Here is a 60,948-nt window from a genome sequence, read left to right on the forward strand (position 1 = left end):
ATTTACACACAATGTTCTGTTTACATTACATCTTACACAGGTTAGGAATCTGCTGAAGCTTTTAAAATAGTACCATAAAAGAACAAATGCAAGAGATTAAATTTTTAAAAAGTATTGACAAAGAACTGATAGCTCTGTCAGAGATGCACACATACGGCAGTACTAAGACAAGATGATACAAGTAATAGTGGAACTAGTATGATGTTACTGAATTCCTAGACCTTTTTAATTTATAACATGACAAGAATCAGTGAACATCAAATCCTGCAGCCCTTACCCAAGCAAACACCCAGTGAAATCAATGGGCATACCTAAGTAAGGTCTGCAGGATCAAAGGGGCCATAGAGCGAGCTGGATCTGTCCTATAATATTTTAAGAGACTGCTTGTTCAGTGCAAGAATAACATCCCTCATCATTTCTGAAAAGGACATTAAATTCTAAACTCCACAGATTGCTAATTAAATTTTATAGTGATTTTTGGAAGTCCCTGGGATTTTGCCTCAGTGAGGAATATATGGCCCATATTGAGATTTATTACAGAGGAACTGTTTTCATTTTAACAGCTCTACTCTTTTATCCATTCAGTTTTCAGCCCACCTGAAATTAATTCTATTAGGGCTATCCATCTAAAAAAGGCTTCACTGCATTTTTGTAAGTTTCCTTTGCCATACAGAATTTTGCAGTCAGAAATAGATTCTTGACAGGGAACTGTTTTAATCACATTTAGAAAGAGGGAGGAAAAAATCACTGGAGGAAAAATGGCTCAACTTTAGCTGTGTTTTGCATCAAAGCAGCATTTATTCTGACCTCACAGCAAACAACAGAAGTGCTATTCCAGGGGTAGGCAAACTATGTAACGAGTGCCGAAGGCAGCACGCAAGCTGATTTTCAGTGGCACTCACACTGCCCAGCTCCTGGCCACTGGTTTGGGAGGCTCTTCATTTTAATTTAATTTTAAATGAAGCCTCTTAAACGTTTTTAAAACCTTATTTACTTTACCTACAACAATAGTTTAGTTCTATATTATAGACATAGAGAGAGAGACTTTCTAAAAATGTTAAAATGTATGACTGGCACGCGAAACCTTAAATGAGAGTGAATAAATGAAGACTCGGCACAGCACTGCTGAAAGAATAGCACAGGGGTCAACAACCTATCAGCCTGTTGAAATGATATGCACAACCTAATGAACTGCTTGTATATTAAAGGCATAATTTCTAAGAAATGTGACCATTGTTCAGTTATCTGTTCCTCAAACACCTACTGGACACACAACTGATTCAGTTTCATTGTTTATTAGTTTTTTTAAATCACCTGCCACTCTGCACGTTGACAGCAGATTAATTCCAAACCAAAATGTTTGTGTTTTAAAATTCTGTTTATAGTAGTTAACAAATGGGAGTATCAGCCATTCAGACATGGTTGGTGCGTGGTCTTTATATCCTTATTTTATGGACAATTTATTAAATTATCTTGCGTATACTACATTTCACCAAAAAATTATCCATTTGTCCATTGCCAGAATGACCCATCGTGCTGGATAATGTAATAAGATTAATGCATGTAAAAAAGGATAAAACAGACTCCCAAAACTCTCCCCATAGATCTCTATATGGAAAGGATTCTTTCGATAAAGAAGGGGGAGCTTAGCTACCTCTGGAGACTGTATTTCTACATTTATCCCTCTCCCTTTTTGAACACATGGACATCTATGCAGATTCTGTGGTCCGCTGGATACAGGCAGTGGAGAGTGGGTGGGCAAGGGGAACAGGAGGGGTGGGTTGGCTCCGGGGATGTACCCGGTCTCTCTCCCCTCTGGGAGAATCTCTGAAGATGATAATGCAGTATCTGACCGTATTATTTCTACAGAACTTGGGGTTTCTGGGTCAACAAGCAGCAGCTCCAGACAATCCCTGTAGCAAGCCTGCAATCAGAGCTAGCACTGGTATGTCTCCTGGAGTTGGGAATCACACCAACAGCCTGATGTGCAGACATGCCCAGAGTCATGGAGATCCAGATCTGGCACATTATGCACGTCATTATACGCATGTGGTATGAAACTGTTGGGGGTTGGCTATTAAATAGATATTTTAAAATAATACAACCATGAAACTGGGAACCAGGAATTCTGAGTGAGATCCTCACCTCCAATCCAGCAACTTTATGGTGGGCAGAAGGGCCAGAGTGGTGTAAAGGGACTCTAAAATCCCCAGTTCTGGCTAAAGAAGTATTTCCCCAACCCAGCCACTCACACAGACAGCTACCTTCCAAGGATCCCCTCACAAGTCTTGGTGTAGGGGGCCTACTGGGTGTGAAGTTGGGAGCCAGAGGAATGTGCTAGGGGGCTGGATATGTTGCAGAGATTCTAGGTAACCCAAAGGCCCATACATGAGGCAAGCGAGACTGTTGTGACTTAGGCCCCAGGAATGTCTAAATTATGCTGGGGATCTCTCCAGCCCCTGGAGCAGCTCAGTATTCAAAAGGCATTAAGGTGCCTGAAGCCACCTTAGTTTCTCCCCTTCAGCTGTAGTTCTGTGCTGCTCCTGTTAGAGGGATAGCAGAGAATCTCTCCTTCTGAGTTCATTTTCCAGCTGTACCACTGTGTGACCTTGGTCAAATCACTTAGGCTAGGTCTACTAGAAACTTCAAAGCTCTCCCAGCGCTCCTGGTAATCCACTTCCATGAGCCTGTCCACACTAACACTTTCAGTTGCTCCAACTTGCTATGCTTAGGGCGGGTGATTTTTCTATAAAATGCAAGGGTAGACACTACCTATGCCGATGGGAAGGATTCTCCTGTTGGTGTAGGTAATCCACCCCCACTCCCTCCAGAGGCAGTGGCTTGACCAACAAAAGAATTCTTCCATTAACCTAGTGCTGTATACACTGGGAGATAGATGAGCTTAACTATGCCATTCAGAGGTGCAGACTTTTCACAACCCTGAGTGACATAATTAAGCTGACTTAATTTTCTAGCGTAGACCAGGCCTTAACCATTCTCCCATTGTTCCCCCATCTGTAAAATGGGGGTAATAGTTATCTAGACCACAGAAGAGCAGGGAGATTTAATTAATTTGCATCTTTAAAGTACTTTGAGATTTTTGGATGAAGAATGCTACAGAAAGAGCAAAGCAGTACTATTAATATGTAATCATAGTGGGAGATTAGAATTTTTTATCTTTATATGGGAAATATTGATCACAAAAGTAGGGCTATTCCCTAGATCTTTTAAAAAAGTCTCCCTACGTTTTTAATTTTCAGCAGAAATAGGCAGAGGAGACCTCAGTTTAATGTCTCATCTAAACAATCGTTTATGTATCAAAATAAAGTTCCAGTCACAAGATTTTTTAAGATATTGTTACTAATATAATGCTCTAGATGACCAAAGTGCTGAACAAATATTACTTGGTTAATCATGAGATACTAAAATGAATGCCACGTAACAAGTATGGCATGATTGTTGCAATCGCATGAATCAAATGCCGAGTTTAGGCAAGAAAATTCAAGTATCTTTTAAACAAATTCATTTTCCCCTTGGGAATTTTTCATACAATTTTGAGAAGTCTTTAAACGTGCACTGGTTGCTACATCAAGAAGAAAATTGAATGCAACCTTATCTTATTTTCAAATTTCACATATCTAAAATGTTTCTTTCAGTTACACCATTTTAAAAATACTCATATTCAGTACAGTTAGCAAGAAACTCAGAAGGCAGAAATATAAAACTATTTAGAAGCACCAATGTTCAATAGAAAAAAATACCTATTTTTTAAAATACTTTGAAAAAAAATTAGCATTTATCTTCAAAGCATTTTATAATCATCACAGTACCACATGCAGGAGTAGGCAAATATTATCCAAATTGTACACAAACTATGAGACATGCAAATAATATTTTGGTGTGTTGAAAGGGCTACAGAATCTGCAGTCATAGGCTTATATTACTAATAAATCCTAATACCACTGACCAAAAATGAAAACGCGATAGATGATGAAATCACTTTGATGTACTCCAGTTTCTGATCATATGTCGTGGTCACTGTTTGTCATCTAAATAATCCTATTGATAGTTAAAAGGTAGGTTTGCAGCTTGATCCTGCAATTAGCTGAGCAGACTCAACACTCTCTGTAAGGTGTTAAGACTGCAGTACCTGGGATCAATGAAATAAGTGGGCCCAGAGCACTCATTAGTAGTCCTTAGAAAGCTGATAGGTCAGTTACCAACTCTCCTTGCTTCCAGATGTTTCTCCAGATGTCCAGGATCCTAATTATAAAGAAGCTGGAAAAAAGCAGAGTGTGATTAACTATTTTTCAACAGACAACAGACCGACAGCCTGAAAGATGCTAAAATACATACTCCCCTAGTATTACTTTTCCATGTCAGCAATTGTTGCGGTTACCACAGGGACGTGTAATGTGATCATGAAAAGGAGGGGAGGAAGCCCACAAAACGCGTATTAAGAAGTGGCCCACACTATGGAAATGTTTTGAGAACCCCTGTATTACAACCAATGGAGTTTGGATTTATGGAAAGTTGTTAGTAGTGCTTTAGGGACAGATCGTGCCTGGCCCTAATGCAGGTAGATAGGTGATTAAGAACCCCACTTACTAGGGGACCTCCCCATTTCTTCACTTGAGCATGCAGGTGGGGGAGAAGAGACTGCACATTCAGTATTACTTCTGCCACCAGAGTGAAAGTATGCTACAGCCAGGAAGAAAATCTATAGCCACTTTCTCTCCACCAGGAGCCCGGGGGAAACAGGGGCGGCACTGTGACTCTGAGTTACAGTTCCTCCCTGGGACAGTGCAGCCAGCTATGTCATATTTAGGACACCAAGCAAAGGTTCAGTGTATAGCATGGCTGAAATTCCTCTCACGGAAACAGCAGAAGATTATTACCTAATTTTCTTACCTAGTCTATATGTCATGGCTATTGACTGCTCCTCTGAAAGGGCATATTTAATACATGTCATCTTTCTGGGAAGTAACAGACAAGATTCTCTATATTACACTACCAGTCTTTTAAATTAGAATGCCTAAGAATTTTATGAAAGGCAAAACGATGTAGGTCTCAAACTAAAGTCTTCTATTAATATGCAAGCCACTCGCAAGGTCAAGCAAGTGAATGGGACACATAAAGAGGGAGTGATGTGAAGGAGAGTTACTGGTTAAAGAGATTTCTCAAGCTGAAACTGTACCCTTTTCTTTATTATAATAATTGGGTTAGAGAGAATGAAAATATTTTGAAAAGTAAATTACCAAAACCACATCTAAATGTTGTATTTTGAAAGGGGCATTGTCAGCTTCATGTATAGTGAATTTACAAAATTAAGCTAAAAGTTGTATTAGTGCAATATATTTTGTGGGTTTAGTTACACTTTCTTAATTTATAAAAGATTTCTCCATTGTTGCTGTGCAAAAGACACAGGCAAACAATAGAAGAAGCGAAGGAAACAGTGAAAATGCCTATATGAAGTGCTAATAATTGCACAGTGTAAACAAACTGATTTCTCTATTTTTCTTAATCTCTCATCTAATAACAGTATACATTGTAGTAATAGTAGTAAAATGTTTTATTCAGAAATTAGTGTTCTTTCATTTGACAGTGTCCCTTTTATTTTTTTATTTTGTTTTGCACATTTGACTAATGCTTACAGAGCTGAGGGTCTCAAATGAAAGTACTACGCTCTTGAAAGGTCAGACTTTACTTTTAAAATAAGCGTCTGAACACTTTACAATTTTAAACCTGAACTCCAAAAAGATCAGACTATGATTAAAATGCCAGCTGAAAATAAATCATAATGGCTCCACATTTATAGTTACCAGAAAACAAAAAGAAACATCATTTGAATTAAAAAATAATTTCTTAGGTAGACAGTTGAAAAAATATATATATGTGCTTGCCATTGCTCTTACAAAACTACTGGAAAGGAACAGAGATGTAGATACGTATTCCACAAGCCTATCCCAAGACACAAGCTAGTGAAAACTAGCATATTGCATGCTAGTCATTACATATGACAGGGGACAATATACATACATGCATTTTTTTGTTTCTCTCTGTCCCCCAAATGCCAACTGCTGTTACTATATCATCTAATTTATAATTCCAATTAAAATAAAATGTACATTTATATAACACTGCCATCCCAAAGTGCTTTACAAACCAGGGTTACGGACCACTTCTCCCAAATGTGGAATATACAGCACCTATTGAACAGAGCATAGCAACACCACACTACAGTCTAGGAAATGAAGAATATTGGATCCAATTGAAATTGAGGGAACAAGAAGGCGTGTGTACCTAAGTTAGCATTAGCCAACATTTTTCAGAAACCTTAATTCTTTCAAAAACAGCCTCCATACCAATTTCCTCCCCCTTAAACTTCTCCACTATTGCAATTTCAGTGGCGATGGTAACACCTACTTGTCTAAACATGCAGTTATTCCCGATGAGCTCCAACTATGGACACCCTTATTCCAGTGTCCACACCTGGGGCTGGAGCTCATGAGGAATAACTCCTGTGTAGACAAGTCCTAACATTAATAGAGAGGGACCGCTGGTGTTTCAAACACGCTCTTTTACAACCCAGAGGAAGCAGAGTAAGATCTTGATAATTAGTGACGGCCAAGAACTTAGCTATGGCTAGGTTGACCAGACAGCAAATGTGAAAAATTGGGACGGGGGTGGTGGGGTAATAGGAGCCTATATAAAAAAAGGCCCAAAAATCAGAACTGTCCCTATAAAATTGGAACATCTGGTCACCCTATGGCTAGCTGCTACCATCCTTGCTATGCCAGAGCAGCACCAGTGGGAAATATTAGGAAAATAATCATAATGTAGCCAGACCCAGTGGATCGTTACCAATCCCAAGCAACCGAAGCTGTGTGCACAATATTTGTAACCAAGTGCAAATCGATCTGAAACACATGATGACCAACCCAACCGCCCACCACCACCTTGTGGGGGCAAACTTTTGTTCCAAACGTGTGAGGTTTCTGGAACAAACACAAGGGAAGGATTCAGAGGAAAGATGCCTTGTACTTCAACAGATGGGAAAACTGGCCTCGCTGTCGCCAATGCAAAACAGAAAAGGGCTCTGGATTATTTCCCTCTTCAACGCCAAGGCAGCGGGGTATTTTTGCTGACTCGGGGGGAAAAGCGTCACTAAGCCTGCAGCACCCAGACTTTCCTCGGAGGGCCCCCAGGCCGCAGTACCGGCCGGCTCAGCCCTGCTTGGAACGAACTACAGGACAGGACACTCCAGAGACACGGACCCCTCCAAGCAGCCAGCACAGGGCGACCCTTCCTCTTCGCCCCGCTCGCTGCCAACAGAACCTTCCCTGGGCAAAGTCCCCTGACTTGCGGCGTTAGCGCACTACGAGCTCCCACCCCTCCGCCCCTTTCTCCGGGGCTTCCCTGGCTATTATTGGGTGCGTCGCTGCCGCCCGCAGAAATCTAGGCGTGTCGGGCCCTGGGGGCGGTCGGAGCGGTGCGAAGCGCTTTGTCTGGCTCCTCATCCCCCTCCCCGCGCAGTAGAGCTGCAGCAGCAGGTGGGGAGGATGGAGGGAGCTGCTGGATCCCGCCCGCCTTCCTCTCCCGGCTGAATGGCTGCGGTGTGTCCCCGGCAGGTTTACCTGAGCCACGTTTTCCCTTGTGCGCTGCAACAGCTGCACCAGATTGCTGTGCCCGGCGGCGCCTGCAGCAGCCTCTCGCGCCCTCCCGCCGCTGCACATGACAGGCACCCACCAAGTGCGGAGCGGAGCAGGGCAAGGAGGAACCCAGCTGACCCGCTGCAGAGCCCTCGGCCCGGGAGAGGTGGAGCAGGAAGAAGGGGAGCAGCGCCTGTTTCCTCCTGCCGCAGCTGCAGAGCGGGCTAAGCTACGCTCGTGTTACTTTCCCTTCCACCACTGGACTCTTGCAGGAGCCGAGGAGATGCAGCGGCTACTGCAGGTAAGGGCAGGGCGCAGAGCCTGTAACCCCCCAGGGACCGGGACCGGTGCCCCCCCAAAGCTTCCAACCCTCAGCGCTCCCCACCCCCAGTGCAGCCGCTCGGGAGCCCCGCGAAGGGCGCAGACAAGTCTGCAGCTGGATGGCACATCCGTGGTCTCAGAAGTGTGGATTGTGCCGAGGGTTCGAGCCTCTCCTTGGGTCCGGGCGATCCTGCTTCTGCTGACGCGGGCAGGAGTTTCGCTCTCGAGTGGAATCAGTTCGTGGCCCAAAACAACCCGCCTCAGTTTACCCAGTTGTCTGGCCTCGGGTTAAGGAGATCGGCGTAGTGCGCGCGAGTAGGAGTTGGCTGTGCAGTTGTCCTCTCTCGTGGTTAGTTTCCCATCGATGTGGGGGGAGGACCCTGGTGTGCGTGTGTGTTGTTTTGTGTCACTAAATACAAAAAAGGAAGACGGCTATTTGTTTGCTAGCTTATTTTTATTCCCAAAGGGATAGTCTCTGTTCTGTCCCCGGTTTGGATTTCATGAATAGCTTTAGTGAGATAAAGGCAGGAAATCTAATCTCGCAGGAGGGATAAAAAGCAATACCGATTTACTAGGTGAAACAGGGCTTTTGGCTATTGGTGTATCAGGAGCGCATTCACGGAATTGCATGCAACCTATAACTCCTTAAAGCTGGTACTCTTCTATGGTCATTACATTACTTTCACCATAAGTGCCCGGTGTCTACAAGAGCATGATAACTGCACCAGCTGGTGCTGCTTGTGTGCTTCGGGTGTTCCCCACAAACTCTCTTCTATGGTTTGTAACTTTCAGAAATTAAAAAAAAAAAAAACTTTCTAGACAGATGTGATACAAGTTCTCAGAGAAGGAACTTTTTGTTTAAAGTAAACTTAGATTAAATTCATTAAGCTAGGGGCCTTTAAAATGTTGTATCATCAAAAGTTTAGATGCGTTCTCTGCAATTGGTAATTCCAAATCAGTTTTGGATTCAAGGAACTCAGCTTTGCACACTGCTCTTTGTTGTTCAAAGGAGCTCAGGTTATACTCTGAGCTATCACCTCTCCTCATCAATGTAAAATCTTAGGAGTCTATGTATGAGGCCCTCTACAAAGCCCTTGATTATGTGTCAGTAGCCCATGAATACAGGTAGGGAAGGACTGGGATATTATGACACAGAGTAAATTTAATTTTTAGTGCTTTCTTAAAGAATTGTTATGCCAAGATTTAGTGCAGATACCTGGAAACACCTGGGGCAGTTTGTGAATGGAAGACTGGTAATGATTCCTCTGAAGGGGCACTGCATTTCAAAGGCAAACCAATTTATTTTTTAGAAAACTGGGACATTAAATTAGCATAACTACTCATTGAAGATTGGGCTTATTCTTGAGTAAGAATTTTAGATGCTGAAAGGGGCTTATTTTTTAAGCCTCCTGGCTCTTGTGAATTTAAATCAGACCCTTATTGCTATTTTAATATCTATATGTTTAATCCTTATTTAATTGGATTGCAAGTGACAGGGCAAATTGCTGCTTTTTCTGAAGTTCTCTGAGCCATGTTTGTGCGCAGTTCTGCTCCCACTGAAGTCAGTGAGAGAACAGTTAAACTTTAAGGGGCGCAAATTCAAGTGCTGAATGTTCCTGTGTACCTTTTTGAATAGAAATGTACTAGTTCCAAAAAAAAATTTCAAATTGTAGCTTCAAGTGTCAAACTGTTTAACTTAAGTTAAAAGTTAAGGCTTTTTAAAAAACATACTTTATAAAATTGAATTAAACACCTACTTGAAGTAAACTGATTAGTTGCTATGAGCCTTAACTTCTCTACTCTGAAGAAGTTAAAGATGGGGGGGGCTTTGTGAGCTCTCGCTGGCACAATCAAATCATAAATTGTATTTTAATTTAATAAGTGAAGTTATGCCTCTGGGTAGCTGATTTATCAAATTATGCAAAAAGTGTTTAATTTTTAATAAGGGTAATATTCTAAACTTAAAGTATCTGAAACATGCACTGGCTTTAATCATCCTTAATGTTTAATTTATTTTGATCCAATAAAAAAGAACATTAACACACTCAGCTTGATCCTGCAGTTTCTCTTTAATTGTAAAAGGATCTGCATGTGATTAAGTATTTGCATTAGCAGGTTTACACAGATGTTTACCAATTAGCTATATAGCATTTTATATTAAACATTTCAGAGAAATAACTAGCTCGAGTTATGAACCTGGTTCTGTAAACTCTTGCTACTGAACATAATACTCATTTACTGCCATGAGGCATTCAGCTGACTTCAGTGCGATCCTCACATTCAATTGTATAGCTCATGTTTATAACCAGTCTCAGAAGCATTTCTGAGATGTGCTTAAAAAGCACAAATCTAAAACTTGTTAATGTTCCAAAGGTCTTGGGCTTCACTGCAATACATTTTCTAATTTAGGAATAAATTTTTCAAAAGTGTGTATTTTCAAATTAAATTATTCCTTTGTACAAACACATCTGAGTTTGAGATGCTAGCTTCAGAATACTGATTGTTCACTATATCTTCCATCAGACTATTTCTAATTCACACTAAAAATGCTGGAGACTAGGTGTCTGCAGTCGATCATATTATGAGGTCTTCAGTTTACATTAGAGGACTGTCAGGCTGTTTGGTACCAAACTAACTTGACCTACTTTCTCTCTGGCCGCATGCGTTTGCTAATATGCAATGGTGGTGTAGCCCTCAATATCGGAGTCTGCCCCACAGCATGTACTAAATGAGGAAAAGGCCTACCTCTTCAATAATTTGACACTGAACCGTAGAAATGTAGGACTGGCAGAGCCCTTAATAGGGCATCTAGTCCAATCCCCTACACTGAGGCAGGACTAAGCATTAGGCCTAGACTAATTCTTGTTGTAATTAATATTGATCACATGAATAACATGGACACTCAATTTTGAGTAAGAAGTTTGAATTTTCTTCAGTGAGGACTTTAAAAATTGGAGTCACAAATGTTAAACTATACTAATTTAAAATCTATTAAACAGAATTATGCTCTGCAGTTGTTCCCAGGCAATTGAACAGAATTTGGCAACTGTATAGTTGGTTGATCCATTAGATCCTGGGTTACTGTTTTAGGAACAACACTATCTTGGCTGCCTAGAACATAGCGTAATACTCTCTAAGAATTCACAAAACTTTATGGCATCTATTCAGTATGCACATAACTCATGATTAAAGGGTAGTACATTGAAAGATTAGACTTAATAGAGTTGAGACCCTTATGCACAGTAACTATTTTTAACTGAGAAATTACATGCAGTTTGCTTATCTATTCTCAGCACTCTGCAATTTTGATACAGAAGATGCTGGTTTGAGAACAGATTGAGAATCTCTCTCTGGTGGTGTGAATTGTGGTAAAACATTGACTGGTAGGGACAATGAAAGAGCCGTCCCACTCTTGCATTAAACCCAGCAGTACCATCACTGTTTAGTTTTCAACCCTAGTCACTCCCTTCTTTGAAAGCCTCTCTGATTTCTAACAGTCAGAATCAGTGTTCTCAACCTTTTCAGACTACTGTACCCCTTTCAGGAGTACAATCGGTCTTGCATACACCCATGTTTCACCCACTTAAACTATTTGCTTTTTTGTATTTGTCTGATTTTGTAAATATCACAGCACACAGTGAAAAATTTACTTATTTTACCATGCAATTATAAAATAAATTGGAATATTGTACTTGTATTTCAGTGTATAGTATACAGAACAGTATAAACAAGTCATTATCTGAATGAAATTTTAGTTTTTACTGACTTTGCTAGTACTTTTTATCTAGCCTATTGTAAAACTAGGCAAATACCTAGATGAGTTGATGTACCCTTGGTTGAGAACCACTGGCCGAAAATAATTCAAAGAAGTAAACTAAGTTTTCTCTTAGATTTATTTTGGAACTTAGAAATCATTTGTGAAGAATGATCTACCATTCTCGGCTTTTGGGGGGAGCCCAGCTGTCTGTTCCACAGGTAGCTTATTCACCAATATCACAGAACCTAGTAGCAAGGAAAGAAAGTTGTTTAAGGGTGGAGAATGAGAAGAGCAGAATTACATTTAAGAACAAGACTTTTCTTCTTTTGTAGTACATTAAACCAAAGATTACCATGGTACAATGCCCCTTCCTATTAATCAATCACTGAGTTGGATATTCTTCCTCATTGCATTATATTGTACTGTCTTACTTTAGAAATCCATTTGGCTCTCACAAAATCTCTCATGTAAATAGTGCTACCTGCTATTTAAACAGTAGGAAAAAGAGACAGACTAGTCAAGCTAGTGCCCACACTTCACATGCTTAACTTTGGGGATGCGAACAATACATCTGGAGGGTAGTACTAAAGGAATCAAACACTTGATTCTTGGCAACTTACACCCCCACAAATAGAAGTTTTTACAAGTAAAAGCTTTTCTCCAAAAAGCTGCCTACAAATTTTCAATGAATTTTGATGTTGGAGTCACAATCTGAAATCGCTCTGACACTCTCCACTTTCACTTCTAATTGACATTGCATAGCAGGCAGATGAACATGAGACTTCAACATTTAAGAAGGGGCAAAGTGAGAGGGATGTTTGCATGTGAAAGCTGTTGACTTTTGTCAGTGGCACATATGAATTAATGGTGGTGGTTTTGTTCATTTAAAAAACACCCACAGGAGCTTCGCAATGGGAGAAGATGAATTGCTCCACAGCACAATCAATAAATCTTCACCACTTGGTACTGTGGACTTCAGCCTAAATGTGTTCTGCTGTCCATTCCCCATATTAGCAGATGGAACAATTGAAAGTCAATGTTTTATTCTCCATTGTAAATATCTAAAAGCAAATATTGCAAATATCTTAAACCCAGAAAACTACTGTAGCAGAGCGCTGCCTCACAGGTGCAGTACCTCCCACTGGTTGCCTCAGAGAATCAGCTCTCACAGCACTGGAGCACCCTCTATGGGCCAGTGTCTCACCCCCGTAGTCTCCTCCACCTCTGGCCTCACATCCCTCTCGGACCCCAGCGCCCCTTACCTTGGGGTGCTGCCTCACAGCTGTGACACCACAGTCTGGGTCTCCCCTCCCAGGGGAACCCCAACACCCTATACCCACCTTGCCTCAGTAGCTACTACCCGTCATCTAGTCCCTTCTCTCAGGTGTAAATTGCAGTCTGAAATGACCACTCATCACTGGCAAGGGTTGGACCTGCTGCCTTTTTAGCTGCAGCTAGAAAGCATGGCCTCAGTCTGGGGACTCACCAGACTAGAGCGCCTCAGCTCTTCCCTAGCCATGTTCTGTCTCCAGTACCCTGCTTACTCTCCCAGGCAGCCTGGTTTACTCTGCTCCCTAGCTGGAGTAAGAGTCTCCCTCAGCCTGCCCGTTTATCATGGCCAGCTGTGCTCTAATTGGGTGCAACCACATCTGTGGCTGACTACCCAAGCAGCCTCCCTTGGCTGCTTTTAACGCCTTTCTAATCAGAGAGGGGTGACTGCCCCCACTACACTACATTCAAAGAACATTAAGATTGCAAAAATCAAAGATTCCAATTAAGAAACACCAAAACTAAAGTTTCTCAGGCAACCTTAACTTGGGCCCCTTATGCATATGCAGTCTGATGCAATCTAATTCTGATTACGTGATCACATACTGTACTATGTTCTTCCACAGGACTTCTTCCTCATTCAATGAATGGGTAGCTAGCAAATACTATTCACCCTCCTCATTCGGTGTGTACCAGGCCGTATTTAATGGACACCATCCAAACCTGGCATTGAATGTAACATTACTAACTTCTTCCTGTGCATTTCTATGCTTCTTTCACCATAGTATGAGTGCTTCACAGATGAGTTTTTCACAATACTCCTGTGAGATTAAGCAGTATTATCCCCATTTACAGACCGAGAACTGAGGCACAGAGAGAGGCCAAAATTTGTTCCAAGTGTCCACTACCTTTAGGTACCTAAGTTGAGACACCTTGGGCCTGGTTATTTCAGATTACCTAGCATTAATATGGCACTTCATAAGTTCAAAGCACAGCTCCCACTGACACCAGTTGAAGTTAAGTACTTCTGCAAATCTGGTTCCAGATGTCTCACTGGGCATCTGGGAAACCAGGCATGCACAATTCAGAGCCACCTGTGAAAACTTTGGGTTAAGTGACATGCCCAGCATCAGATAGTGATGCTGTGGCAGAGGCAGGATTAGGAGTCTAGTTCCCTAGGCTAGGATTTGCATATGCCTAAACCATAAGACCTTCCTTTCTCTTTGTACAGTTTCCTGCCTTGTTCATGCACACCTTCAAATGTTTGCAACAGATGCAGCAGGGATCCTCCAGACAAGTTTACTTTACTGCACAACCCTGATTTATTCTGAGAAGACCACCTGTGTATTCAGTGCACTGAACGATGCACAGGTCCTATGGAAAACATAGTATGTGATGTAATTAAAGATGGTTGCGCTTGAGTTTGTTGCTGCAAACTCAAAAGTTCTGATGAAAAGTGAGACAATTTTCTTTTTTAAAGGGGTCAACATTTTGTAGTGAATAAATAATTTATTGGGACCTGATCTAGCAAGAGCCTGAGCACCAGTGACTCCCATTGATATTAATATAAAATGAAGGCTCTTGGCCTGTGGAATTGAGCCAATCATAATATTAAAATACAAGCAGCAGTTCCTCTTTTAAATATAGTAGGTGTAAATTTCAAAAGGTAACTGCACTTTTTACGGGGAAATATTTAAATGTCAGAACTATATTTTAAATGGAGCAAGTCACAACCAATGCATTTTTTAGAAGGATAGACATTCATTTCATAGTTTCATTATAGAAAGTGATATTTAAAATATCTTTACTAAATTGTAGCCTCATTTGATCTTTTAATTGGGGGAAGGGTTGCAGTGGGCCTTGTGGAAATATCGTGAGGGCTGCTCTGTTTCCACCCTGTGAATCATCCCACTATTCTGGGAACCAGTGTTCTCTGTAAACTGCATGCGGGTGTGGAGATGGCAGAAGTGAGCGGCTGCCATGGCACCAAGATTTGAGTCAGGGAGCAGCTTGGGTTGTGGTCAGGAGCTGCTATTCCCAATAGCCCGGTGGCCTGTGAGACAAACTGCTGGGACCCCTTTTCCCATCCTTGAGCTGGCTCTCCCCTTCTCTTCCCCTCCTCCCCAGAGTCTCAGTTCTCCCCTCACCCCACCAACTTCCCATGCAAAGCACTCTACCCACTCCCCTCGTATCCCTCCATCCCATTCAAAGCAAGCTACCAGCGCCACTGCCTTTAATGAATTAATGTTTTTAAGGCCCGATTCCAACACATCATATGGACTTCAAAAGGATGCAAGATTAGACACTTCATTTTAATACCCTAACTTGCATCTTTTTGGTTTTGAAAGATGTAAATGCCTGACTGCAACACACATGGAAAGGCTAAAGGTAACTTGAAGATGTGGCTACCACATAATTTTAGCTACTCCAATTTAAAAAATAGGTTGTTTCACTATGTAAAAATTGCCCAGCTCGTTGCATTGTAACCCTGAAGTCTAGTTGCTCTTAAAAAATGAAATAGCTGCCTGAAATTACCTTGTTTCATAGGCTTCACTCCCTACCTGAATTACATTTCAATGCATATTTTAAAAATCCAAAGGAATACCTTAAAGAAAAGCCTATGGAACCATTTCTATAGCAGTTACTCTTAAAAATCTCTTCAGCTGGAATGTAATTTTCTGCTACAGAATTCTATAGGTGGGCCTTAAAATTTGATGCAAAAGCTATTTACTAGCTCTGCTATAGGACTTCTCCAGAACGGTATTTTTTGTTGTGAATATTCTTCTGCTAGTGCATTTATGGTTTGACCGTATAATGCATCTAAGTAAATCACCATCTACTAACTTCACACATTGTAAGCTAAAACACTTCCAGAAGTGAGCTTGGCATGATTAGCCCTACTCAAATATCTGGAAAAGGGTCACTAAGGCAAATAGTTAAGTACATCTTCACACATAAGAGAGGCAGAACTTTTCTTCTGTAATTCTCATCAGGCCACTGCATTGGCTTTGACATCCCACTGCCTGCCTGGAAGCACAGCTCCATTGGGCTGCTATGGAATGCTCTGAAGAAGAAGCAGCAGAAAAGACAGTCCTGCCTGGGGCCATATCTATTATCTTCTCCAGGAACAGAGAAGGGGAACTATCAACATATTCCCCAACCTCAGCCCTGGCCGGCCCACTATGCTTCTTGGGTGTTTCCAAGTCACTATACCAATCCTGGTTCCTTTTGTAATTCCAGATTCAAGAAACTGTAGTAGTGATTGAGCCATCTTCAATGCAGTAAGGGATAGACCTGAGCCAAAGACTGAAGCAATGGAAACTCTCATGGACTTGACCAGAGCAAGATCAAGCCACATGTCCTTGTTGAAAATCCAGATTTAATCCAAGTTAATTTCTTCAAACCAAACGTTCCTGACAGACTAGCTAATAGGGCATATTTGGGTTTTTTTAACTTATACTTTATACACAGGAAATAGTGCCACAAAGGTTTAAATGTGCAAGAACTAATTTGTAAGGCACCTAGTCCTGTGAAAAGCTATTTAGAATTAATTTATCAACACCTTTCTTTTATATATAATGGAGAACTTCAGATATGAGGGAGGGTCAGGTACACTGAAAATAGCAGGGAACACAGATTAAGAAAGAATTAGAAAAGTTCATATAAACATTAATAGGACCTGGCAATCAGACATCACTGACACCTGACCATGAGAACTCAGGATCACAAACCTCTCACCTTACATAATGCAGAACACTGTGAAGCCAATGCTCTAAATGCACACTTTCTGGTAATGGTGCATGAATCCCAGAGATGACCAATTTATGAAGTAAAAAAATGTTGCCAAGTAGCTTACCGTACATAGCTACCGTTTGTGTAGCAAATAACCCAAGTTACACTGTAAAACTGGGTAGAAGAGTTACTAGTTTCATAAATACAGTATGAACAATAGTTCATACCACAAATGTAAATCCTGATACATATTGAGGAGTAGAGCTGGCTAAATTATTCACTGTGGATATGTTTTCTGACAACTTCAGGGCTTTTTTTCTTGTTTGAATCAGTCCTCCTTTCTGCGAATGTTTGCAGTATCAAATGTTCGCAGAATAGTTTGTATGAACAATTATCAGCTATGGTGTGTTTGTGAACTGGTTGCTATTCCTTCCAGATCAGGTGGCTGAAATTTTAAACGTGATTATTAGCCAATATTCCTGTTCATGCATGAATCTTTTGTATGGTGCTTCTACAAATGATCAGCAATTATGGGCAAGCAAAGCTCCAACCAGCAATAGTGAATAAAGGAAGGAGAAGATCCCCTCACCATTGCTTTGATTTTAAAAGTCTCTTGCTGAATATTAATGCTGGGATACAGGTTCTACACTTAGATTTGTTTTGGGGCTGTAATCATGCAGGAAGATATTTAAAAAAAAAATCTTGTGATGTGCAGAAACAGGTCATCCGTCTTGTTGAAACTGTTGCCAGAAGTGTCATGTGACAAGTCGGAACATGCACCCCTTATTTCCCTACACCAGCAAGCATTGTGTAAACAACAGAAATGGCAGTTCAGATTTTTTCCAAGTTTTTCCTAACTCCATCAAAGTCAGTGTTGCTACACCAGGGATGATTTTTTCCCGCTGTCTCTGGGCAATTACTTCACTTAAGCAAAATTTAGAGAGCCCTTCTCCACTAGCTGTTTCTAGGCTAATAATGTGTAAGGGTTGTGGGACAGTATACATACTGCATAATAGAATACATCCTTATCCCTCACTTTAAGACGTCTATCCTAGTTCATGACTGAGCAACACCCTTCTCCTCCCTCCCCCACCCCACGGCCTTTGTAAGCAAGTAATAAAGATGTTAAATAGGCAGACAATCCATTCACCTAGACTCTTGCATTGGCAAAACTCTTCAGAAACAATATAGCTATGCAATTTATATTGTATTTTCTGTTGGATTTCACAGAAGATCAAAATTAATTCAGGTCCAAGTAGATGTTACTGCAACAAAAAAACAGGACTGTAGAATTTCACATTCCTAGTTATCTTAAAAATGGTCTTGTTCTTGCATCTGTGTATGCATAACTGAATTGATTGACCTAGTCTTCAAGGGGGAAGGAAAAAACAAACAAAACACTGTCAGGTTCCTTTTGCTTGACAATTCAACCTCCCACCCCCACCTCACCTCCATCTCTCAAAAGCCTCTTGTGCATGTTATGCACTGGTTCCATACAGACTGTTTGGCTAAGGAATGAGTAAGTGGGGGACGACTTAGCCCACAAATATTTGCAGGATGTAAATGCCAAGGAGTGAGGAAAAATTTATTTTGTTAATCCATGGGGATGTAACAAGGAGTGATAGGATAAAACGAAGAAGTGAATGTTTAGACTGAATGGGCCTGCACCAAAGCCTGTTGAAATCAAGGGGAGTCTCTTCATTGACCTCAGTGGGCTTTGGAGCTGGCATAACATCAGAAAAAACACTGACTCTGATACATACTGGACTCTAGAATGTTCTGTTAGGGAAAGTGGAAGCCCCATCTGTTGAGACTTTAAAAAAAACTAGACTGGAGAATTTTTTTTTTTTAAAGGGTACTGGCAAGAAGATGGGGTGGATGAACTAATGGGTCTCCTCTAGGGCTGATGAAATCAAATTATTTCTAAGGAATTGTTTTTTATGCTTGATTAGGGAAAAACTACTCCTGGAACAATCTGCACATCTCTGTAGATGGTCAAATGGGGGCAGGGGGAATTTCTGAATAACTTATCAAAAGAAATTGAGAATAACTTTTCTGAATTTTGGCAATGAATATTTCAACCAGTTTTAGACTTTTCTATTTCGAGCCTTAAGACCTTTAATATTTTTATGGGTTACTAGTTGGGAAAACATAACCTTGCATGAAGTCTGGTTATATTTAGGATCTCCTAGAAAGCAGCCCCCTCCCTTTATTTTTAAAGCTGTCTTGGTTTCCCCTTTGGATGAAAGGCTCATCTGTTCAAAGGCTTCACATATCTCCAACAAACATGGTTCTGCACATATTGTTATACCAATTATACTAGACCAGTAAAAATCAGCAGGATCTTATTAAAGGGGATAAGACATTTGTCACATTTATTGTCGATATCATAATAAAATAAAATAATAGCAAACAATGTTATTTGGCTACTTATTCCTATGAGATATCTATCTATCTATTCACACAATCATTCATACAGGTTCTATATAGATATTATAGTTACCAGCCTAAAGTTGCTTGTGACAGAATACTGGCCAGGTACCCTGTACACAAGAGTGGAGCCGAGTCCGGGTCACTTGCACCTGATGCTCCTGGAGGCTGGCAGCAGAACCATAGACTCAAAGTCCTCAGAGTCCAGTTTTATAGGGATTTTTCCCTATGTTAGTTTATGGGAGTTGTTTTCATTCTGCTGTTGCTTGATCAATTAGCAGGTGGCTGGCTCCATTCTGTTCATTCTACTGTTGCTTGATCAATCAGCAGGTGGCTGGCTCCATTCTGTAGGTGCTTGGGGTGGATTCCAGTTCGCCCTCCGGGGGTCATCTGGTTGATTCCACTTGACACCTTCTTCGGCCGACACTGAATTTTTCAGGCTGGTAACTCCCTAACCATTCATTCATCATTTAAACTAGGCACTCATTCACATACACTTTTTATCTTTAGATAAAAATGAATTGACAGAGGTGAGGGTCTCTAATTTGTAGTAATTATACAGTTTTGCCTGAGGCATAGGGTCAATTGACTGCTTGCGCGCTGAGTCAATTACCCAATTTAGCAGCTTACAGAGTCAATTGACAGCTCCCGCGCTGAGTCAATTGACCAATTTAGCGTTACAAAGTTTCACTTAGAGAACAGGCACTTAGAGTCTATTGACATTTAACAAGTTTTATACAAAGTGTCTCTTTGGCTTCACACAGACACAGCTATTTCTAACAATAAATCATTCCAAATTTACTTCTAACATAAACCTTAAGTTCTAAAGTATTAATTAACAATAAATCAATAAATCATTTCTCACATAAACCATGTTTAATATAAATCTTTAAATATCCCTACAATATTCCATAACAGGGTGGCAGTAAAACCTGCTTAGAGTGCTTCCCAATAATGCCCCTACCCTCTAGGAATAAACTCAGCATGTATATGCACATATGATACTGTATAACAGTACAGTTTTTCAAAGGAAGGAATTTTTTTAAATTTACTGCATTTATTAAAATATCAAATGCTGTAAATGAAACCTAAAAGTAATGAACTGGTACAATTAGTAAGTTAATTCGTGACAGTCTTATCTTTAGAAACTTCAGGCAGTTATTCCTAGAAAATTAGGCACAGTTTTTCCTATAATTAGAAGGAAACATATTGAAATGGATAATGCCTGTCATAAGCTGCTAAAATAGTTGTTTTTTAAAATGGGAGTCCTCCAGACAGTGTCCCAAACTTACTTAGTACAAGTATCAGAGGGGTAGCCGTGTTAGTCTGGATTTGTAAAAGCAGCAAAGAGTCCTGTGGCACCTTATAGACTAGCAGACGTTTTGAAGCATGAGCTTTCATGGGTGAATACCCACTTCGTCGGATGCATGCATTTTTGTATTGGCCACCAAAAATGCCACCTGCTTTGATGGATGCCGCAACAAGTGGGTAGCCAGTGGCTCAAAATGAGTGCAATATTGTCAGGACTTATGGGTCCTAAGTTTAGATCCCACAGTGGAACAGGGTCTTGCATGTGAGGGTATAATTTCACTAAGCCCTTTTAAAAACCTTATGGAAGTGTCATTGGAGAAAAAAGAGCCATTGTCCACTTTAGGATGGAGTGCTGAAATAGCAGCCAGATATACTTGATGGCAATAACTGCCTAACCTTGGTGTTTCAGGTATAATTAGTAGTCTGGAACATGATGAACTAAAGAACTGGTTGGGGATACCCCATGCTGGCAAGACCAGATGGAGAAATGCAAGACTAGTAGCTCTTGTAGAAGCCATTTTACTATTTTAGCAGCACCCCTTGAATGTCTTTCTTGAAAGTCTACTCTTGTGTGTTGAGCCATGGAGCATCCATGCCGTTAACTGAAGGGCTTGTAGGTTTGGGTGGAGTAGGGAACTGTGATCCTGGGAGATTAGGTCTGAGTGTAGTGGAAGTGAAGTTGCAGGTGTCACTGACCGCACCAAGAGAGTGGAGAACCAGTACTGATGGGGCCCATGCTGGCCCTACAACATGGCTCTGGCTTGTTCCTCTTATCTGTAGCAATATCTTGTGAATGAGTGGGATTGGTGGAAAAGCGTAGAGGAGCCTGCCAGAACATGTAAGTAAAATGGCTTCTGATGGAATCTGGGCTGTGACTCTGTAGGGAGCAGAACTGCTGATGGTTTTTTGTTTGATTTAGTAGCAAATAGGTTGATTTGGGAAACCCCAACTGCTGGAAGATGTATCTGGGCAAAGAGACCCCTCATGACAACTCAAATGTTCTGCTCAGTTAGTCTGCTAGGTTGTTCTTGTACGCCCAATAGGTAAGATGGTTCTATATCTATTGAGCTGGCAATACAAGAGTTCCCAGAGTAATTGCTTCTTGACAGAGTGGAGAAGAGTGAGATCACCACTGTTTGTTGAGGTAACATTGTTGCTCTGTTGTCCATGAGGACTAACAGGCTGCGTCCCCTGATCTGCAATGGAAATACTTGGCATGTCAGCCTGACACCTTTTGTTCTCTGATGTGATGGGTAAAGATAAGTCCTCTGAGGAGTACAGATCCTGTGTTAGTCTGGATCTGTAAAAGCAGCAAAGAATCCTGTGGCACCTTATAGACTAACAGACGTTTTGGAGCATGAGCTTTCGTGGGTGAATACCCGCTTCGTCAGATGGACGAAGCGGGTATTCACCCACGAAAGCTCATGCTCCAAAACGTCTGTTAGTCTATAAGGTGTCACAGGATTCTTTGCTGTGTTTGTAGAGAATCCAGGTGGGCTCCCCATCCCAGAGCCAAAGCATCTGTCATTTAATGAGAATTGGCTGTGGGCCAGCAGGCTGAATGTTTGCATGTACATTGGTGGCCGTAGCCAGCCAATCTAGACAGGTAAGGATGTGGGAGGGCACTTTTACCAATAAGACTAACTAATAGTGGCTTGGCTAGTAAACTGATGCCAGCCAGCCCTGCAGAGTGCTGAGTTGCAGTCTGGCATATTGAACCATGTTGGTGCAAGAGGCCATGTGACACAGATGCCTCAAATGGTTTTGCTCTGTTATGACTTGGCAAGCCTTCAAATATATAACAATTGATCCAATTGTCTGGAAAGTAGAATGTGGAAGAAAAGCCCTGGCTTCATATGAGTCCAGTACAGCCCCTATAAACTCTATTCTGGACTAGGAAGAGATTTCCCCCCACCACCCTGCTTTCTGTATTTAATAGTCCCAGAGCACTGAACATTGTTTCTCTGCTCCAGTCAGTCAATGTCCTGCGCTTGCAGCATGGACAGGCCTTTGACAAGCCAGTCGTGTAGGTAGGGGTAAGCCTGAACTCCCAATCTTCAGAAGAATGAAGCTACTTTTGCCGTTGTTATGGAAATTCCCGTCCATTCCAGCTGAGAAATAAGGAGAGACGGACATAGCTAGTCAAGCAAGGAGCCCCAGGAGGGGCAATCCGTTTATTACAACTGCAGTTGGGTTCAGGCTCACAACTCAGCAAGAACAAAACTTGCACCAAAGTATTATATGCAGTTAACTATGACAACCAGGGCCGTCCTTAGGCATAGGCAACATAGGCAGCTGCATAGGGCACCTGAAAATTTGGGGCACCATTGGGTCTTAGTGTCCACCCTCTTGTTTTCCTTTCCCTGTTCTGACCCTTCCTGCAGGCTCCCACAGATGGCTGCTCTAGCCTGGTGAGTCTTCCTTGAGAGGGAAGTTAAAAATGAAAAAACCTCCAGCCTGCCAGACCTATTAGCACAACATTGAAACTGTTAAAGAGACATTCAAGGGGTAATAAAGCCATTTAACAGGCATTTGCCAACCCCAAGGTATATACTGACAGGTTTCAGAGTGGTAGTCCTGTTAGTCTGTATCAGCAAAAACAAGGACGAGTCCTTGTGTCACTTCTAAGACTAACAAATTATTTGGGCATAAGCTTTTGTGGACTAGAACCCATTTCATCAGATGTCCACAAAAGCTTATGCCGAAATATATTTTTATACTGTCAGTTTCTGACTTCACTGACAAAACAGTTGTGCATTAATGTAATATTTACACAGAACATGTCAGTCTACAGGACCTTAGTTTAAAATTTGCTTTAAAAATATTTCATTAGTGAGCTGGTGAAGATTATAAAATCACATTTCTAAAAAATGCTTGCATGGAGTTTTAGATGCACAATCATTTTTAGCCTTAAATGTGTGGATCTTCAGACATAGTTTTTTAAATAAATCCTTCAAAAGACCTCCCTTATCTAAAATACACATTTTAATTACTATAGTTAAAAAAAAAAGTGCTTCCAAGTCTTCCTGTCCTTTCTGTCCATCCCTTCACCACCTTTCCCCCCACTCCCCACTGAAGAGAGCCCTTAAAGGGACAACAGTCCTTCCCTTCCAGATAGCTGGACAAAGAGTTCCCTTTCTTTACTTCTGACTATCCGACAAACTAGTTTTAAAAGAACCCTCCAGCAAAATCAGTACCTTAGTAAGACAAAATCCTTGTTATACCTAAAATCTTTGGAAACATATTTTTTTAAAGTTGGTGAAATTTCATAACCATGTCTCTTGTTATGGAGATCACACAAAGTAAATTACTGTTCCCTTTTTCTAAAAGCAATGAACATTGTTATGAACACACTAAACCTCTCTGATTAATTTAAAAGAATGTCTTTGTTTCAGTGAGTTAAATATGTAGTAATCTGGAATGCTGGCTTAAGATTTGAGTATATTTAAAATATAAATTCAACTTAGAAATACTGATGAAGAAAATGTAAAACAGAGAAGAGCTCCATCATGTATTCCATTATATTTAATGTTGTATTCAGCAGGACAGCTGACTCACCCTTACTATGAAGTTTTTGCAAATAAATCTCTGACAAACTTCAGGGCATATCAAAAAACCTGTGACTGACATTTTTTATTCCCAAATTTTAGTGCTTTTAATTAGGTGCTTTCTTCATGTCCATTCTGCATGAGGGAGAGTGCATGGAAGTCTCTGCGGGGAACTGTGACTCTCCGCCACCATGAGGCAGGGTGGGCATCTCATTATCCTTTGCTGTCAAGTCCCTCCTCCCCCTCCCCCACCAGGCTGTGAGCTTGGGCTGCCATCCGGCATAGAGGCACCAGTTTAATAATACTGCGTAGGGCCCCATAAATCCTAAGGACGGCCCTGATGACAACCTATCGCCCTATGATTAGCCAGAATTTGCTATAATTACCATACATGATTTAGCAAGCGGTATCCATCTTCCCCCCACCTTGTGATTCTTATTGTTTATTTACTTGCCCAGTTGCATTATTTTGTAAACCAAGCAGTTAGTTATCAACAGGATGCAGGTGTAGAAAGTTCCACTGTCTGCGAGTTTGGAGTTTGGCTACATTCCTCTCGAAGGAACTTTTTGAGTTAAAACAATCTATAGCTGAAACTGCATTTTCCCTTCTTCTTTCTCCTATGTATGCATGACAAGCTCGTCCCACTGTTATGGCAGTTAAGTGGAGTAATCTGTTTCACCATGACCTTAGTAAAGATCCTGGGCACTGCTGACATGCCTCAGGGTAGTACAGTGAACTGGTAATGATTTTGATTTACCAGTAATAGGAGGTATTTTCTGTGAGCTTGATTGATTGCCACATGCAAGTAAGCATCTTTTAAGTCAAGGGCAGCATACCAGTCCCCAGGACAGTCAGGTTTAAATGTAGTAGTCAAGTTAGATTATGCTCTGTGTGGTTTCATTTATTTATTTGCCTTTTCATGCTTGATTTCTCCACAATCCAAAGTAGCTGGATGTTCCTGTTAATCATGTTAGGGAAATAGCTACAGAGTCAGTTGTAAGTCATACAACCTGCAGTTTCCCCCTACTATTTTATATTTCTTAAAATAGTAGGAAAACCGTTCTGTCTTTTCACTCTGCTTGCTTGGTCTGTGTATTTGACAACAATTTGGAAGAGTCCACTCTGAGAATAAACAAAGAGCAACAGAGGAGAGGGAAAAGCATTAAGAATGTGACATTTCTCAGCCTTTTGGCTAAGATCAAGTGTAAAAATGTGACTGTCACATTTCTAGCAGTTCGCTTTACACACACACACAGGGATCATTATCAGTCTGAAATGAGCTACAGCAGCTGTGGTACTTTATAGAAAAATCAGTACTGTTCTATCCTGCAGTCTGAGATCACTTGTAGTTCTTGAAATCCCAATGCTCTGCTTTCATTTATATGACTCAAATGGCTTGTTAACTTCAAGAGGCAGTCTTTACTGCTCAGAAGTACTTGCCAATAGTTTGAACTGATTCATAGATGCTGTGCTGCTAGCCTTCAAAGTAAGGGTACAGATAAGTTTACGTTAATGCTGAAGATCCTATGTGGTCACATGAAGATCTAGCTGCAGTTCTGTGCACTGACCTTCTGCTAGGGAAAGAGTAATTGTATGAGATATTAAGATGGTCAGGTCTGGGAGCATCAGTGTCAGTGCCCTCTGATTATGGCTACAGATTTAACCAAACCCCCCCCCCCCCAAAAAAAAATGTAGGTTATGAGGTATGTGATATTTGGAAGAACTCGTATGCAAACAACAATTGTACCCTGCTTAGAAACTTTTTGTGGTTGTTCCCATGTATGCACATAGAGACTAAATGGCTTGAATTTGGGCAAGTGCCTGTTTGCAGGCATAGTTTATCTATTCAGCATTATGATGTAAACACAATATTGTGTGTTGCCTTAAAAAGCAAAGACTACTAAGATTCTCCTGGTAACACTTCCTTGTCCACATTGAACATGCTGTATACATTTAACAATCTAACTAGTATGTGAAAAATTGGCCAAGATTGGTTTGTTTTGTTTGTTTGTTTTTTAATAAACAAAATGGGTTTAAACTCACCCTTTTTTGGTTTTAAATCTTGTCCACTCTGCCATGTGTTGGCAGCCTAGACCCCAGCATGGGAAATTTCAGTTTCAAGGAGCAAAGAGTCCTGTGGCATCTTATAGACTAACAGATGTATTGGAGCATGAGCTTTCGTGGGTGAATACCCACTTCGTCAGATGCAATATGTCTGTTAGTCTATGAGGTGCCACAGGACTCTTTGCTACTTTTACAGATCCAGACTAACATGGCTATCCCTCTGATACTAGTCTCAAGGAGAACGCTTCACCTATGAGTGTGTGAAGAGAGCCATATTACAAAAGTCTTGACATAGCCATAACTATTTTAAGATTAAAATATTTTAAAAGAACCCTAAAGTCACTTAAACTTACACAATGATCATGTCATCAATAGTTTCACTAACAGTACATTTAAATACTGTACAAAGAGAAAGCAAGGCTGCCACCCAGGAAAGAGTGAAGTTACTCTGTGTACTGGAATTTTCAAATTATGCTATGACATGACACCTTGAGCTTAATATTTATAAGTAGTGTCTCACAATGGGGGAGGGGAAAATACAAGAATCAATTTTTCTGGAATATACTAACCCTTATGGATAGGTCATATAGAATTCAATTATATTCCTTCTATCTAGTATTATTTCAATAGAATTTAAAGAATATAATTCTCTAAATTTTATATAGGTAGTTTAAATTAGGGTGGATAAAAATAAAAATTTTTAAAAAATGTTTTGAGTAGGGTGACCAGACAGCAAGTGTGAAAAATCGGGGCAGGTGGGGGGGAGGGGTAATAGGAGCCTATATAAGAGACCCTAAAATCAGGACATCAGGTTTTTTCCTAAAAGTTAGGGTGACCAATTTAAAGATATCTTTGAGCTATAATGTATCTTAATTAAAACTCATGGGATAGGGATTACAAATTCTGATTCTATAGTATGAGTGTCATAACTGTAGTCCCAGATTTGGACCTTAGCGTCCAAATTATGGGGGTTAGCATGAAAACCTCCAAGCTTAGTTACCAGCTTGGACCTGGTACTTGCTGCCACCACCCAAAAAATTAGAGTGTTTTGGGGCACTCTGGTCCCCCTGAAAAACCTTCCCTGGGGACCCCAAGACCCAAATCCCTTGAGTCTCACAACAAAGGGAAATAATCCTTTTTCCCTTCCCCCCTCCAGGTGCTCCTGGAGAGATACACAGACACAAGCTCTGTGAATCCAAACAGAGTGACTCCCCCTCTCCGTTCCCAGTCCTGGAAACAAAAGCATTTTCCTCTTCACCCAGAGGGAATGCAAAATCAGGCTAGCAAATCCAACACACACAGATCTCCCCCTGATTTCTTCCTCTCACCAATTCCCTGGTGAGTACAGACTCAATTTCCCTGAAATTTCCCAGAAAAGAAAACTCCAACAGGTCTTAAAAGAAAGCTTTATATAAAGAAGAAAGAAAAATACATACAAATGGTCTCTCTGTATTAAGGTGACAAAATACAGGGTTAATTGCTTAAAAGAATATTGAATAAACAGCCTTATTCAAAAAGAATACAAATCAAAGCACTCCAGCACTTATATTCATGCAAATACCAAAGAAAAGAAACCATATAACTTACTATCTGATCTCTTTGTCCTTACACTTAGAAACAAAAGATTAGAAAGTAGAAACTACTTCTCCAAAGCTCAGAGAAAGCAGGCAGACAGAAAACAAAGACCTCAGACACAAAATTCCCTCCACCCAAAGTTGAAAAAATCTGGTTTCCTGGTTGGTCCTCTGGTCAGGTGCTTCAGGTGAAAGAGACATTAACCCTTAGCTATCTGTTTATGACAATGAGACAATATCTTCATTTTGGAAAAGAGGAGACTAAGGGGGGATATGATAGAGGTATATAAAATCATTAGTGATGTGGAGAAAGTGGATAAGGAAAAGTTATTTACTTATTCCCATAATACAAGAACTAGGGGTCACCAAATAAAATTAATAGGTAGCAGGTTTAAAACAAATAAAAGGAAGTTCTTCTTCACGCAGCGCACAGTCAACTTGTGGAACTCCTTACCTGAGGAGGCTGTGAAGGCTAGGACTATAACAATGTTTAAAAGGGAATTGGATAAATTCATGGTGGCTAAGTCCATAAATGGCTATTAGCCAGGAAGGGTAAAGAATGGTGTCCCTAGCCTCTGTTCACTTGATCATTGTTAGCTTCACTCCCTCTGGGGCACCTGGCATTGGCCACTGTCGGTAGACAGATACTGGGCTAGATGGACCTTTGGTCTGACCCAGTATGGCCGTTCTTATGTTCTTAATGTTTAAGAAAAGTTTTGTAAATTAGTTCAAGAATTAGGGATCCAATCTTATGGAGTTCCACAGGTCTGTGTGTAGATTCATGCTTGTTTTGTTAAAATATTATGTCTGCTGTTGAATAAAAAAATCTAATACTTAATGATGTTTTAGTTAAATAAAACAATTTAAATGTCTGTCTGGTGATGTTCTCCTCCTAATACAGCATGGCAAGAAAATACTCCAAATATTAATGGATTAACCTCTTGAATTGGAGCTAGTTCGCCTCCCAGTGACTTTGTAAATATCTGCTTCAGTTACCTTTCGGTAAATGAAATAGCTACAACAATCCGTTCATTTTCTGATATAGCTGTAAAACTAATCTGAAAAGTTTTCAAAATAAGTCACTGTTGAAAAACGTATAGTACCTACCTTCTAAAAATGAAACCTACATCTGAGTTGTGAAGTATATGTATTAAAGTTTATAACCAACAAGAATGCACTTTTATGTAGAAAACCATGATTAAGTAGTCTTCCTGACTAGCAATTTAAAACAAATTGATTTAAATCAAATCCACCCTGGTTTAATTGTCATTGAAAAGAGATTCTGTATTAAAACTTGAAGGATTTTGAGAAGTTTTTGGAATGTTTTCTAACTTTCACCTCTTAATTTATATTCTTCCACAGGAAAACTAGTTGGGAAAACCTGGGTTATGAGAGAAAACGACAGTTGGTCCATCATCCATGTTAGTAACATTATTTTTGAACTTTTCTGAACAGGAAAATAAGATGATAAAATCCCTTCCTGATTCTTGTTAAAAATCCAGCAAAGCCATTGGTTGTGTGGAGATGCCCAAATGCCACTGTGATAAGCAAGGTTTAATAACTTAAATAGAATAACGTGTTAGAATTACATTATGAAGAGAAGATTCTCTTTCAGAACTTCTGTACAACATTTGTCTTGTATCTGATAACATTTTAAATTTATAATTTGTACTAGTGGTGCCTAGAGGCCCCAAACAAGATTGTAACCACATTTTACTGGGTACACAGCTTTACAAAAAGCCCCCAAGAGCTTGCTTCTATCATAAGTGCATGTCTCAGGATACATAGTCATAGTTTGTGTGTGGCCTTTGATTAAAGTGTGTATATATAATTAGTTTAAATAGGATGTAAATTTGAAAACTAGTTTGGAAGTTAAAGGTTCTCTTATCAACTATTCAATATTGCCGGCATGTATTGCTTTGGATTATTGCTAAAAGTCAATGTACTCTGTATAATTTAACCAAACGTTTGGTTAAACAAGATTTCTTTTGCTTGCGTGGCTGCTCTTCCATAATGCGATAACCTGTTTTGTTTTAATTATTGCTGTCTTATCTACTGTACAGCACCCAGATACTTGATAGTATCTAACTTTTTGTTAGTATCTAATAGTATCTAACTATAATCTAACTTTTTGTAAAGCAGGAAAAAGTGTTGCCCCAGTTCCTGCTCAGATAATGAGCAGTTGAGAGAATGTTCCTTGAGTTTTTCCAACCACGCCCAATTTCCCCAAATGCTCTGCCTTTTGGTTGAGACAAAGTTTTTGCCCAAAGGGACAGTCTCACCACCCTTCCTGCCATCTTCTGCCCCCTCCCCCCAAAAAACCAACTCAAAACAAACAGCAACTATAATGGATAGATGTTGCATTGCAACCTTCTCAAACTATAACGTTTGCTGCTGTGGTATATCTTTATAGCTGTGTGTTTGTTTTAGTTTCACCTAAACAAAGAGTAGTGCTAAAATAGGATTAGATTTAAAATAATGAGGCAGACCAAATCCAAAAGTCAGAGTACTTAAAGGTACAAATGAACATGTTTATAGATAATATAAACATGATATAGCTCAGGACTCATTTACCATCAGCTTCTATTGGACTTTTTGCACAATTGTCAGTGTATTTACATGATTTTACTTTGTAAAAATTGATGAATCAGTATTGAGCCTAATCTGCAAATGCTCCATGCACAGAACTACCACTGAAGTCAGAATTTGGCCCACTGTCAGGGCCTATTTACATTTCACAGCCAGATTGTAGAACACATGTGGCAGTTCTAGGTTTGTCATGAGGTTTTACCAAAAAGATTCAATTTATGTATTTTTCCTTTCAGGTCCAACAAATTGCAGGAGGATACCAATACTGCTGAAGTCTTTGCAAGAAGTTATTACTCAGACCTTGAGAGGAGGCAAGATGTTGGCATAGCTGTTGACCTAATAACCTGCTATGCCAACATATTGTCATCTTTCTCGTCTATTTGCAGCAAGAGCCAACTTTCTCTGTTGATGTGGACGTTCAGAAGTTTGTCTTTTCTCCTGGAATACCACCTACTCCCTACTATTAACAAAATATGGTACTTTGACAATATACAGCACTCTATATACGCACTTAATTTCCCAGCAATTGTTTAATGTGGTCTACAGAAGTCTGTGTTGAGATAAGTAGTGGGGTAGTAGAACTTGGGGGATGGAAGGTGGTGGAAATCTCGCACTGCCTGAGCTGTGCCTGTTGGTGGAGAGAATTTGTGTTATAAATTGTCACTCTGACAGCCTTTATAAGCACTTAAACTCCTTTTACATAGACTTTTGCTTTAATTCCTGTATTGCATGAAACTTAGATATAATTTTAATGTTGAATATTTATGCTTTCTGCCAATACTCCACCAGATAAAGGTCTGTTTTGTCACTGTTAACTCAATTAAACTAACTGTACACTTTAAAGAAACGCTGAAGTTGCATGTTAAATCTGTTTTACAGTTAGAACATGAAATAATGACATTGGCTGCGTACATATTGTACATAAACATCTTAATGCATAATTATAATTCTTGGAGAATGAGAGTCTTTCAACAATATACTAGAAACTTAAATGTCTGTATTTCTCCAGAAGGATTAAATAGCACTATGAAAGTCATCTTGTACCTACAATGCCTTGGATCTTCAATCCATAATAATTTTTCCACTTTTTTTTAAGTGATTGTTCGACATATTTCCAAAAGTAGTCACTTATAACTGGCTTGTATCGTTGCCAGTGCCATTTGCCTGCTAAATAGGATCCCATATTTAATCCATTAATATAAAGAAAGCTGTCAAATTAGCATCCAGGTTTTTAATCTGGGAATTACATTGCATTCAGTATAATAGACTACAAGTCATGCCCCCTTCCCATCAACCTCACTTGCACTGTATTGCATTTTATTCAAAAACATACACAGGAGTTGCCTCTAGGATACTGAATACGAGAAATACTGGGCCTTAGTCATGCAGATTCACCAGTCGCACTTCATTTTAATAGTCAAGCATTCATGATCACAAACACATTAGACATTAGACGTTAGACTACATTATGGTGGAGAGTCACATTTGATGGTTCTAGCGGGCATGCAGAATTTTTCATCTGTGACTTTGTCTGAAGTTAGTTTGGGATATAAAAGGGCCTATTTTTATTTGTATGGAGTTTAGTTTTTAGCAAGATGTAGATATGAACACATCTCTTTTCAGAAGCCTCTAGTATCCTTGAAGAGCAAGTAGGGGAAGGAGTGCACAGGGTTCTGGCAAGGTAGCTTCTAGCCCTAGCAATATGCCCTCATTTGGGTGCTAACTGTTTAATATCTATCACACTTACTTTGAGTATGGAATGTGAAGATAGCAGTAGGCAAACTGTTATATTGGCATAAGTTAAAACAGGAGAGGGGATGTTTTTGATGTAGATCATTATTTCATGCTCACTGACTGAAAACCACACACTTTAGCAGTCTATACCAAGAGTAGGCAACCTCTGGCATGGATGCCGAAGGTGGCACGCAAGCTGATTTTCAGTGGCAATCGCACTGCCTGGGTCCTGGCCACCGGTCTTGGGGGCTCTGCATTTTAATTTAATTTTAAATGAAGCTTCTTAAACATTTTAAGAGCCTTATTTACTTTACAAACAGTAGTTTAGTTATATATTATAGATGTATAGAAAGAGACCTTTTAAAAATGTTAACATGTATTACTGGCACGCAAAACCTTAAATTGGAGTGAATAAATGAAGATTCGGCACACCACTTCTGAAAGGTTGCTGATCCCTGATCTATACTGTACATCAGCAGTAAGAGGCAAAATCCTTCAGAGGCAAAAGCTTCAAAATAAGACTTTCAAAATTTGGAGAAACAGCAGTCAGCTGGATGTTCTGTGTCATTACTACTTTGTGTATAAATTTTAAACTTAAATCAGTGGTTTGCTTGGTTTAATACTGTGTAAATAGCATTTTATGCATAAAGCAAGGCAACAAATATTACTTTTCTGATACAAAAAACACATTTGTGGTGTAGTGGTATAGAAACTCTAGTATATGCAAACAGCACTTGCATAGCTGTTTACATCTTGACAACATTTTGCAAACATTAATTTTCTCACCTCCCACGTTTCCCAAGCTATACTATAAATCAAGCCTCTATATCAATTGATTTTTTTACTGCAGTTCAGTATGGCACTTAATAAGGTCCATATACAGTACCAGTGTTCATAGTTTCCATGGTAACTAATGTACTTCCAAGAAGAAAAAAATGCTTATAACTGGACACAACTGAGCCATATCGTTCGTGAAATTAAAGCAAATTGTAGTAGTGTTCTGTAACTTCTTGTACAGTTCATCCCATACTTCCGCCTCCTTCACTCACATGCAATATTGTTGTCTCAAAACTCTGCCAATAAAAATTGAGAGAACTCCATACTTATTGGTATGTCTATCAGCTACCTCAGTACTATAGGACTGATAGTTCTCTTCTGTCTGAAAAAAGCATTTTAAATGTCTCTACTCCACGTCTGAAGAGGGCCAGTAAGCATACAATACACCAAACTATTGGGCAATAATCACATTTCTGTTTTCATTTGTTTCACTTTTCTGCAAATGCCAAGACCAGAGCTTGACTCAAAGTTATTACTCGTACTCAGAAGCAGAACCCCTTATTTTCTAGAGGATTTTTTAAATAGAGTCAAAGTTAGAGCTTCAGATTTTTAAATCAAGCATACATTTTATTGGTAAGTACTTGCAAGAAATGCTTTCACATTGGCAACACATGTACTCTGCCCTTCACACTGCATGGGGTGACAGCAGAGAGGCAGCGAATTAGACTCTCTGACTCAGCTTACCTGCATAAGTTGGCCTCAAAGCCAAGGTACATCTATCTTCTAGATGTCAAAATTGTGGGAAATATGTTGTGTGTCTGCAAACTTATAAAGGGATACTAATGTTTCACAGCCCTGCATAGTGGAACTAGTTTGAGCCAAGTGTTAGATTTTTATCAGGAAGGCCTGCTCCACATCTAATCTTTCCAAGCCTAATTGTAATCAAAAACAATTTAACATTAAATAATTTAGACTCATTTTAGAATTCTTTGCTGTTGCATTTCATCAAAATCAACATGTTCCCATGAAGTGTGTTGATTCTGACAACAGCATTTTTTTAAATGGAAAATTGTTCTATTAAATTCCCCCTCCCTCACCCCCCAAATTTGAATGGCTCATGAATGGTATGTTTTGAATATTGAAATTTATGCTCTGGGCTCTTATGTATTATAAGACTGTAAAGTCACAAAGTATTCCATGTCTTATGTAATCACAACAATGTAGCTTGAATTTAGAATATTTGTCAAACCACTTTCAATGAATATTTGAGCGTAATTCAGATGGGGAAACAGATCGATAAAGAAGCTGTATCTTCCCCAAAGTTACGCAACAAGTCAGTAGCAGACCCAGGATTTGAGGCTAGCTCTCCTGACTCCGCTCCATCCAGCAAGCCACAGCTGACCCTTGAACTGCTTTGACAGAAGAGAGGGCCAAAAGATTAATTTTTTAACTTATTTGTGAAAACATTTTCCCCTTAAAACAGCTCTTAAACCAATATCCCATCCTTAAAATCAGTTACTCACATGCTTTTTTCCTTTAGAATAAGCCACTTCCATTTGAGGCCATGTCTACACTCAAAGTTTTGCCAACACAAGTTACATCAGCATACAGCCATCACAGTTAGTATATCGCCTGTCCCTATGTATATTTGGCTCCTGGCATCTACAGTGTGCACTCACCAGGAGTGCTCATCTCAATGCACTGTGCAGTGCATTATGGGTAGGTATCCCAGCATGCGACCTGCCATCATTCAGCATACTGTGTTTTGGGTAGTTTTGTCAACGCATGGTGGGGCAGAAACTACTCGTGCAGGGGTGATTGGGAGCAAGGTCAGCTTCCCGGAATGCAATGTTCTTTATCCACAATATCGTCTCAAGCAATAGGTTTTCATGCCTATTTTCAATTTCTACAAACCCTCCACAGGCCTTGTTGCTGTCCACCATCTCTGAAGGAACCGTGGAGCCCACAGAGCTGTGCATTGCATTGAGGAGCATTGCAAGCTTGGTTACATAAACTGAATATAGGGCAATGGTACTGAATACAGGCACCATTTTCTACAGTTGATGGTAGCTGATCTCACTCCTAAGTGAACGAAGGCAGAGAGCCTAGCATCCCAAAGTCGCCCAGGCCTGCATTTTGCTAGCTTGTTTACTGCAATAGGGCCTGCTGAAGTTATCGGTGCCTGGAGTGGGAAAGCCTCCTCCGACAGAGGACGAAATAAGGCTGCCATGCCTAGAAACCTTTGGGAGAAGATTGCAGTGCACCTACACGGAAGTTTCATCAAGATCTTTCAGGAGGATTCAAGGGACATCCCTGTGTATGTAAACAAATTGTTCTGCATGTCCCTGCCCTAACTCTAACACCTAACTCTAGCGGAGAATGAAAAGCAGATAGCAAGTCTGCCTCTGTTGTACTGCTACCTCTTCTAGTAAGAGTAAATTAATGAAAAACTCAAAAGCCATGTCCCGCTAATTTGTGGGGGGCCAGCCCTCTAATGGAAAACTTATTTCCATGCTTACCTGAGGTTCCTTCCTCCACATCAGGCTGGACTACAGAGTTCAAAAACATCTCCTAGCTCGCTGCACATCTGGATCCCCCAGTTCCTTCTTACTGTTAAAGCAGGGGCCTGTGACTTGAGCTCCTCAAGAGATATCCACTGGGGTGGTGGGGTCTCCACCAAGTACAGCGTGCAGCTATTTGTAAAAGCAGCATGTCTGTGGCTCAGCACCAGATCAAGTGTTGGCCTTTTGGTCTGCCTGCCACAGCTCCTTGGCTTTACTTAGTCATGCCACGTCTGCTGGCCCTGAGCAACCTGCTCATAGAGGTTGATGTTTCTATGGCTGGTTCAGAGCTGTACCTGCACAGCCTCTTCTCTGCAAAGTCCCAGGAGATCCAATATCTTCTGTCTGCTCCAGGCAGGAGCATGTCTGGAGTCTGTAGCCAGCATGGTCAGTTGGGCAGTTGCGCACAACAACAGAAAGCAGATAGAGGTAAACTCACCAAGCTGGACAACCAGGAAAAGGCATTTTAAAAATTCACTGGGGTTTTAAAGAGGGGGGTGGGGGGCTTCTGGTCTACAAGAGCGGTCAGTGTTGAGTATCCTCCTTGAGTGCTACTGCTGGATCATCACTGCTAGTCCATAGAAGTAAAGAAAAATCTTTCTTCCTTCTAGAATTATGTAACCACTACTTCTTATTCCAGATCTTGAGACTAATTCAGACCCACCAATCTGTGGTGGCAGTAGGGCCCAAAAGTGCTGACTGATTGCTCAGAACTGGCTAACCCAGAGTTGGGAGCTATGTGACAAATGCAGTAGTAAATCCATGAACTGCTGGTCTCATTCTCTAGCGTTTCCAAGAGACCACCAAAAACACCCTCTTCCACCTTAGACAGATTTTACTCTTGAAAAAGTTCCAAGCAAGGAGCAGGAGATGAGTTTTCACTCTGGTCCTATTTTGAGAAAGAATTAACAAAATAGCACCAGCTCATGGGGACTCAGGGAAGTTTTCCAGAGAATTATGGGAATTTAACATTCCCATGCAATCTCTTTGAGCGTCCAGCTATTGTGTTTATGGTATACACACAAGTTAGATAAAAATATCAATATTCTTGCTGAAAAGTTACAAGAAACACTATTTTATTTCTTAGAATTCAGAACAACATGCAAGTAACCCAAACCATAGACAGACAACAGAAGCTGCTACCTGAAATAGAGCCACCTAACTCTTGGCTGTCTCTGCTGACACTGATTGCACCCTTTGCATGCTTTCCTACAGTGCCTCCTAGCCTGCCAGAAGGACCAGAAATTGCAGATTAAAGTGATGGCCTACAGTTTTCAACTACACCACAATAGAGCCCTCTTGAAATCTCCTGCAAGCTCCTGTTTCAAGTAGCCATGCCAGGAGCTGTCAGATAGGTAACCAGAGGATAATAGAACTTCAGTGGTATCATACAGTACAAATGTGGACTCAAGGTAAAACCAATGTACAGTATGGCAAATATGCACCATCGCTACTTACACTAATGGTTCAATTACCAACAGATCAATTGATGTGAACACAGCAGCAAAATAAGGACAGACAGATGCACAGAATTAAGCAGCAGGCTCCAACTTTTGTTAAACTTTAACAGGGGAAGGGCACTACTCGCCCATCACCCATACTCTCCTATACCAGGCATTTAATTGGTCCCAGGGCTCCTTACCATATAAACCCATATATGGTGCCAGGGTTAGCAGGCCCCATATCATATAATCCATAATGTGGGGTAGGCTCTGCCCAGCCTACCCTCCAGGATTCAGCTCTCTGGTGCCTAGCACTCCTTCCTGCAAGGGGGATAGCAGGTGCATCAGGATGAGGATCTTGGCCTGCAAGAACTAGTATGTATGACCTCAGCCTGCAAAGGCCACAAGCTCTCACCTTATCACATGAGCCCAAGACCCACCACCAAAACCCCAGGTCTTTCACCTCTGAGAGCCGTTCATTTTATTCTCTCGACTGTGCTGGAAACCAGCTGCAAGTTGCGACAAATAAACAACTGTCTCCACCCCAGTACCTCAGTTAGGTACTAAGTGCATTCCTGCTTGATGCACTGTGGCTTGAAGGTCTGTGAGGAAGGAAAAAACCTCCCTGGTCCTCTGCCAATTGGCCCACGGGAGAAAAAAATGTCTTCCTGATCCCCTAAACAGGTGATCAGCTAAACCTTCAGCATATGTCAGGCCAGGTTCCAATTCCTAGTTCGGGTGAGTACAATGGGCTGCTAGAATGCTCCACATGGCCCCTGTGTTGAGCTAAATCCTGGGAGCTGTGGAAGGCTGGCCAATCAGCACCCCTTTCCCCATGCTGGCCAATCAGAGACTCCCAGAAGGAGGTGCCACCTATTGTCCCTTCCTTGCTACTGGAACTGTTCCCCTTTCACTGCTGGCCCCATCAAATTCCCCCATCCACTGATGCAGGTAGGTGGCATTTCTCTAATTAGGACAAAATCAAAATCAGGGAGTCTGTAGGTCCCTAGACATGGTCCCTGAATACAAGGAAATTATCACCAGCCAGATTCTGAAGTGCTCTTGGTATGAAAAATAAAGACAAGACAGATGAATAAAACTACCTTTTGGGGTCTATTGGAAATTTCTGTAGAAATAAATCTATAGAAATTTAGCCGAAAAGCTACATAATTTAATAAAATACTTTTCCTGTTGCTTTAAAAAAAAAAACCGTACAGAATTCTATAGCAAAACCATACTTTTCCTCTATATTTAATTTATATTAATTATATAAAATTGTTATAAAAACCCTATAGTAAAGTTAACATTTTCTATTAAATTCTATAGGCCTTTCCTATATAGGGAGAAGTGGTTGGCCCAAGTACCTTGGGCATAGATCAATAACGACATTTTTATCATCACATTTGTATTAATGTTTTCATATATATATTTTAACTCCTCCAAACTTCCCTTCCCTTTTTATGGAGCAAAAAAGTTAATAGAATGATGTGAGTTGGTGTGAAAGTTAAATTCAGAAGGTACCAGCAATTTTAAAGGAGTACACAATGGGTGAATTTGATTTGACACAACTGTAAATGTATGGAAAAGAATGAGAGAAGCAACAATAAGACCCATTAGTGAAAACAGCTGTGAAAAATCAAATATTGTTGGCTACAATTATTCATTCAGCACCAGGAATAGAATGTGCTGGAACATCTAAGCCTTACGTTTTTCCCATGATCACCACCGGAGTTAAAAACACATCTATTAAATACAACAATGCTTTTCTTCTGTACCTTATAGAAAATGTTATATAGTTTGAGTGTGAGTTATTGCACTTTAAAATTTAACTCAGTTAGACACAATAAAGAAATACAGTATAACACAAAATTACCACCATTTAAAGTGTAACATGAATACTGCAATCTAAGTAAAAGTTTAAAAATATATGGTCAAGCTATTGACAAGCTTAGGGAGAAACTGCTGCTATAGTTTTCCTGCATGTGAATGCTATTAAGCTACCATCTACTGATACAAGTTAACAGGGCCAATTTTTCAGTCAGAGCCTTAATCACACCTTTGATTTTGCACATGCATTGCCTTGGTTTTAGTTTAGAAGAAATGGTTTGGATAAAGATGCACCTGCATGATTGTAACCAATATATTTACAGCACAGTTAGTGTATTTGGTATTATTACTTTATATCTACGTTGACTTGCAAAAATAAAATATCCCCCCAACCCCACCTCCTAATTGGAATTTACAAGGACTACAGTATTGTTTAGTATAACCAATATAAAGATAGCAAACTGGAGATGCAGCTGTAATAGCAAAACTGAAGCTTGCATGGGCTCTTTTCCACTGACCTGGATCAATATAAAAACATTCTCACTAGCTTTTCATGCTTCTCACTGTACTTCAAACCTATGGTATTCTGCTTGGTTTTGGTATCTGAGCCTCATATTAACTCTACTAAACAAATTCCATTTGCTAAGGTTTCAGATTTTGGTAAGAGACACCCTTCTTAAATGTTATTTGGTCTTATGCGAGATGACATGTATGATTAGAGTTATTAAATGCTAATAAGATGTAATTTGGGGAATCTTAACATATATGTAGAAAAGAGTGGTCATATCTTAAATTTAAGAATTTCCCCTAGATTAGCAATAAGGGTTAATGGGTTTGATAAAAGACCTTATTGTCATGATTTTTTTAAGTGTCTTAATTATTGTCAGAAAAAACAAACCAGAAAAAAAAAAGTGGAAAAAAGTCAGACTCCTCAGTCTAGAGATTTCATAAAATAATGAGATGAAAAACAAATGAAGGATGAAAACCTAATGGAGGAGAATGGAAGACATATTGGTTCCATGCTAATAGAAAAACATATCCACATAAGAAGGTGAAATTATAATTAAAAAATACTGCTACATCTATCCAGTCATTGAGACAATTTTGTGGTGTTATTTTGTTCAGATTCTAAAAAAATGGAAGCCGAACTCAAAAGTTATTAGGTCCCTTTCTCTTATCAGTGAGCTTTCCATGGTTAGCATCCCACACCCTTTAGAATCAAGCAATACTATCTGTAGGATTTTTATCTTTATAGTATTTGGCTAAGGTGTGCCTTGACACAAAAGGTGGAAAAATCAGTCTGTTGTGTTTTTCAGGAGGTGCAACACTGATCTTTAAAACTTACCAGTTGACTTAGATATCTGAATATGTATTTGCACTTAGATAACCACAATATTTGCCAGCATTACCTATCATATGTAGAGAGAAGAACAAAGGAATACTGCAGATACTGAGGTAAACATTATCTACTGATTTATTTTATATTAGATAAAAGTGGACAAAATTTAAGGGTTGCCACAACAGATAACCTCCAAGTGGAGGTTTAAAAATACCACTGAAAAGTCAAGGAATAATGTGGTCCCAGTGATCTCATAGATTAAATCCATGGGGACAGATCCTCAGTAAAGCGGCATAACTTCTGTGTGAAGTATCAGAGGGGTAGCTGTGTTAGTCTGGATCTGTAAAAGCAGCAAAAAGTCCTGTGGCACCTTATAGACTAACAGACGTTTTGGAGCATGAGCTTTCGTGGGTGAATACTCACTTCGTCGGATGCATGTAGTGGAAATTTCCAGGGGCAGGTATATATATGCAAGCAAGAAGCAGGCTAGAGATAATGAGGTTAGTTCAATCAGGGAGGATGAGGCCCTCTTCTAGCAGCTGAGGTGTGAAAACCAAGGGAGGAGAAACTGGCTCTGTAGTTGGCAAGCCATTCACAGTCTTTGTTTAATCCTGAGGCTGATGGTGTCAAATTTGCAGATGAACTGAAGCTCAGCAGCTTCTCTTTGAAGCCTGGTCCTGAATTTTTTTTTGCTGCAGGATGGCCACCTTAAGATCTGCTATTGTGTGGCCAGGGAGGTTGAAGTGTTCTCCTACAGGTTTGTGTATATTGCCATTCCTAATATCTGATTTGTGTTCATTTATCCTTTTCCGTAGAGACTGTCCAGTTTGGCTGATGTACATAACTGAGGGGCATTGCTGGCATATGATGGCATATATTACATTGGTGTACATGCAGGTTTGTAAAGTCTCCATTATCAGACTTCTTGTAAATCTGCTACTTGATGATACATCTTGCACTGACACATGAGGATTGAATCCTTAAGTCAATTGTTATCTGCATCTTTTTAGTATGCAAACAGAAATAAACTAGAAGGAAATAATGCTGGTTGCATACCTGTATGTTGAAGTCAATAGAACATTCTCATTAACAGATACAGAATCATGTCTTTTATGCTTATTTATTGTATTTCTTAATTAACTATTATCTTCCACTAGGAATAAAAAGTATTAAAAAGAGAACGCCAAGCAGAAGTGTTTAAGAACTAATGATATGTCCAAATATTATGTTATGTGTAATAAATATGAAAGCACATATTCATGCAAACTGGTACTTTGGGTTATGAAAAAAGAACAAAGATGAATGAATGGATAGTTATTCTAGTGATTTTGGGGGGAAGATGTGGCAGTTCTGGATAAATTATTTTAACTGCTGAAGTCATAGTATAAAGGTAGAGTATTTCAAAACTGTGGAGCATTATATATTTTGAATATGTTGATTCTACTAAAAGGGAAAAAAAAAAAGTCAGGTTAAATCAAGTTATGGTATGAACCCAATTCCAGGGCAGATAGGGGGAAGTCAACTATTCAAATTCTTAGCAGGACCTTTTCAAAGTCAAATACAATTCTTTTTGGCAAGCTGTGGTGTTATGTATTGTATCATATCTTACCAAAGATTAATATTTACATACTGTCTACCAAGATATTATAAAAGAATTGATAACAAAAGTGTTAATATTAATTGCAAAACTAACAAAGCACTTAATATCACTATAGACACTCCCCAATTTATGCAAGTGTTCCGTTCCAGAACACCTTGCATAGCTCGAATTTTGCATAAGTATTTCCGACCATTACGCAAACAAAACCCAAAAGAAAAAACACATACCAAACACTCCTATTTTTCCGTAAGCCTGGATTTGTGTACGTCGGGTTTACATAACTCGGGAAGTGTCTCTCTCTCATTTATATATAAAATGAAGGCACAGGTAATAGACTTCTAGAAAGACTTTTTATCTAGTGAAATCCCTATATATACTTATGTTTTAGTACAAGTGGTAGAGTAAGACTGAGTCCTGGATTCAATACAACTATAGGGCAGCTCTACAAACCAAAGGACCACAATCATCTACACTTAGGCGGAAGTTCTGTTTAAAATCAAGTTAGTAACCCTGCTTTAAAACACAAGCTATTTTCCCAGTGTAACAAGCCTTCGTGAGACTGAGAAGTTCCATAAAAGTTGAAGGAAAATATTTGCTGAAGCTGCTAAAATGCCACTTCTGCCATTAAACCAGCCCCAATACACACCACAACATCTTTTCTTAGCCACAGAGTAAATGCTTCATCATGACAGTCTCACATATTTATAATATCTGAGCTCTTTCCAAAGGCATTGCTAACTATGACTGTTGCACATTCTGATATGTTGCACCTACGCAACAACATTCTCCTTCTGAGTTTAAGGACAACAGAGAAATGTTTTTATACTCCACAAATGCAAGTACAAAAAACACGATCAGCTTTATTTAATGCCCCCGGCCCAACATTTAGAAACACCTTAATAATTTTTTCAGCCTAGCCCATAACACCAAGATGATTCTCTGTACACTTTCATTCTGTGCCAACCCTCCACTACATTGTCAACAACAAAGTTTGCTTTCAGACGTGAACCATAATTTAGAATTAAGTCCTATTCATCTGAACTAAAGCAGCTTTTATAGTGCCATGTACTCTGCACAATATAGTCTAAAAACAAAAAACTCAACAACGAGTAGTAGTTATCATACCGCAACACACAAGTGTGTCCTACTGGGCACATTTTCAAAACTGAAAACAAGACCAACCGTTCTGGAAAGTCAAAGCACTTTCCAAAAATTTATATAGCTTCTTAACACTCCTGTAGGACAAGTAAATATTATCAGCCTCGTCTCACACAGAGGTGGAAGGAAGCGAGTGAGTTACCTAATATCATGCTCAGGCAAAACCAGGATTAGAATTTGGGATTCCTGATTTTAGACCAAGGCCTCACCCTTTAAACACGCTACAGAGCAGTACAGCTTATTTAGTTCACCAACAGTATCAACCGTATCAGTAGCTAAGGCTCACATAATAATGGAAAAAGGATTTCTGAACTTTCATTTGGATTTAAAAATCTGCTAGAGACTCATGTCAATGGTATTTACCACCCCTTTTTGTTAATTGTCTGTCTACCTGCTTGTTTTTAAAGTCACAAGAATATTCACTAAATAAGTGTGCAAATATTCCTTCAGTTAAATATTCATGCCGCCGATAAACATGTCCACAAATATTTGTACATGTGAGTTTTTGTTAGAAAAGAATATTGACATAAAGAGAGAGTATCTGGACAAACATTTGAAAATTCATATTATAAAGAGAATTTTCTCCAGAAAACTTCATGCAGCTATCTTGAAAGTACTTTTTAATTTGAAATCAACCAGCCAGACAAGAGAAGTAAATTATTCTCCTTAACCACTGAAGACACAAAAAAAAGCAATGGGCTAAAATTGCAGCAAGGGAGTTTTAGTTTAGATATTAGGAAAAACTTCCTAACTGTAAGCACTGGAACAAGTTACTGAGGGAGGTAGTGAAATCTCTGTCAGTGCTGGTTTTTAAGAACAAGTTAGACATACACCTGCCGGGGATGGTCTAGATAATACTTAGTCCTGCCTCAGTGCAGAGGGCTGGACCACTAAATGACTGTAATGGGGTCAGAACTCACCACTGCTGGCACCTTCTGCTGGTTGCTCTGGGAATTAGCTCTTATCAGCTATGAAGTGCCCTCTGCACATGGTGTCTCACCCATTGTCTGCTCTGCTGACTTTGGGAACTGCCTTGCTCCCCACTTGGCAGTGTCCACTTCAGGACATTGCCCTGTGGCAGCACCCACTACTCCATTCTCACCTCCTTCTGGGGAGGGAGGGGGTTAATGGCAATCCTTCAGCTTGCACCTGCCTCAGTGGCCAACCACAATCCTAAAGTCTAGCCCCTCACCTCAGGGGCAAGTTTCAGTCTCTCTCTGCCACACTCCTCCATGGCCAGGTGCAGTGCAAGGGGGGAAAATGGGGGACCCAGGTCCACCCGCTACTCTGGGTCCTGACCCAGGGACCCACTAGTGGCAGCCTCTTGCTGCCCTCCTCTCCCCTCTTGTCTGCCTATCTGCCCTGGGCCATATCCGCTTTGGCCCCATGCACCTTCTCAACACTTTTTAGCAGGGGCCACAGCCTGGCAGGTAACTGGGCCAGAGCTCTCCTCTGCTCCCCCAAGCCTGAACAGCACTGCTCTGTCCAAGGTGCTACCTCCTTACCTCAGGAGCCAGTCCTCCTCCCTTGCTAGTCAGGGAGAGGCTACCTTCTCCTTTGCTAGGCAGCCTTTATATAGGGCCCTGGCTGGGCCTGATTGCCTGCTGGTCTGCGCATCCTCTCTGGTCAGTTCCAGCCCTTTTTCTAGTGGGAAAGCCACCCCACTACAATGACCTATCAAAGTCCTTTCCAGGCCCACATTTCCATGATAATCATTTGTCAAGTCATTTTGAAAAAACACATTAGCAAAATCTGAATTTGTTTGTGGACTATTTGCAAATCGTAAAAGGAGCTAAGTTACTCTAATTGAGCACTCAAATAAAGCTGGTTGATATGTAGAGGGGAAAACATCACAAGTAGATTTTCTGTCTTTTTTAATTGAAATTTAAACATATTTCATCCATTTGAAGCAAATATATCAGCCTGTCCAGATCAAACTGTTCCCTGTAAACTGGCTATTGCTGTGCAATTGCTAATGCATATTTGCTGAAAGACTTACTTCCATTACTTTGCATTTTAACCTTTCCTGTTAAGATTCAGATTTTTAATTTGTTTCTCAAATATATTCTCTCTTGAAGCTTCCACTTGTAAGAAACATCCCCCCCCTCAAAAAAAAAAAACCAAAAAAACCTGCTGAAGATAAGAGGAGATCAGGGTGCATAATTCATAGTAAGATTAAGTACCGTGTACCGTATACAGTATTAGACATACAATAAACTGCTTTTGTTTAAACAGACACTTCAACACACTTTAGGTACAAACTCGAGAATATGATTAAATAAAGAACTTGAGATGCTGGGGGGAGGGAGATTTAACAGAACTAATATGAATAAAAATATTTCTGTTTTGTTCCTCTTCATATTTAAAATGAAAATAATTTTCTATTTTTAGGTTAAAAATCATTCCCCTGCACTGAAGGAAACTCCTACATGACAGCCTATTGCTATATTATGGAAAACACAAAGTGAAACTGCCCACAGGAAGCACAGATCACTGAGGTTCTGTTTCCAAGCCCAGTGGAACAAATATTGAAAAAAGCAAAAAGCTTGAATGGCGAAAAGTAAATCTGATTTGAAAAACTGTTTTAATGTAAATCACCTTGGGATACCTAGCTGCACAAGAAAGACGTTAAAATTAGACAAAATTTAATTTCTATCTTATCACATTCTTTTAACTGTAAACTTAATTCATTTACGTGGATCCTTCTAGCATATTTATTATAAGCTGCACAATCTGTTTTGAGAGCACTCCTCCATATCACTGCATTACATCATGTGAATACTCAAAGTGATGGAGACGATAACACGTTCACACCCTTCAGATGTACCTATTCCTGAAATACCGTATGTTTTTCACAGCTGGCATCAGGTTCACGAAATAAAACTCTCAGTTTCTGTCCATCACTTGGTATTCCCTACAAATGTACCGTTTCCATCGCTGGTTTTTCACATTTGCAGAAAATTGTATGAGACTAATAGATAATTTTCTAGCCCCTATCTCCAATAGAAATTCTTTGCATAAATTACCAGATTTTAAGATGTACAGTTGGAAGGAAGGAATGAGAGAAAATAGCAGAGTTTTATGATTTTCAGTGCCATACCAGACAGATAAAGTAAAGGTTTCCTTCTACTGGTGAAGTGGAGGAACAGTTGTTATCTGATAGGCATTTCATGACCAGGGTCTAGCAAAAAGAAACTCTGCAGTACTCTGATCCCTCCCGCATCTCTCAAAATTTATTGATAGCATTTAACTGCATGTAGGGTCTTATTTTGGTAACAGACATTCATACCTGCCTAAAAGTGATGAATTCAGACACTTGAGAGTAGACAGACTGGCTACTCTAACACTGTAACTGGAGCATAATGTTAGTCGTCATACTCTTCTTTGCCCTTTACATCTTCTTTATCTAATGGGGGAAACTACAAGGACTTAAGGGGCTATTTTTAATACTGAAAAATGTAATGACTGTGGTTTTGTTCTTCTGATGGTTTGCTAGTTCAATTAAATAAAAAGAAAGAATGTGAAAAGGAAAAACTTTCAGAAGCAGAAAGTGATGAAAGAAAAAAAAACCCTTATCCTACAAAATACTTAAATTCAGAAACATGGGTCAAAAACACAGCAGCAGGCAAAAGACTTTGAACAAACACCAGTTGCTCAAGTTCTACACTCAGACAGGGACTTTAAGATATCATCATGATCCGCAGGTGGTTGTTGTAGCTTTACACATCACTGCACTGCTCTTATCTGCAGGGTCTGGCAAAAAGAAGCTCTGCATTACTCGCCCCCTCTCCGCATCTTCCCAAATCCATTGTTATCACTTCAATGCACTAAGATAACAGACATTCATACCTAACAGTGCTAGCTACAGGTACTTGGGAGTAAACAGAAAGGTCCCTACTCTAACCTGTAACTGTGTGACAACTGTTAATCATCACTCTTCTTACCCTTTACATTTTCTTTATCTAATGGGGAAGGGGCGAACCTAAGGAAAGAAATGTAGGGTTTCATTAATATTTAGAAAGGGACTCTTTTCAGTTTTGTTCTTCCGATTGTTTGTTCACTTCCTTAAATAAAAAGTAGGAAACTGAATGCAAAAACCTCAGGCACGGAATACCTTGAAAATTAGAAAGTGATGAAAGAAAAACTCTCTCCTACATAATATTTACATTCAGAGACATGGGTCTAAACCACAGAATTCTACGAAAGACCTTGAACAGGCACCAGGTGCTCACGTTCTGCACAAACACAGGGAACCTAAGACATCATCATGATCAGCAGGATGCAATTTTGCCTCCTGCTGCTCTTCTCCAGTGAAATCTCATGTCTGGACCGTAACAGGCTTCGTGTTCTACAAACCAGAATGAACAGTGAAAGTTTAGAGCGTCTGGAGAAAATGGGTGGAAACTTTCCCTTCCAGTGTTTAAATGAAAGGACAGCTTTCAAGCACAGAGATATTCTCAAGATCTGACTGTCCCAGCAAGAGGATGCCAAGGTAGCCATCCAGCAGATCCTTCAAGAGCTCTTCCATATCTTTAACAACAACCTCACCCAAGCTGCCTGGGATAGGACTTCCATAAAGCAATTCCAAAATGGACTTCATCAGCAGATTGAGAAGCTGGAGCAGTGTTTGAGTGGTGAGATGGAAAAGGAGATAACCTACCCAGGAAATGAGACCCTCCTGCTCACTAGCCTGAAACTGAAGAGATACTTCCAGACAATAGACAATTTCCTGAAAGAAAAGCAATATAGCCGGTGTGCCTGGGAGATCATCCGTGTGGAAATATCCAGATGTTTTCCAATTCTCAATATGCTCACAAAGAGACTTGAAAATGAAGGTACCATATTTTCTTTTTTCCTGGAAAAACTCAAATATTATTTGAATAAAACAGCTGAGGAGAGATGGTTGATAGGTTTATAACACCTAATACGTAGGGTCCAATCTTTCTCCCATAATAATATTATGCATACAGTTATTTCAAACACATTCAAATCTTTTTAGAGTAGTATATAACTTAGTGCTTCTTTTGTTCTCTACCACACACAATATTCTATATGAATAATATACAAATATATCATAACTGCTAACTAATGACCAAAATATCATTAAGTGATAACTAACCATACCAAATATAACTTTGTCCAGTAAGTGTCTAAGCTGGGGAAAACAACAGTGAGAAGCCCCCTTTCAACAACTGCCTCATTAGACAACTTTCCAGTTAGGACACCAGAAAATGGAGGGTCTGCGTTCACACATTTCTATCCCATCATCTAATTCAGCACGTGGGGATGGCTGAGGGTTCTTATTCTGCTTTTCTTTGTTTTGTTTACCATAACTAGCCTTATTAACAACAAATTGTGACAAGATGATAAGTGTACTAAGGCTCAGAATTTATGATTTGACATCTGGTTAGAAAAAAATGGCCCATATTGGGCATTTAAAACTCTGCATGTTTGACCGTTCCCCGTTTTCATTCCAGCACATTATGCTTCAAGTAATGATGTTCTGAAAACCACTGAGTGACATCACATCTCCACTGGAGTCCTTTGTCTCTAAGTTGATTCTACAAGAAGCACCTTTTGAGACTCTCTTCAGTCCATCTTGAACTAAGCAAACTGTTAAACTTCAGCTGCACTATTTATATACTACTTGTCATTACTGGACTGATTTATTCACGAGAAAATGTAAAACAGAATATTTTGCTGAAAATATTGCAGAAGACAACATAGTATTTGAACTGAAGGAGACAAACATTACTATTTCTTAATCACTGATATGTGTTTGCTCTGAATTTTCCTTGGATTTCCTACATCTCATGCTAAATACCTTCACTGCCTGGAACGACTGTTGCATGGAAAGAGCCTGACATGGACTCATAAGCAAGGGAAACTTCTGGAGGTGTATTTTGCTGCAAGGATAACAAAGAAACAAGAATATCCCAGTTTCTAGGTCATGTCTATTTAGGCACTTTTGAATTTTAAAGTAGTGCAAATATATATTCTTTTCCTCCACTGTGAAAATATTTTCAGATCATTTTACTGGATTTGTAAAAGTGTTTTTATATTGGTCCATTTATATTTATTGACAATATTAATGTATTGCTTTTAATTATTTTTTCAGAGGTTTTATAATATTTATAAATAAATATTTATTTATACAAAATAGCAACCTACAGCAGTAGTGATTTGTATTAGATATTTTTAAAAAAAAACAGAGACCCAATAAAAATCTCATTTTACCTTAAGACTCCAGGTCAGCAAAGGACTTGTAAACATTTGCCTAACTTTAAGTACACAAGCTTTCCTTTGACAGAAGTGATGAAACTATGTTTACAACATACTTTAGCATGTTTCCAAAACCCTGATTCACCAGTGGCTCCATAAGAAAAACAGCTATGGCAACACTGGTCTACAATTTTTGAGAAGTCATCTGCTTCAGAGATAAAATGTGCTATTTATTATGTATTTTGATGTGCTGAATTTAAATATGACAATTAAAACAACTGATTGGCTATTGTTTTTAAGATATTTAAGTTTTTACATTTTATGTCTATGTATATTGTGTAGATAGTAGAGTTTTAATCATAAATTGTAAACCTAGGTCTTTTCATGTGTTTATGGTTGCTTTACATGATAATATTTCACCTGTCCTGTTTATGTAACACTTTAAAAATCAGCAAAAGGGTTATATAAATAAAATGTATTATGAAACAAAAGGCAAAAAACTATTATGTGCATAGTTTAGTCCTATTCAGTGTCTACTCGGCGCTTCTTGGCTTGTCTCTTGTATTCGTTAAATGGAGCATCTCTTGTCACTGTCCAGCAATAGTCTGCAAGCATTGATGGGCTCCATTTGCCCTGACAGTCTGCCAGGAGATTCCACTGCTTGTAGTCTGGAGCCCAACAGCTCTGCCTTACTCTTGGGTAGTTCCAAATCCCTGACAAGGTCATTCAGTTCACCTTGTGTTATGAGGTGTGGTTCAGAGGAGGAGGATGGGAGAAAATGTGGGTCCTGTGACATGGATGGTTCAGGACCAGAAGTTTCATCCTCTTCCTCTTCCTCGTCTGACTCAAGTGAGAATGATTCTGGTGCATCAGGAACCGGCAGTCCTTCTCCGTGGCGTATAGCTGATGGAATGTTTGGATAATGCACAGTCCACTTTTTCTTCTTTGACGCACCTTTCCCAACTGGAGGCACCATGCAGAAGTAACAATTGCTGGTATGATCTGTTGGCTCTCTCCAAATCACTGGCACTGCAAAAGGCATAGATTTCCTTTTCCTGTTCAACCACTGGCGAAGATTTGTTGCACAAGTGTTGCAGCATATGTGTGGGGCCCACCTCTTGTCCTGATCTCCAATTTTGCAGCCAAAAGAAAGGTGATAGGCTTTCTTAACCAGAGTGGTTATACTGTGCTTTTGTGATGCAAAAGTCACTTTACCACAAACATAGCAGAAGTTATCTGCACTGTTCACACAAGTACGAGGCATCTCTGCTCACTTTGGCTAAACAGAAATGTGTCCCTTTGCAAAATCAAACACTGACAAATAAAAGAGCATGACACTGTATGATTTCTAGAGCTGATATAGGGCAATTTGTTCAGCAGAGTGATGTAAGCTTCTTTATGATTGCATCATCCATGACTTCTAGGAATAACATGATGCAATTCATATCATGTATGACGCAATACCAACTTCAGATTGCATCATTCATTGTTTTGCCTAAAAAGCAAGTACTGTCCAAACCCAGTCATATTGCCTAAAAAGCAAGTACTGTCCAAACCCAGTCATAGATTTATTCATCGATCCAGTCAAAGATGTATTTTAGTCATTTTTGGTTTAAATTGAGATCCCTTCCCTTTATAACTCACTCATCCTCCGCCATTCCCAAGTCAAGGGTCGTATATACTGACCCAATAGCATATCTTGAAAACTAGAGCCAATCAACAATTTTAAGCATCATTTTCGTTCTCAGTGACCCAGAATTAGTAAAGTTGGACTACATTTATTTCAGAAGCATTTTGGCTGTAGAGCAGTGTAATTAGTTTCACCACTCCAACAGACCACACTCCACAACCTCAACTCTGCAACTTGTGTGTATCTGCCTGTTACCAGATTATTTTTCCCCACAACATTTGTAGTTGCGGGTGTTTCGAGCAGTAGCTCATTGTGATGAAATTAAAGGGGTGATGGAGAGACTGGCATTGCAAGGGGAAGACTTCAGGCTGTCGTGGTACAAAGTTGCTTGTTCTCTCCTTCCCCTAGATGTGTGTGAACTGGCTTCCCATCAGTCAGGTTTCCATGTGTGCAGACTCCCCCCCACCAAGGAGGCTTGTGTAGCCCTAATTTTCCCCCTCCATCAGTCATGTTTTGGTACACTTGGCTCACAAACAGCATCAGGCTTGTACATACCCAAGCCCTCCTGTCACTCAGGCATGTAAACTGATGCTGCTTCCCTTTGCTCTCCCAAAACAAGAGTGAGTGCTTATGGACTGCATGTTGCACCAACAACCACCAGCTGTATGAGCATAGTGCATCAAAATTTCAGTTGTGCTGTGAATAGTGACTAAAAATTACCATAAACCCAACAGTTAACAATTACCTGAAAGCAAAACAAAAACAAAAACCAGCCATTGGACCAAATCTTGTAAGGATCTCTCTCTTTGCCAAGTTTGGGTATGTAGATAGTATTTTTGAAGAGCTGTTAGTCAGTCATAGCACTGTCTAGGATTAATTTAAACCAGACACTAAATCCGGAGATTTCTTATTTAAAAGTAGTCAAAAAAACATTAAATGTTCAAATAGCAAAAAAAAAAAAAAAAAAAAAAAGAGTTGTGTGAATTTTTACACTGATTGGCAGCCTGCCTTTGGGAAAAAAACAGGAATATGTCCCATTTTAAATCCCTTTTGTAACACAATCCAAACTATGGAGTCTCTATTAGGAGACTATAAATTCTTCACTGTCAACAGATGGCAGCATTGCAGAAGCTTTTGCCCTCTGTCCTCTATCTAAGGGGGTCTCAAATATTTCATGATGTGGGCCTAATCTTACAAAAATTGTTCTAATGATCATTTCCCCTCCCATTCAAGATCAGGTAACATTTTTGTGGCAGGTACACCAAATGCTTACAGAGAAAGGTAGTACTAGAAATGCATTAAATAATGTTAGCTGTCTTTAAAGGAACATGAGAACTGCTACTTCTCTTTAGACTATGACCCAGTACTCCATGTACTACTACTCATTCATGAACCTTGGTTTAGGACCTGTTGGTTTAGAGGCACTTACAAGGAGTTAACTATTAAAACAAATGTCTATCCTTTCTTATGGTGCAGTTTTTTCCAATAGCTGTAGCCATCAGCTGTCAAAGTTCTTTTCCTGCCCAAATCTCTCTCTGTTCATTCATTCCTTCACGTAGTTGGAGCCTACAGGTTATATTGACAAAACACAATTATATGAAAATAATGAGAGCAAAAATAGACTGTATGAAAATATCAAGGATGACAAAATCACCACCTCCAAAATGTACCCCCTCCTCTGGTGGAACATGGCAGTCATATAGCACCTGGGAGCTGTACAAACTCTTCAAACTCGAACTACTTCATTACCTGTATAGAGCAGAGGGGAATCTCATGACATTCATCTCAGCTTACTATTTTAAAGCTGTGCTACAACTATTTCCAATTTCATTTCAGCTCCGGATGCTGCAACTACTGAGGTTAAAACAGAAGGATGCAGTGGAATCCCTCCTCTCTGCTGATTCTTCCCACAGTCATTTCTAACACTCCATAACACTTGACATATTATGCAATACATTCACTCTATTATGGAATTCCAGCTGCACAAAGTACATTTTATGTGATAATATTCTGTTCATTTACTCATTCTTTAAAATGCAGACTGAAGCATATTGATGCAAAATAGTTACAAAACAATTAAGATTTTTAAAAGAAAGGGTTGGACCTGAAATATTGTTGACAGGTGTTTGCTATATATTTCTACGATTCAACTCTTCTCTGATCAGATCTCACCTCTGAACTGTAACATGCAATATAACCACAGTAAAACAGCATAACACATGTGAACTGGAACAGCTTCCAAGCAAAGAGGTGTGGATAATTTTCCTATAATGTCAGAACAAAGAGAGATTTCAGGTGGCATCACGAGGTTCTCAAGTTCTGAGTGTCCCTGACAATCCAAGAAATCTTCCAATATATTTCCTGCTGCTTTTGCAAAAAATCTCTCCCAAGCTACCTGAGATGGGAATTCCATTCAGAGAGTCCAACATAGACTCATCAGCCAGCTGGGCATCTGGAGACATGTTTGGTTGCAGTGATGGAAGGTGGGACTCTCTAACCAGGAAGGAAGAAAGGACTTTCAGCTCCCCAGGATGAAAGTGAAGAGATATCAATTATTTCCTAGCAGAGAAGCAGGTCAGCCTCAGTGCTGGCAAGAGAATCCAAGAGGAATTAGAAAGTTTTCAACTATAGGACAAACTCACAAAGAAGTTTAGATATTAAAATACCAACCTTTTAAAAAATACTAACTGAAATAAATTAATATTTTATACTTGATGTAAAATGAGATGAGGTGGAATTTTAAAAGCTGTTGCTACTATTTATTCTATTTGTGCATTGTGGAAATATATTCAGATCATTTTACTAGATTTGTAACACTATATTTATGTCAGTTTACTATTTATTTATTCTTCTTATTTATGACATCATAGGTATTTATTGCTTATAAATAAAATATTATATCATGCAAAATGGGAGCCTCCAACAGTAGTGATTTGTATTAAACACCTATATAAACAAAAACAAACCCCAAACCAACTCCAACTCTGTAATTGTTCATCCTTAAAACTCCAATTCCAGAAAGTACTTAAGCACATGAGACCCATCCCACTGGAGTTCGTGCTTCAAGTTGGGAACACACTTAAATACACTGATGAATCTCAAGTTCACTGGTCTTCCATATGAAAAAAATATGAACTGTGTAATAATTAGTCTTTCCACTGTAACAGACCATACGGATCTCTACCTCTTTTTCCTCTTCTACCCTTTACTAGATTATTTTTTTCCAACACTGGTAGTTGTGGATGGTTGGTGTAGAAGATGGTTACGTAAGGAGAGGGTAGTTTGGTGCCTTCCTCACCAGTCAAGCTTGCATGCCCTGCCAAAAACACACCAATTAAACTCATTTGTAACCAGCCTATCTATGTCCCTGCAAAATCAGGTTAGCCTGCATTCAAACACCCCCAACCTAAAATCAATTACGATTCCATGTGTCCAGCACGTCTCCACAATATATTTACAAGCAATCGACCCCCTTTAAGTGTGTGCCCACACGCATTCCCAGCAGATTTGCATGTCCTCTCCTCCCCCGCAGTTGACTCCTTTGTATGTGCCCACCCTAGACTAAATCATCCTTCTGTGCCAGATAGCATAGCTCCTGATAGCTGGGTCAAGTGCACCTTCCCACAGGGCCGCCCAGAGGATACAGGGGGCCTGGGGTCTTTGGCGGCGGGAGGCCCCCGCTTCAGTGGTAATTCGGCAGCGGGAAGTCCTTCTGCCCCAGAGCGGAAGGACTCCCCGCTGCCGAAGACCTGGAGCAGAAGAATATCCGGGGCCCTGGGCCCCATGAAAGTTTTCCGGGGCCCCCGGAGCAAGTGAAGGACCCTGCTCCAGGGGCCCTGAAAAGCCTCTCGTGAAGGCCCCTGTGGGGCCCAGGGCAAATTGCCCCACTTGCCCCCACCCACTTCCCTCAGTCAGGTTTGCATTTGCCTGGCTACTCCCATCTCCCCCCAACTGCATGCATCCATGCAGTAATCAGGTTTGTGTTTACCACCAACCACCACCACTCACATTTTCATACACCCCGCACATCTCCCAGATTAGATTTGCGTTCACTCCCCTGCACCAACCTGGCTTGCTTGCCCCTCCCCCTCTCAAATAAATGAAATTTGCATAAACACAGCCATCTCCCCTCACCCTCAATCAGTTTGGCATGCAACCCTTTCATATACCGCATACAGGGTATTAACATGTGGGGACTCCCTGATGCCTGGAATGCTATCTGCAATTACAACAATGTGCACACAGACTGGCTTCCCAGTGCCACCTCTAAACATCACTCTTGAACCTGTGCTCCTCCCTCTCAGTTCCATACAGGTTGCTGCAGCCCTTCAAATCCCCACCATCAAGCAGGTTTCATTGTGCCCCTTCTCACTCTCTCCCACTGATGAAGCTTGTGAGAGCCTGCTTTACCCCCTCCATCAATCAAGCTTGTATGCACTTATCCCTAGCTCTGTAACCCAGCTCACAGATTTCATCTCCCAGTCTTGTAGGCATGAGCCCATTTATCTCCATATCACAAATCTCCCTGGCCCCCCTCTTGGTAGCTTACCAGATACTGAACCTCACTTGAACTTTCACCTTCCCTGAGTCTCAGTAGCAGCAGCCCTGTTTCTTCCCTTGGCCTTCCTGCACATTTCCTAGGCCTTGACTCTCACTCTATTACCTCTTGCTGGAAATAGAGTCCTGCAGCTCATCAGCCTTCAACCCGCAGGACCAACATGACCTCCAAAATATTTTCACAGCTTAACATGTCTTCTACCATAAGTACATCTATAGGTGTGAGCCTTCTTGTTTACCTCTTCAAATGACCTTATAGTAGGTGAGCCTAGAACACCCAGGCACTTTGCACAGGAGTCTAACACTCTATTGCTCTTGACTGAAGGACACAAAAATAGTAAACCCAGCATGAAACTCCTTGCCTCAGTTTCCTCCACAGTTCAGGCATTTTATAGGCCTGGATCACAGTCACTTGGGGCCATCCTGCATCCTTCTGTTGCAGTTCATCATTTATATTGACAAAACACATGTATTGACTAAAAATTACCCTAACTCCAACATTTAAAAATATGGTAATAAAACTGCCTGTTGGCTCAGATCTAGTGAGGATCCACCTCTCTACCACATTTTGAGTACAAAGATAGTGCTCTGGAGAGTTATCAGTCAACAATAGACTACAAACAACAAATTTCAGCCGTAGCCTAAACATCTGAGACTTATTAAACATTTATGAAAAACATTTTCAGAAATATTTGTACATGTGAGTTTGTTAGAAAAGAACATTTGGGTAAAGACAAATTTTAACAAGTACTTCTGTAAATACACATTTTAAAGAGGATTCTCTCCAGAAAAGCCATCTTGAAAGCAGTTTTGGTTGCCTTCGAATTCAGTCAGAGAAGAGACATAATTACATCGACTTAGGTGAACCATCATACAGAACAAGAAGTAAATTATGAATAGGGAATAGTCAAAGCAAATTAAACATTAAATAAACATTAACAAAACCTTAATTTGCAGATTTGCAAATAAGAAAGGGAGCCAAATTAATCTCTAATTATGCATACAAATAAAGATGGTTGACATATAAAGGGGAAAAAATATCCCCGAAAAGTTCTGCTCTTTTTAATTGAAATTTAAATATACACAATTTCATCAAATTCTTGCAAATATTTCACCCAGCTGAGTCTGCATCTAATCTTTCCCAGAAAACAGGCTAATTGCTGATGCAAATATACTGAAAGACTGTGTCTTTACTTCCATTGCTTTCTTACTTTAGCTTTTCTTGTTATGGTTCAGCTTTTTAAATTTCTCCTTTAAATATTCCCTCCTAAGCTTCAATTTGCCACAAAATGCGCACACAGAACTCCCATGGGAGACTGGGGTGTATAAGTGTTGGGTCCTGTATACAGTATATTTATATACAATAAACTTCATTCTTTAAAGTGACACTTCCAAGTAATTTGGGCACAAACTCTGTATGATGATAAAAGAAAGCATGTGAAGAGATGGGAGAGTGAGATGTGACAGAACTAATAAACCAAAATATTCTTATGTTTTCTCCCTTTCCTTTTTAAAAATTAATATAAATGGATTGAAAACCATTCCTCCTTTACTGATGGAAACTCCAGCATGACAGTGCTATGGCATGAAAAACAGAAAGGGAAACTTGACACAGAATGTGTTGCTCATTCAAGAGACCACTTCAGTTTCAGTGTTTTAGACCAGAAAAAAAAAAACCACATTGAAATAAGAAAAAAGCACAAATAGTGAAAAGTCAAATCACATTTGAAACTATAAACCTCATTCATTTATGTCAGGCTCTCTTCCATATTTATTACCTACCATATCATCTTTTTGGACACTACATCCCCGGGAACTACAGTACTCAGAAGTGCCCACAAGATAACATGTTCATACAATTCAACCAAACCTGTTCCTCTGCTTTTTCACAGATGGTGTCAGGTTCCTAAGTAGAGCTTCTCAGTGTCCTCTGCCCATCCCCGGGTAATCCTTACACACAAGGTTTTTCCTCCCTCATTTTTCAAATGGCCAGGAAATTGCGTGAGATTAATAGTTGTCTGGCCTCAGTCTCCCACAGGAATTCTTTCCATACCTGATCAAATTTTCAGAGGTCCCTTGGAAAGCTTGGAAGGAAGGAAGGAGACAGCTAGAACATATGATTTTCAGTGTCACACCAGATAGGGAAAGGTTTCAGAATGGTAGCCGTGTTAGTCTGTATCAACAAAAAGAACGAGGAGTCCTTGTGGCACCTTAGAGACTAACACGTTTATTTGGGCATGAAAGCTTGTGCCCGTTAAATTTGTTAGTCTCTACGGTGCCACAAGGACTCCTGTTCTTTTTGTAGAGAGGGAAAGTTTCCCATCTGCTGGCAAAGTGAAGGAACAGCAGCTTTAAACATCACTGCACTGCTCTTATCTGCAGGATCTGGCAAAAAGAAGCTCTGCATTACTCGCCCCCCTCCGCATCTTCCCAAATCCATTGTTATCACTTCAATGCACTAAGGTAACAGACATTCATACCTAACAATGTTAGCTACAGGTACTTGGGAGTAGACAGAAAGGTCCCTACTCTAACCTGTAACTGTGTGACAACTGTTAATCATCACTCTTCTTACCCTTTACATTTTCTTTATCTAATGGGGAAGGGGCGAACCTAAGGAAAGAAATGTAGGGTTTTATTGATATTTAGAAAGGGACTCTTCTCAGTTTTGTTCTTCCAATTGTTTGTTCACTTCCTTAAATAAAAAGTAGGAAACTGAATGCAAAAACCTCAGGCACGGAATACCTTGAAAACTAGAAAGTGATGAAAGAAAAACTCTCTCCTACATAATATTTACATTCAGAGACATGGGTCTAAACCACAGAATTCTACGAAAGACCTTGAACAGGCACCAGGTGCTCACGTTCTGCACAAACACAGGGAACCTAAGACATCATCATGATCAGCAGGAGTTTGCTGCAATTTTGCCTCCTGCTGCTCTTCTCCAGTGAAATCTCATGTCTGGACTGTAACAGGCTTCATGTTCTACAAACCAGAATGAACAGTGAGAGTTTAGAGCGTCTGGAGAAAATGGGTGGAAACTTTCCCTTCCAGTGTTTAAATGAAAGGACAGCTTTCAAGCCCAGAGATATTCTCAAGATCCGACTGTCCCAGCAAGAGGATGCCAAGGTAGCCATCCAGCAGATCCTTCAAGAGCTCTTCCATATCTTTAACAACAACCTCACCCAAGCTGCCTGGGATAGGACTTCCATAAAGCAATTCCAAAATGGACTTCATCAGCAGATTGAGAAGCTGGAGCAGTGTTTGAGTGGTGAGATGGAAAAGGAGATAACCTACCCAGGAAATGAGACCCTCCTGCTCACTAGCCTGAAACTGAAGAGATACTTCCAGACAATAGACAATTTCCTGAAAGAAAAGCAATATAGCCGGTGTGCCTGGGAGATCATCCGTGTGGAAATATCCAGATGTTTTCCAATTCTCAATATGCTCACAAAAAGGCTTGAAAATGAAGGTACCATATATTTGTCTTTTTCCTAGAAAAACTCAAATATTATATGAATAAAACAGCTGAAGAGAGACAGGTCATAATTTTATCATTCTTATTACTAATAGGGCCCAATCTTTCTCCCATAGCTGTATGGATAAAATTACTATTTCAAACTCATGTTAATAAAACCGTTTTAGAGTAGCATATAGGTTAGTGCTTCTTTACCATACACATACACAATATTCTATATGAAAAATGTACAAATATATCATAACTGTTAACTAATGACAAAATATCATCCGTTGAGAATTAACCATACCAAATAGAACTTTGCCCAGTAAGCATCTTAGCTGGGAGAAAGAACAGCAACAAGCCCACTTTTAACAACTGCCTAGTAAGAGAAAATTCCAATCAGGACACCAGAAAATGGATGGTCTGTGGGCACACACTTCTATCCCACCATCTAATTCTGCCAGTTACTTCTGCACATAGGGCTGGCCAAGGCTACTTATTGCGCTTTTCTTTGTTCTGTTTACCTCTACACTTCAACCATTTTGGTACCAAAAAAAACCAAAAACCTTTCACAAGATCATATGTGCAGTAAGGCTCAGGATTTACGATTTGACATCTGATTAGAAAAAGATGGTCTATATTTGAAACTCTCCATGTTTGAACTATTCCCCTTTTTCATTTCAGCATGTGATGCTTCGTGTAATGATGTTATGAAAACAGCTGAATGAAACTACACCTCTACTGGAGTGGTTTGTCTCTAAATTGATTCTACAAGCAGTTCCTTTCCACTCGTATCAGTCTGTCTTGCATTAAACTCCTCCTACAATTCTCCAATTGCACAATTTATATACTTCTTGCCATTACCAGATTGATTTACTCACATGATAAAATGTAAAACAAAAGATATTGCTGAAAATATGCCAGAGGACAACATAGTATTTGAACGGAAAGAGAAAAACCTTACAATTTCCAAATCATTGACGTTACGCGTTTGCTCAGAATTTTCCTTGGGCTTCTCTGAAAAATGAAATCTCATCTCTGAACTATAACTGGCTTCACTTCAGCATAACAAATGTGAACCAGGTCAACTTCCAAACAAAACGGAAGGATAATTTTCCTGTAAAGTCAGAAAGAAGAGAGAGACTTTATGTGGCCCCAAAAGGTTCTCAAGCTTTGGCAGAGACAGACTATGAAGTGGCCGTCCAGAAAGTCCTTGAACAGATTTGCTACATCTCGTGCCACATTCCTTCCCTAGCTGCCTGGAATGACAGTCCCATTCAAAGATCTGAACATGGACTCATAAGCAAATGAAGCTCCTGGAAGTCTGTTTTGCTGCAAGGATACAAAGCGAACAACAGCATTCCAAATTCTAGGTCATGTATAATTAAGTGCACTGGAATTATAAACTAGTGAGACTATATATCCTCCTCCTGCACTGTGAAAATATTTTTGGATAATTTTACTGGATTTGGAACAATATTTTGGTGTTGATCTATTTTTATTTATTGACAATATTTATTTATTATTCTTATTTATCATTTTTAGATGTATTTTATAATATGTGTAAACATTTATTTATACAAAATAGCAACCTACCGCAGTAGTGATTTGTATTATTATGTATTTAAAAAAGCAAAGACCTAATAAAAATCTGATCTTCTTTTGTCTTAAGACTCCAGCTCAGCAAAGGACTTGTCAACATTTACCTAAGGTTAAGTGCACGAGTCTCATGTTCACGTGCAGAAGTACCTTGTAAACATAAACCCTGATTCAGAAGGGACTCCAGAGGAAAATAGGCATGGTCATTAATTTTACCACTCCAACAGACCACAAACCACAACCTCAGTTCTGCAGCTTTTGCATTTCTCCACATTCATGATATTTTTTTCCCCAGCACTTGTAGTTCTATGGTTCAGTAGCTGATTGTGATGAAATAGGCTGGTTTCTAAGGGCCAGTTAAAAGGGTCATAGAGAGATTAGCATTCCGAGGGGAAGACTTCAGGTTGTCATAATACAAAATTGCTTGCCCCTCCCTCCCATTAATGAGATATGTGTGTGAACTTCCTCCCAATTAGTCAGGTTTCCATATACTCAGCCTTCTATCCACCACCTTTCAGATGTGTGGGCCTAATTTCCCCACTCCAGTCAGACAACTTGGGTACACTTGCCTCACAAATGACATCAATCAAGCTTGCATGTACCCAATGCCTCCTGCTAAGGTTTGTAGCACCTGGGGCTACCCCTCTTGCCCTCCCCCTACTGCCCCAAAAACAAGCATGTGCTCATGGACTGCTTGTTCCACCAACAATCATCAGTTTTATGAGCACAGTGCATCAAAATTTCAGTTGTAATGTGTATAATGACTAAAAAAATACCCTAAACCCGATATAAAAA

At 39.9% G+C, this 60,948-nt stretch overlaps 1 protein-coding gene and 1 pseudogene across 1 annotated transcript; both read left to right on the forward strand.

Moving 5' to 3' along the window:
* Positions 1–46,952: 46,952 nt before the first annotated feature.
* Positions 46,953–47,603, forward strand: LOC115653517 (annotated as a pseudogene).
* Positions 47,604–57,992: 10,389 nt separating this feature from the next.
* Positions 57,993–59,282, forward strand: LOC115653518 (interferon beta-like). The gene is made up of 2 exons (XM_030566888.1): positions 57,993–58,566; positions 59,239–59,282. The coding sequence occupies exons 1-2, from the start codon at positions 57,993–57,995 to the stop codon at positions 59,280–59,282; spliced, it is 618 nt and encodes a 205-aa protein (XP_030422748.1).
* The last annotated feature ends 1,666 nt before the right edge of the window (positions 59,283–60,948 follow it).

Source organism: Gopherus evgoodei, chromosome 6, assembly GCF_007399415.2.
Source record: "Gopherus evgoodei ecotype Sinaloan lineage chromosome 6, rGopEvg1_v1.p, whole genome shotgun sequence".
Taxonomy (NCBI): Eukaryota; Metazoa; Chordata; order Testudines; family Testudinidae; genus Gopherus; species Gopherus evgoodei.

Coding starts and splice junctions, on each gene's coding strand:
- LOC115653518 (XM_030566888.1), top strand. CDS start 57,993: ATGATCAGCAGGAGTTTGCTGCAATTTTGCCTCCTGCTGCTCTTCTCC. Junction 58,567..59,238: donor AAAAAGGCTTGAAAATGAAG/GTACCATATATT, acceptor TTTTCATTTCAG/CATGTGATGCTTCGTGTAAT.